This window comes from Apium graveolens, chromosome 7, assembly GCF_009905375.1.
Source record: "Apium graveolens cultivar Ventura chromosome 7, ASM990537v1, whole genome shotgun sequence".
Classification (NCBI taxonomy): domain Eukaryota; kingdom Viridiplantae; phylum Streptophyta; class Magnoliopsida; order Apiales; family Apiaceae; genus Apium; species Apium graveolens.
In genome coordinates this window covers 26,197,560-26,269,648 of record NC_133653.1, presented here as the reverse complement: position 1 = coordinate 26,269,648, position 72,089 = coordinate 26,197,560, and the positions used below count along the sequence as shown (strand labels likewise).

At 35.8% G+C, this 72,089-nt stretch overlaps 5 protein-coding genes and 2 non-coding genes across 7 annotated transcripts; 6 read left to right on the top strand and 1 right to left on the bottom strand.

The window, feature by feature from the left end:
• Positions 1 to 7,558: 7,558 nt before the first annotated feature.
• Positions 7,559 to 7,665, top strand: LOC141676054 (small nucleolar RNA R71). Its single transcript, XR_012556665.1, has one exon. It is a non-coding gene; the product is annotated as a small nucleolar RNA R71 (small nucleolar RNA).
• Positions 7,666 to 9,527: 1,862 nt separating this feature from the next.
• Positions 9,528 to 9,634, top strand: LOC141676366 (small nucleolar RNA R71). The gene has a single exon (XR_012556960.1). It is a non-coding gene; the product is annotated as a small nucleolar RNA R71 (small nucleolar RNA).
• A 27,072-nt stretch (positions 9,635 to 36,706) lies between these two features.
• LOC141675223 (F-box protein CPR1-like) lies at positions 36,707 to 39,819 on the top strand. Its single transcript, XM_074481932.1, has 4 exons — positions 36,707 to 36,812; positions 36,950 to 38,126; positions 39,154 to 39,234; positions 39,581 to 39,819. The coding sequence occupies exons 2-3, from the start codon at positions 36,967 to 36,969 to the stop codon at positions 39,191 to 39,193; spliced, it is 1,200 nt and encodes a 399-aa protein (XP_074338033.1). The 5' UTR covers positions 36,707 to 36,812; positions 36,950 to 36,966; the 3' UTR covers positions 39,194 to 39,234; positions 39,581 to 39,819.
• A 20,194-nt stretch (positions 39,820 to 60,013) lies between these two features.
• On the top strand, positions 60,014 to 62,519 carry LOC141673427 (uncharacterized). Its single transcript, XM_074480172.1, has 7 exons — positions 60,014 to 60,455; positions 60,559 to 60,622; positions 60,737 to 60,839; positions 60,901 to 61,033; positions 61,128 to 61,168; positions 61,219 to 61,382; positions 61,472 to 62,519. Exons 1-7 carry the CDS (start codon positions 60,014 to 60,016, stop codon positions 62,517 to 62,519), a joined length of 1,995 nt encoding a protein of 664 aa, XP_074336273.1.
• Positions 62,520 to 62,622: 103 nt separating this feature from the next.
• Positions 62,623 to 63,450, top strand: LOC141673426 (uncharacterized). The gene is made up of 2 exons (XM_074480171.1): positions 62,623 to 62,923; positions 62,972 to 63,450. The coding sequence occupies exons 1-2, from the start codon at positions 62,623 to 62,625 to the stop codon at positions 63,448 to 63,450; spliced, it is 780 nt and encodes a 259-aa protein (XP_074336272.1).
• Positions 63,451 to 63,549: 99 nt separating this feature from the next.
• Positions 63,550 to 64,217, top strand: LOC141673425 (uncharacterized). The gene is made up of 2 exons (XM_074480170.1): positions 63,550 to 63,868; positions 63,961 to 64,217. The coding sequence occupies exons 1-2, from the start codon at positions 63,550 to 63,552 to the stop codon at positions 64,215 to 64,217; spliced, it is 576 nt and encodes a 191-aa protein (XP_074336271.1).
• A 1,500-nt stretch (positions 64,218 to 65,717) lies between these two features.
• LOC141673424 (uncharacterized) lies at positions 65,718 to 70,181 on the bottom strand. The gene is made up of 6 exons (XM_074480168.1): positions 70,093 to 70,181; positions 66,999 to 67,077; positions 66,457 to 66,879; positions 66,116 to 66,377; positions 65,957 to 66,030; positions 65,718 to 65,864 (listed from the first exon to the last, which is right to left on the bottom strand). Exons 1-6 carry the CDS (start codon positions 70,179 to 70,181, stop codon positions 65,718 to 65,720), a joined length of 1,074 nt encoding a protein of 357 aa, XP_074336269.1.
• Positions 70,182 to 72,089: the final 1,908 nt, after the last annotated feature.

Below are 72,089 nucleotides of genomic sequence, written 5' to 3'. Positions count from 1 at the left end.
TACTATCACAACTAGATCGACAGTCATGACTCACTACTCACCAAGACAATCGCAAGTTTATAACAGAATAAAAGCTAGACTCAAAATAACTTATAACACTTCAATTCTTATATCAGAGTTTTATCTGAAATCATGTTTTTATTCAAAATAACACAAACATGCTTATTTGATCGTGCAATGGGTGAGATCCACAAAAGACTTATACAATAGTACTCATATAGCGAGCGTTAGGTTAGTGGATTTCAGACTATACAAGCCTTAGGTCATTAGGCACAAAGCCCCCCAAGAACTTAATAACTCAATACTAAAGAGCCCACTCATGATCAATTTTACATGACACTTATTCTTTTTTTTCTTTCTTTTATTCTTTTTCTTCTCTTTTTTTAACAAATTTCTGAATGAGTGTGTTTCGCTCCATCTCATTCAACACTAGACTACTCATATAAATATGAGCCGACTACTAGCCATTTGACACCTAGCCATACAAGTAGCATTGAAATCCAAATTTTCTCCAATTTGTAAATATCCATGTCTTTTATTATTAAGAGAATATCCTAAATTCTAGATATAAACAAGCGATTAAACCTCGACAAACCATGACTATGATCTAGCACTCTAGTAACCTATAAGACTTAGTGAAATACAAGTGTCTCTAGCATGCAAATCAATCCAATAAGACTCACATCACTAAATACGACATGTTATCACCAATTAATCGGAAAAATTATCTCAGTGATCATGTTATAATGCAAATGCATGAAAACTATATGAACAAAATAACATAAACTACCAAAAATAAAATAAAAAAAACTACATAGCACAATAAATAAAAAAATTACATGGAACAATATGCAAACTAAATAACTAACTATCAATAACATGAAACTAAATGAGACTCACACAAAAACATATTCCTTCAACTACTACCCCCAAACTTAAAATATTCACTGTCATCAGTGAAGGTAATAGCAAGGAATCAGGCATACCTACTGTGAATCAGAATCCTCACCCTCAACGAGTGGAGTGTCAGGTGTGTCTGGAGGTGGATACACCGAATCCTCATCAAAAACTGGCCACTGAATGTCAACACCGGTGGCTCTAAAAGCTGTCCCAAGTGCCTGGGTGAGATCACGTGTAAACCGACTATGGATATCGTGCATCGCATCCATCCTGCTCTTTATGAGGGTGTATGCAGATGCCTGTACTGCGTCAAACTTAAACCAGCTCCCACATCAGCTCCTTCCTGCTCTTCATGCGCCTTCTGCTGCTGCGATGGACCAGCCTCCTCTCCATATTAAGCTCTCCAAGCTGCTTGACGGGCATGCTGAGAACCTCCTGATGTAGCTGCCTCCATAGGCACACCACATGGCAGATGAGCATAAGAGTACCCAAGCCCCTTAGGATCGGGCTTGCCGCCATACCACTCAACCATGCTGTGCAGCGTAGAACTATCAATAGGAGCACTGGAAAGCTGCAGCTGCTCATATGCTGGCCAATGAACACCAACTGCCACGCACAACTTCGTCACTACGGATGCATACGAAATAGCACATGTAGTCCCTCCTCTCAAAAATCTCAAAATCCCCTTGTAAATCACCATCCCCAAATCACTGTAATCACCCTGTAGAATCCCCCACAGCAGACGAGCACGCTCCACAGTAATCTCATGCACATGCAAAGAAGGCATGATGTTAGCACAAATAAATGAGTTTTAAGCACGTGCAAACCTGCTCATGCACGAAGCAGGGAATGTGGAGTAATCAGTAGTGCCTCTCTTGAACTTCCAATGAGTCTTAGGCACACACAGAATTGCAACGATCAGATCCAAATCGAAGTCCTCCGGAGTCTTATCGTTCCATGTGTCCTGACCCACCTTCCTCGCAGGCTGCTCAATCACCCTCCTATTAGCATCGACACTGTACTCGACAGTCATCCCCCTAACCACCGTAAAACCATTCTTCTCCGCCTTTGCGTTAGCATAAAACTCCCGCACAACACTCATGGGCACAGCAGCGGGAGCCTCACAAAAAGGAACCCAACCCACCTCAAGAATCATCTCCAAAAGCTTACCATCGTTCCCTGATGGCAAAAACCCTCGCTCCTTAGCAATAGGCTTTGAGAGAAGCCTCGGGTACTCCTCTTCAGCCCCAGGAGTAGAAAACCTGGGCCTCACACCACCTGCAGATGAAGAATCGGTGGTGCTGCTGCTTACTTGTGTTCTTTGTCTCTTAGGTGCCATCAGAATTGAATGAAAGAGAGTAAAAGTGTAAGTGTTTAGAGAGAATTTGTGTTTGAGAGTTTGTGATGTGGTAGAGAAGTTGTGAATAAGTGTATTTATTTATAGGTGGAGAGGTGAGAATTTGATAAGGAATAGAAGTGGGAATTAATTATGGGAATTGTGAGAATAATGGAATAGATTAGGAGAGGGAATTATGGGATGTGGAAGAGTATAAATCGGGTTGGAATTGATTTTGGAGTAAAAGTCCCGATTTTACCTTATACAACTGCTGAAATTTATTTATTTTTTCGAACAGGACTCGGCGCGGCCGTACGCTAAGACAGAGCGGGCACGCTTACTCACTGGAGAACCGGCACAGCCGTGCGCTTGATCAGCGCAGGCGCGCTTGGTTGCTGGAAAAACGGCGCGGCCGCGCGCTTGATCAGCGCGAGCGCGCCCAGCTTCTGTAGTTGGCCCTGATTTTTTTCTTTTTCTATTTTTTTTGTGTTTTTCTCCTTTCTTCTTGCTTCCTCTGCCTACTAAAGTACAACATACTTGGGTTGCCTCCCAAGAAGTGCTTGTTTTACGTCGTTAGCTCGATGTAGAATTTCGAGTTCAAATGGATAATAGAACGGCACTAACCACCTCGTGGTTTGCCATGTCACCATAGTAATGCTTCAACCTCTGACCATTAACCTTGAATGCCTGGCCCAGATCATTCTCAAAAATTTTCACCGCTCCATGTGGAAACATAGTTTTGACAATAAACGGCCCTGACCATCTTGACTTCAACTTTCCAGGGAAAAGACGGAGACGAGAGTTAAATAAAAGAACTTGTTACCTCGATACAAATGACTTGAGCACTAAACCCCGATCGTGCCACCTCTTGACTTTCTCCTTATATATTTTGTTATTTTCATAAGCTTGAAGTCGAAACTCGTTGAGTTCAATCAATTGAAGCATCCTCTTCTTTCCAGCTGCATCCAGGTCCATATTCAATTTCTTCAAAGCCCAATATGCTTTATGCTCGAGTTCCACAGGCAAATGACACCCCTTTCCATAAACCAACTGGAACGGCGACATTCCCAAAGGAGTTTTATATGCTGTTCTATAAGCCCAAACAGCTTCATCAAGCTTCAAAGACCAATCTTTCCTCGATGGACACACAACCTCCTCTAACATGCACTTGATCTCTCTGTTAGAAACCTCATCTTGACCATTTGTCCGAGGATGATAAGTTGTGGCAATGCGATGATTCACATTATACCTTTTCATCATAGCAGTGAACTTGCGATTGCAAAAATGTGATCCCTCATCACTGATTATAACTCTTGGAATTCCAAACCTTGTGAATTTGTGCTTGTGAAGAAAATTAAGCACCACTTTCACATCATTTGTTGGCAACGCCTTAACTTCAACCCATTTTGACACGGAATCAACTGCCAACAAGATATATTGATTGTTACAAGATGAGACAAATGGCCCCATGAAGTCAATTCCCCAAACATCAAAGACCTCAACCTCGAGAAGCACATTAAGAGGCATCTCATCCCTCTTAGATATATTACCCACACGTTGACATCGATCACATTTCAAAATGAACTGGTAAGCATCTTTAAACAAGGTCGACCAAAAGAACCCTGCCTGAAGAACACGAGCTGCTGTCTTTTCTCCACCATAATGTCCTCATAAGCCGTTGAGTGGCAATCTCGCAAGATTCCCCCCGTTTCGCTGTAAAGAATACATCTCCCGATGATTTGGTCAGCTCCTTGTCGAAAAAGAAATGGCTCATCCCGCATATACCACTTCACTTCATGTAGAAACTTCTTCTTTTGAGCATGAGATAACTTGGGAGGCATGATATTACTCACTAGGTAGTTCACAATGTCTGCAAACCACAGTTCTTCTTCTTGCACTCCAAACAACTGCTTGTCGGGAAAAGACTCATTTATCAATGTCTTATCCAATGAAGTAGTATTGGGATTCTCTAAACGTGAGAGATGATCAACAACTTGATTTTCAGTCCCTTTTATGTCCTAGATCTCTATCTCAAATTCTCGGAGCAGGAGAACCCATCTAATCAATCTAGGCTTCAAGTCATTCTTTGAGATGAGATATCGAATTGCGGCGTGGTTAGTGAAAACTGTCACCTTAGTCCCAAATAGATAAGATCGAAATTTCTCAAAACCATAAAAAATAGCCAAAAGTTCTTTTTCCGTAGTAGTATAATTCAGTTGAGCACCATTAAGGGTCTTACTAGCATAGTAGACCACATGAAATATGTTGTTCTTTTTCTGCCCAAGAACTGCTCCAACTACATAGTCACTTACATCACACATCATCTCAAAAGATTGGTTCCAATCAGGTGCAGTTATGACATGTGCCGTGATTAAACTCTTTTTCAATGTCTCAAAAGCTGCAAGGCACTCGTCATCAAACTTAAAAGGGACATTTTTTTCTAGCAAACTGCATAACGGCTTCGAAATCTTAGAAAAGTCCTTAATGAAACGCCTGTAGAAACCCGCATGACCAAGAAAACTGTGAATTCCCTTTATAGAAATTGGTGGAGGAAGATTCTCAATGACCCCCACCTTGGCTTTGTCCACCTCAATACCCTTACTAGAGACCTTGTGCCCGAGAATAATGCCCTGTCGCACCATAAAGTGACATTTCTCCCAATTGAGAACCAAATTGGTATCAACACACCTCTTGAGAACGTGTCCAAGATTTTGCAAGCATTCATCAAAAGAATCGCCAAATACAGAGAAGTCGTCCATGAACACCTCCACATTCTGGCATATCATATCAGAAAAGATGGCCATCATGCATCTCTGAAATGCGGCTGACGTACCACACAGACCAAAAGAAACTCGTTTGAAGGCGAACGTACCAAATGGACAAGTGAAGGTAGTTTTCTCCTGATCTTCTGGAATGATACAAATCTGATTGTAACCCTAATAGCCATCCAAAAGACAGTAGTACTCATGACCAGCCAACATGTCTAGCATCTGATCAATGAAGGGCAAAGGGAAGTGATCCTTCCTAGTGGCTTTGTTCAGCTTCCTATAATCCATACAAACTCTCCACCCGGTGATTATTCTAGTAGGAATAAGCTCATTCTTCTCATTTGCTACCACAGTAATACCACCTTTCTTTGGCACACATTATACCGGGCTTACCCATGAACTGTCAGAAATAGGATAGATGATCCCTGCATCTAGCCACTTAAGAATTTCCTTCTTTACTACTTCCTTCATGATTGGATTGAGGCGTCTTTGCTGCTCAACCGTAGGCTTGCTACCTTCCTCTAGCAGAATTTTATGCATGCAATAAGAAGGGTTAATTCCCTTGATATATGTTATAGTCCATCCAATTGCCGATTTGAATTCTCTTAGAATTCTCAAAAACTTTTCCTCGTCACTACCGCAAAGGTCAGATGCAATAATAATCGGCAAAGTATGTGTATAACCTAAAAATGCATACCTCAAATGCTCAGGTAAAGGCTTAAGCTCAAGAGTAAGAGCTTCCTCAATAGATGGCTTGAGGCGTTTAGGAGCTTTGCTCAATTCCTCCATTCCATGAGATTCAAAAGGCATATCAATCTTCCTTTTCCAGGGAGAATCATTCAAATATTGAAATTGTTCTTCACCTTCGTCATCTTCACTGTCCAAATTTCCCACTAAGGTTTTCTCTAAGGCATCAGACCTTAGCAATTGATCAAGTTCTAAAGTAACCACATAATTGACCAACTCCACTTTTAAGCACTCCTCATTATCAGTAGGAAATTTCATAGCATTGAACATATTAAAAGTTACATCCTGATCCAGCACTCGCATCGTGAGCTCGCCTTTCTGTACATCAATCAATATTCGTCCAGTTGCCAAGAAAGGTCTTCCCAAGATTATGAGAATCTTCTTATATTCCTCGAAATCCAGAATGACAAAATCAGCAGGGAAAATAAGTTTATCAACCTTGACCAAGACATCCTCCATAATACCTCGTGGATATATAATAGAACGGTCGGCCAACTGCAAGGTCATATAAGTCGGTTTTGGATCAGGAAAGTCCAACTGCTTGAAGATTGACAAGGGCATCAGATTGATGCTAGCTCCCAAGTCATATAAGCATCTATCAAAAGACACTTTTCCAATAGTACACGGAATAGTGAAGCTTCCAGGATCTTTAAGCTTCAGAGACATCTTTTGTTGCAACACAGCACTGCATTCCTCCGTGAGAGCAACTGCCTCTAAACCATCTAGCTTCACTTTCTGAGAGAGAATACCTTTCATAAACCTTGCATAACTAGGCATCTGATCAAGAGCCTCTACGAAAGGTATATTGATATGAAGTTTCTTGAACACCTCCATAAACTTCTCAAATTGCTTGTCCAGCTTTTTCTTCTGCAGCCGCTTAGGAAAAGGTGATGGAGGATAGATTTGTTTCTCCCCTATATTACCCTCAGGAGGAGTGTGCTCGACAGTAGTCTTCCTTGGTTCCAGTTCTACTTCCTGCTGCTTTACTTCTTTCTCAGCCTTAGCTTCTTCAGTCAACACTTTAGTTTGTTCAGGATTCGCAACCTTTCCAGACCTTAACGTGATTGCCTTTACCTGCTCTTTAGCTTCTTTCCTTCCTGGCACTTCAAAGTCATTAGACAATGTACCAGGTTGACGATTAAGCAAGGCGTTGGCAATTTGTCCGATTGGATTTTCCAAGGTCTTGACAGAAATAACCTGGCTCTTGCACATAAGCTTCAACTCCTCTAATTTAGATTTCTCATTAGCTTGTTGCAGCTGTAGTTGTTGTCTTGGTACATATTGCGGTTGCTGAAAACCTGAGGGGTTGTACTGCTTAGCTGGATACTGCTGATAAGGCTGTTGAACCGCATTCTGAGCGTTGCTCCAGCTGAAATTCAGATGATTGCGGTTGTTAGGATGATAGGTGGTTGGCACGGGTTGCTGTGATCGCTGAAAATTGCTCATAAACTGAGTTAATTCACTAAAAATAGCACACTGATCAGTCTTATGGGCACTAGCACAAAGTTCACAGACACTGGTGATTTGATTAACTCCATAATTAGCGAACGAGTCCACCTTCATTGTCAAAGCCTTAAGTTGGGCAGCTATAGCAGTTTACGCATCCAACTCCAGAATTCCTGCTACTTTTCCCTGAGTCAGTCTCTGGGAAGGATTCTTGTACTCATTCGCATCCATCAGTTCGATCAATTCATAAGCTTTATCGTAGCTTTTAGCCCACAGGGCTCCTCCTAATGCTGCATCAAGCATGGGTCTAGAAGTAGCACCCAATCCATTGTAGAAACAGTTGATAATCATCCAATCAGGCATGCCATGGTGTGGGCACTTCCTTAGCATCTCTTTATATCGATCCCAAGCCTCACACAGAGATTCTCCAGTTTGCTGAGCAAACTGAGTAAGAGCATTCCTGATTGCTGTAGTCTTCTCCATAGGGAAGAATTTAGTGATAAATTTTTTAGCAAGATCTTCTCATTTAGTGATAGACCCTGGTGGTAAAGAATGTAACCATCACTTAGCTTTGTCCCTGAGAGAGAATGGGAAGAGTCGCAACTTGATAGCATCCTCAGTCACACCATTGAACTTGAAAGTATCGCAGATCTCGATGAAATCCCTGATGTGCATGTTGGGGTCTTCAGTAGGAGAACCCCCAAACTGAACTGAGTTATGTATCATCTATATCGTGCCTTCTTTGATCTCAAAATTGTTAGCCGAGATGGCTGGTCTGATGATGCTTGACTGAATTTCATTGATCTTAGGCTAAGAATAGTCCATCAAAGCCTTAGGATTTTCTGCTTGATCTCCCATTACTACTACCACTGGTTCTTTAACTTTTTCTTTATCTTCTACCTTCTCTTCTTCTTCAAAGACTTCTCTTCGAACCACTATCGCTTCTTCCTCGGCTTGATCTAGATTTCTCTTACGAGTCCGAGAACGCGTATACATACATGCTCGCTAGATCACCTGCAATAAGACAAGGAAACATATAAGTAAAAAAAATGTCCGAGTCAGTGAATTTTAACGACCAGTGATGACAAACACATAAACTAAAAATTAACACTGCAGTCCCCGGCAGCGGCGCCAAAAACTTGTTAGTCGCTAAACACGCGCTAATTATACACACAAGTATACGAGTTCGCAAGTAGTATAGAATCTTTTCTAGTTCCTTCCCACAGAGACTGCTTGGGTTGATTAATTAATTTATGCACTTATACAACGATGATATGGTTATTATTCAATGCTAAGACGATAACAAAGTGAGATTGTTTATAACTAAGAATTACGCTAACTATTTTAACTACGAAAATAAGATTAACTGAATTAATATATATGACAGACATGGGATTCTAACTTCATTAATTACTTCATTCAATAGTCTTATTATTCTCAACCTTAACATGCAATGGTGATGACACTAATCAGATAACACGAAACTGATAAACGCCAAATTTCGTTGCACGAGTACCATACTACCAGACATCCACAAAAGAGATAGAAGCTGTATAGACACCAATTATATTGAGACCCTATATGTCTATAGAATTTGACAACATAACGGTTTAAGCATAAGTTATATATCTTGATTACATAGGGCAAGTAAGATGGTTAAAATTACCTACGAATCATGCATCACAAATACATGAACCTATACTAGCATGGCAAGTTCTAAATCCTTAAATTCACTTTCGCTTCATTAAGAATTAACACACTATCTTATAAGTTCGTGACGCTCATAAGACGAATACGCACAACCAGTACTAGGTTATCATACAATCACCACATGCTAAGGCATTGAAACAATTTAACAAAAGAAATCCATAAATAAATCCGCTAGAACCCCACGATAATGATTAGCCCATGATCGGACTCATCATCAACGTGGGTTCCGATGAAAGCATGGTAAAACAAATGTAGTATTTATTCCAACAACTTCGAGCCGGCTTCAATGAGCTTTTATTCCAACACCACCTTGACACCAAATTAGCACCAAAACAATGCTAATTCACCTGATTACCTAGATAATGTCTGAAATGTAAAAACACTTGAAAACACGTTAAAACACTTAACAACTTGAGTACAAATGCATCAATTCAAAGCTTATTAAAGCCTTATAGAGTGTCATAAATGCCACTCAATAATTAGCAGCCATCATTTCAATTAGATCATAAGCTTCATCGTAGTACTTAGCCCATAAGGCTCCACCTGATGCTGCATCGAGCATGGGTCCGGACTGTGCTCCCAAACCATTATAAAAACAATTGATGATCATCCAATCAGGCATTCCATGATAAGGACACTTCCTAAGCATCTCCTTGTAGTGCTCCCAAGCTTCATATAAAGATTCTTCTGATTGCTGCGCAAATTGAGTAAGAGCATTCCTAATTGTAGTTGTCTTTGCCATAGGGAAGAATTTAGTGAGAAACTTTTGAGCAAGATCTTCCCAAGTAGTAATCGAACCAGCTGGTAGAGAGTGTAACCAGCTCTTAGCCTTGTCCCTCAGAGAGAATGGGAATAGTCTCAGCTTCACAACATCTTCAGAAATACCGTTGAACTTGAAAATGTCGCAGATGTCAATGAAATCCCTAATGTGCATATTGGGATCTTCCGTTGGAGAACCCCCAAACTGGATTGAATTCTGCACCCAATGAATCGTGCTAGACTTAATTTCAAAAGTATTAGCCGAGATGGCTGGTCTGACAATGCTAGATTGAATGTCATTGATCTTCGGTTGAGAATAATCCATTAAAGCCTTCGGATTTGCTGCTGGGGACTTGATGTTGTTAATTGTTTAGTTTATGTACTTGTCATCTGTGATCATTAAAGTTCAGTGACTCGGATATTTTACTTACACGGGTACTTGTTTTGTTTCAGGTACTCTAGAGAGCGTGTATGCGAACGCGTTCTCAATCTCGTGTCTTTGTTGAGGAAAAAGTTGTAGAAGAAGTTTTTGTTGCAATGGGACCAAAAACTTGTTAGGACGTTAACACGCGCTAATAATACACGCAAGTATATGTGTTCGCAAGTTGTATAAGATTTAGATCAAATTCGTTCCCACAGAGACTCTTTGGTTAATTTAAGAATATGCACCTATGCAACAATGATATGGTTATTATCCAATGCTAAGACAAATAACAAGTTGAGATTGTTTATAACTAAGAATTAAACTAACAATTATAACTAAGAGAAGAAGAATGGTTGAATTAATATATATGATAAACATGGGATCCTAACTTCATTAAATACTTCATTCAATAGCCTTTTTGTTCTTAACCTTAGCATGTAATGGTGATGACACTAATCAGATAACACGAAACTAGTAAATGCCAACTTTCATTGTACAAATATCCTACTACCAAGCATCCACAAAAGAGATAAAAGTTGAATAGACACCAATTATGCTTAGTCCTTATATGTCTATAAGAATTGAAAACATCATGATTTAATGCACAAGTTATCTATCGTGATTACATAGGGCAAGTAAGATGGTTAAAATTACCTATGAATCATGCATAACAATAACACATGAACTTATGCTAGCATGGCAAGTTCTAAACCTTTATATTCACAATCGCTTCAATAGAGATTAACACGCTATCTTATATGTTAGCTATGCACATAAGATGAATAAGCACAACCAATACTAGGATATCAATCAATCACCACACCCCAAGATATTGAACAAATTAACTATAGAAATCCATAAGTAAATTCGTTAGAAACCCATGACAACGATTAGTTCATAACCGAACTCATCGTCACCATGGATTCCAATGAAAGCATGATAATAAACAGTATAAGAGTACTAAGGTTCAAGAACAAATCGAAAACAAGCATCCAAGTATCAACTATTAAAAAAAACAAAAGTTGTAACACCCCCAAATCCAAGGTCGTGAATTCGGGTTGTTACGATCACTTATTAATTAAATAATTCTCTTTTCACAATATTACTCGACCTTTTATTCAGACTCACACACACACACAGGTTATATGCTTGGAAACATTATTAAATAAATCATTTCCACTTATCTACCTGACGGGGCTGGCGCACAAAAAGCCTACGGAACTCACGAGCGTTCCTTACCCGCCTAAGGACAACAGTCCTGGTCTGATCCATGCTGGTAGTCTGTTGTGATATGATATATAAAAGCAAGGGTGAGCATTAAAGCTCAGCAAGGTATATATCCCCATAATTAAGTATGTAAGGATAAATAAAACCAATAATTATACTTTGTATCTCCAAAGCGTTCTGAAAGTTTATATGCTTATCAAATTTATAAAATTCTCAAAATCAACTACAATAGTATATCCACTGAATACTTGTATTCATCTCCTTCTCAAAATCATTTTATACTCGTACTCATTTTATTTCAAAATCTCAAGATGTTACTCGAACCAAGATTCTCATATGGGTGTGATATATATTCGTCAACATCCCAATTTAAAACTCAGCCTTATCGGCAGATTTCTCAAATGGATTTGATATATAATCATCAACATCCTTATTTAAACTCAGTCTTATCGGCAGATTTCTCAAATGGATTTGATATATATTCATCAATATCCTTATTTAAAACTCAGCCTTATCGGCTCTCTGTTGTATATTTCACAACAGTTTTTCCAAAATGGAAGAAAGGGACTATACTGGAATAAACCACGTATCGGTGATCAGCCGAATACGAAATTTTCTCTACTAGTAGAAGGAATACAAACCTAGCCGCCTTTGGGCTCATCAAGACACTACACGGTGGTTGCCCATTGCCGTGCAAGTCCGAAAGTCAATGGTCACATAGACCATATAACCGTACAATGCGCCACTCCGCGCTTGCATAATGCGCCACTCCGCGCCTGGTCACTGCCCGATACCACTCCGTGCCGGGCAGGCCACATTCCAGTCCCAAAACATTTATATCTTTTGCTCAAAATCCTTTTTCGAAGGAATAGGTCGTTAAAAGTTGACCTGTAAATAAGATGTTTTATTCATTACTTTTAACTCAATTGATCTTTGGGAGTTGTCGGAGTTTTGAATTTAAAATCATTTTCAAATCCCTATCTGTAGTAGGGTGACACATATATTACTCACTTGTTCTTTATTGAACGAGGAAGCAAAACTCTTATGCTTCTAGACTAAGTTCCCTAAGGTTTTGATACGTTTCAAATGATTAATCTCTTTCAAGAGTTTTGAATAATTTAGAAAGTACCTTTGGGAAATATGTCTATTTTTAAATAAGTTTTTAGAAGTCCGAAGACATTAAATATCTAAGGTCTCATAATAATCTAAGAGGGATTTAATGAATTGATAAAATCTTATAAATAAAACATCTCTGTATAAGGTTCAATGAATTGATAAAATCTTAAGTACAAAGTATTTCTAATTAAGGTTCAATGAATTAATAAAAAAACCTTAAATACAAAATATTTCTGAATAAGGTCCAACGAATGGAGACACCTTAATCAAATAATCAAAACAGGATTTGGTATCCTATAATTGCTCTTTGAATAGTTAAATCTTTATTAAATAACGTGAAATGATTTATAAACTATTCAGTATATTTTTAAATACTTTCTTTATATTTAATAATCCCTTAAGTATCGCTTTATAAAATAATCAATCAAGTAAGGGTGTCCCTTAAATGAATAAACCAATATTTCTCGAAGTTTAAGTCAAAATCTCAATCGTTCGCTTGATATATATATTACGCGAACGTACTTTGTTTATCGAAATAGAAATCTTTCGCGTTCGGCTCTCTCCGGAATTAAATCGTTATTAAAATATTTCCGACTCCCATTATCCTATATTATATTTGAAATACGTTTCAATTTCTCATACTCGTGTAAAACGAAATTTGTTTTCGTAAACAATCGCATAATTCGTATGCATTGATATCATAGACAAGCATATATATTTGAACTGTAAATCATGCCATCAATATCACAACAGTATATAAATATATAGCATGGATAGTATGAGATAGGGTTTCGAAAACTTGCCTCGAGTAATCGAAGTGGTATGGTATCTAGTGTTTGGTTGGCGATCTATAAACAAGAACCAACAGTCTAAGTTAGTACGCGATTAACGTCTCGCTTTTATTAAGCAACTTTCGCAACTACTCAAGTATAACGAATCTCCGATCGTCACATTCTCAACACTTATATTCTCACTTTATAACATGGTCGAGTTTTGAAATCGATCGTTCGCTTTAGAAAATTCATTTCGAGTTTTAAGCTCGAACGTGAGAAAACGCGCGTCAAAACTTGGTTTTTATGCGTTTCTCGCTTGCGCTCGCTTTACCAAAATATTTTTATAAAATCGAAAAATTAATATTTTCTCAAAATTCTTTTTGGAAAGTCTTCTCTACTGTCATATCCATTTTTTATAATTTTTCCAGAATCTCGAAATTATTTTAAGTCCTTCAAAATCACCATGCAAGTGGACTTAAGTGCAGTTGGCTAATCGCAGAAATGTTTTACACTAAAACGACCATAACTCCTAAACCGTAAATCTCCTCATGATGATCTACACATGTATAGAAACTACAAAACAAGATCTATCTGGTTATGGCCAGTGGTGTTCAAATTTTAACCATTTTCATGGCCGAATGTCCTGCAGAAAACAGATAAAGTGCAAGAATGCCCAAACTCAATTTCTACTACTTGATCTTAACACAATCACTACCTATAACCATCATAAACACAAGTACTTCTCAAGATCCACCCACATACACCTTATATGCTCTATATAGTACCACATACATGGATTACAACTCAACATCTCAAGCCTTTAGCAAGAACATAATCAATACAAACTCAAACAAACACAATCCTTTGGATCTTAACACTACAACAAACATAACTCTTAAATCCAACCATAAAACCTTAAAGGGTTGAAACTTATACCTTCTTGGACACTAGAAAAGGTAGTGCTAGGATTATTGAGGCTTGGTTTGCTTAGAAAACACTTAGAAGGGCTAGCTCCTTAAGAAACAAAACCAAGAAACAAGTTAGAATTTCGGAGTTACATTTCAGCACCTCATTCAAACATTTTTATAAAATTGAAAAAAAATAATTTGAGGCTGAAATTTGGTACGAAGCTTACCCATGATATAGAGAAGATATGGTAAAAATTTCATGATATTTGAATGAGTATATTTTGAGTTATGAATTTTTCTTTCTCCCTTGCTCAGAAAATCCGAACTGCTGGAATGAAAAATGGGAGAGCTTTAAGTGAGGGAAAAGGGGTTGTTTTCTTTTGTGGCTAAAGTGTGGGAGTGTATAATGAATATATGGGATGTATGCAGCAGATTTGACAATAATTTGGCAAAGGTATGGGTTGGTTTGATTGTGTGGTGAAGTGAGAAAAGGGAGAAGTATGGCTTGTGTACTTGTTTGTCTCCCATCACTATTCAACACTATTCTACTAACTATTCTAGTTAGCTTCTAATCATCTAGTTACACTCCTAACTACTAGTTAGGACTTGGTTATGCATGGCCAACTTGCATGGGATTTAATTTCTCATTCGTTTATTTATCGTAAACGCAATCGTCGTTCCATTCCGATAGTTTCCACGTATAACGACTTGTTTCGTAGCGATTTCTTTTATCGCTTATAATCCTATAACCAATTCCATTCCTTCTCTTGATCATAGAAACACCTTGATATATTATTTATTTCACGTAGTATTCCCGGTTCTACGCCATTCTTTATGGATACGAAAACACGTAGTATAATTGTGAATCTTCGAATTCCGTCGGCTTTTACATTCACTTATTTTCCTCGATAAACAAGAATATGATCTCGGATTCTCAAAATTCCACTATTCATTTTATGATGATCCCCATACGTATTACTTAATTAGCTCAAGTTACTATTCACAGAAGTTTTAAAATATTACAAAAATCAGGGTTCTTACAGTCTCCCCCCCTTAAAAGGATTCCGTCCCGGAATCAACTCACAAATAGATGGGGGTACCTTTCTCGCAGGTGGCTCTCTAATTCCCAAGTCGACTCCTCGACCTTGGGATGTCTCAATAAGAATCTGAATAGCTTGACACTCTTGTCCCTGAGTACTTTCTCTTTTCAACCAATGATTTTAACTGGTTGCTCAATGTAGAATAGATCTAGTACTTACTCATGTTTCACTATATTCTTGGTATCCGCATTATACTTTCTCAACATTGGCACATGAAAAATACTATGAACCTGTTGAAGGTTTGGAGGTAAAGCCAATTCGTATGCCACGGTTCTATTTGTCACAAAATCTCAAAGGACCCATATATCGGGAACTCAACTTCCCTTTCTTTCCAAATCTCATCAGTCCTTCCCATGGTGACACTTTCAAAAATACCTGGTCACCCACTTCATACTCTCTGTCTTTTCGTGCTAAGTCGGCATATTTACGCTGTCGGTCATCCTCTGATCAACTCAACTATGTCCCTCGTTCTTTACACCAAGTCGGGACCTAGTAACTTTCTTTCACCAACTTCATCCCAGTACAAGGGTGAATGGAACCTCCGACCATACAGCGCCTCATGTGGGGGAATTTCTATACTCGCATGATAACTATGATTATAGGCAAACTCTATCAAAGATAGGTGTTCATCTCAATAACCTTAAAAATCAATTACAAAATTTCTCAACATGTACTCCAATGTCTGAATGATTCACTCACTTTGTCCATCGGTTTGGGGATGGTATGCAGTACTCACATTCAGTTTGGTTCATAAGCATTCCTGAAAGCTCCTCAAAAAAATCTGGAGTTGAATCGGGGATCTCTGTCAGATACGATAGCTACAGAGACTCCATGTCTTATCACAATTTCCTTGATGTATAGCTCTGCTAATCTATCCACCATGTAGGTTTTCTTGATTGGAAGAAAGTATGCTGACTTGGTCAGTCGATATATAATTACTCATATTGCATCACGGTTAGCCTTAGCTCGGGGAAATCCTACCACAGAATCCATGGCTATTTGTTCCCACTTTCACATCGGAATTCCTAAGGGTTGTAGGAGTCCCCTCGGTCGCTGATGTTCCACCTTCACTCTTTAACAGGTCAAACACTTACTGACCCAATTGGCCACGTCTCTTTTCATGTTGGGTCATCAATAATATTCCTTTGGATCTCGGTACATCTTGGTACCTCCAGGATGAATTGAATATCTAGAATTATGTCCTTCGCGTAAAATTTCATCTTTTAATTCTCGAACATTCGGAATCCAAATCCGGTTCGCATACCTCATAATTCCCTTCTCATCTTTCTCATATTTGACTTCTTCTCAGTCAAAGATTCTCGCTCTTCATTCGTCTTCTCTTCCTGATAATGTCCCATCTTTTCTAACAATTCCAGTTCTAATTTGATCTCAATTAGTCCATCAGTCCCTTTACCAGTGACTTCACCTCTATCTCCATCTCCTCGAGTTCTCTCACTAGTTCCTCCGGCGTTGTCAACATCTTGAGTCTCTCTTTACTACTAAGGGCATCGGCCACCACATTGGCCTTCCCTGGGTGATATAAAATCTCACCGACATAGTCTTTCATTAACTCTAACCATCTCCTCTGTCTCCTGTTGAGTTCTTTCTGAGTAAATATATACTTAAGGCTCTTATGGTCAGTGTAGATCTCACAATTTTCTCTGTATGGATATTGTCTCCAATTTTTCAAAGCAAAACTATTACTGCTAATTCTAATTCATGAGTAGGGTATCTTACTTCATATTCCTTCAGCTGCCGTGAGGCATAAGCAACCATTTTCCCATGCCACATGAGCATGCATCATAATCCTTTATGTGATGCATCACTATAGATCACAAAATCACCCTTTCCATCGGGCAATGCCAGCACGAGGGCTGATACCAAACTTCTTTTCAATTCCTGAAAACTTTCCTCACATTTTTCATTCCACACAACCTTTTCCGTTTTGCAAGTAGGCCTAATCAAAGGTCCTGATATCTTAGCAAAATCTCGTACGAACCTCTCATAAAACTGGTTAATTCCCAAAAAGTTCCTACTTCCGTAGGTGTGGTTATTCTTTCTCATTGGAATACTGCCTCAACATTGGTAGGGTCAACTAACACTCCTTCACTGCTCATCAATTGTCCTAAGATCTGAACTTCATTTTTCCAGAATTTGTACCTTGAGAATTTGGCAAACAACTTTTCTCTTCTCAATGCTTCTACCACTATCCTCAGATATTCCGCATGTTCTTCTTCCATTTTAGAATAGACTAAAATATTATCAATAAAAAAATAATGACGCACACGTCCAAATACTTTTTAAACACTCGATTCACAAAGTCCATGAAAGCTACTGGGGCATTCTTTAGCCCGAACGACGTCACCAAGAACTCATAATGTCCATACCTCGTGCGAAATACGGTATTTGTCCCCTGTTTTAATCTTCAGTTGGTGATATCCCATTCATAGATCGATTTTCAAAAAGTGTACCACTCCTTCAAGTTGGTCAAACGAATCGTCAATTCTAGAGAGAGGGTATCTGTTCTTAATAGTCAGCTTATTCAGTTCCCTATACTATGTGCACAATCGCATACTACCGTCCTTCTTTTTGACAAACAACATTGGTGTGCCTCATGGTGACACATTAGGTCTCATCATTCCTTTATTCAACAGTTCTTGCAACTGTGAAGTCAATTCTTTCATTTCAACCGGGGCTAGCCTATATGGGGCTTTTTGAAACTGATGTCGTTCCTGATGCTAATTCGATAGCGAACTCTATCTCTCGGTCAGGTGATAATCCTGAAAGGTCTTTAGAAAACACATCCTCAAACTCGTGAACAACTGGTATGTCACATACATCGGGGCTTCTCTCTTGGTACCCGCCACGTATGCTAAATACGCTTTGCTATCTTTCCTTAATAATTTCTTTGCTTGAGCAATATTAAAAAATTTCTGGGTCTGACGCTGACCCTTAATCATAATTTTCTTGCCGTTAGGCATTCAGATTTTAACTTTCTTTCCTTTATAATCAATCTGAGCACCATTGCTCGACAACCAATCCATTTTTAAGACCACACCAAATTCTCTCAGCCTGAAAGGAATTAAGTCCAACTTAAAGTCCTTCCCTCCTAGTTCCCACTTGCAGATTAGATGAATCTCATTAATTGGAACAACCTCTCGATTCACTATTTCTATTCGCAATAATTCTCGCGTTGGAATCACATTAAGTTTTAACTTGGCCAAAAATCTCGCAATATAAAATACTTAGTTGCTTCAGAATTAAACAGAATATTTGCAGTAACCAAATTGAGTAAAAGGTTACCTGCTATCACGCCCTAGCTGGGTTGGGGCAGTTGCTAGAATAATGTCCTAGTTGGTTGCAATTAAAGCACCTTAGTAGCTATTTTCCCAATTACATACCCCGGGATGTTTCTCCCCACATGACTTATGATCCGGTAGGGGTGACCGAAACTGGTTATGAAACGTAGTCTTATATTGACCACCTCCCTGGGCGATACTCTTGCTTACCGGTTCGCTAAAGCTATTTCCGCCAGCTACGGTAGTGGCGAACCTGGTACCCACTGCGGGTTGGGACACCACTCCCCTCTCAGTCCTAATCGGAAACTTCTGTTTATCACTCTGCCGCATTGGCTTCCGAACTCCTCTTCTTGCTCTCTTCCTCTTTTTGACTTTGCTCACTCTCTGCCTCTACAATCGAGGCCTTTTTGCACATAGTCTGTTATCTCAAGTAATGACACTCGATCCTGAATCCATTGTTTCAGCCCTTGCTGAAATCTCCTCGCCTTTTTCTCTTTCGTGTTCACAAACTCCGGCACGAATCTCGACAGTTCAATAAATTTGGCTTTGTACACAGCCACTGACATCTTATCTTACTTAATCTCTAGAAACTTCAACTCCATCTGAGCCTCCATAAACCTGGGAAATACTTTTCCCCATGTGATAATCACATCAGTCTCCAGGGTTCCTTTAGGTTCCCACTAATAATTTGCTTCTCCTTTTAACACATAACTGGTGAACACAGTCTTTTGCGTCCCTTCTATGGGCACTATCTCAAAGCTCTTTTCCATTTCTTTCAGCCAAGCTCTGGACTTAATAGGTTAGCAGTCCCTTGAAATTTCTGGGGGTTTTAACCACTTAAAGGCCTTAAAGACATTAGTAACTGGAACATGATCCACCTGGGTTGAGGGTGACAATTTAAATTCTCTCGAAGAAGATTCATAATTTGGTCCATGGGGTTTCCTCTCTGGCCTTCCCCCTCGTTAGTATCCATAGTTTTTTCTTCATTGTAATCCTCTAAGCCGAATTCATTATATTCGACTTCCTCGTGTTCTTGGTTATTTTGGTTTACCAATTCAGCAGGGTTTGCTCTAGTTTCCCAATATGTCGGGGTGGCATCGTTATGCTATTATAAAAGATCACCAATATAACATTATTCGCGTCTCTACTCATTATGTTAAAGTCGCTTAATAACTCACTTTGTCACAAATACATTCTTCATTCCTCTTTAGTTACTCGCAACATTGTGCCCACGCACCTGATTTGATGCGTTAACAAAAGACGACATCCTGCCGAGAATATACACGTAGCTCCTAGTGACATCCCACTCTTGGAATTCTGCGTCAGACTTATTGGTCTTCTCCTCCAGTAGTTCGGAGCTTGCTGCGTTGATTGCAGGAGCATGAAACTTTTCAGAAATTATTCTGTCGATTCTCGCTTTCCGTGTCGAACCATAATGGCTTAACGGACGAAATGATTTCGTATTATCGCATAGCATTCTCATCTTGGGACACGCTAAAATCTTCCTTATAGGACATAGATTCCTCAATGATATAGCGAATACCCTTCTTGGTAGAATCGCTGTTCATCATGTATTGAACCCTTATTATCGGAACAATACTTTCAACCAATTCAGGTAACGTAATAACCTTAATAGTAAAAGAATTAAGCATCTTGATTCTTGCCTAATATGTCTCCTCAAGGACACTCTATAAAGAGCTATGAGTGGCAAGACTCGGGTTTTCCAATCAACCTATGGTATTGGGGTATCGTCTTCATCCCGCTTTCTCCGGAGACTTACCTCCACTTCTATATCAACATTATAAAAAAAATCATGTACAATTTTCTCCTTTCCTCATTATGTCGATCTTAAACGATTCCATCAATTTCCGTATAACACTTCACATAAACACTTCAACATAACTCCTGGTAGTCCATCAACAAACTCTATTGGCTCAACCAATGGACTCTCTTTCGCATATAACTCTTAGCAATCTTTTCTCTGAGTGCTACAACTCATTCTCTTCCCTTAATGTTGGCTTTTCAATCGACTGTTAATAACTCAACCAATGCCTCAACTCTTAAGGCTAAGGTCCCCTTGGGTACTACCGTCGTGACTACTCCATAGTAATCCGACTACGAACTCGATGAGAGTTCTTGTTAACTTTTAGATCCCCAGTCTACCCATTTTACTCTTACTGCTTCCAAAACTTATAACCTTTGGCTCTGATACCATTTCTGTAACACCCCCAAATCCAAGGTCGTGAATTCGGGTTGTTACGATCACTTATTAATTAAATAATTCTCTTTTCACAATATTACTCGACCTTTTATTCAGACTCACACACACACAGGTTATATGCTTGGAAACATTATTAAATAAATCATTTCCACTTATCTACCTGACGGGGCTGGCGCACAAAAAGCCTACGGAACTCACGAGCGTTCCTTACCCGCCTAAGGACAACAGTCCTGGTCTGATCCATGCTGGTAGTCTGTTGTGATATGATATATAAAAGCAAGGGTGAGCATTAAAGCTCAGCAAGGTATATATCCCCATAATTAAGTATGTAAGGATAAATAAAACCAATAATTATACTTTGTATCTCCAAAGCGTTCTGAAAGTTTATATGCTTATCAAATTTATAAAATTCTCAAAATCAACTACAATAGTATATCCACTGAATACTTGTATTCATCTCCTTCTCAAAATCATTTTATACTCGTACTCATTTTATTTCAAAATCTCAAGATGTTACTCGAACCAAGATTCTCATATGGGTGTGATATATATTCGTCAACATCCCAATTTAAAACTCAGCCTTATCGGCAGATTTCTCAAATGGATTTGATATATAATCATCAACATCCTTATTTAAACTCAGTCTTATCGGCAGATTTCTCAAATGGATTTGATATATATTCATCAATATCCTTATTTAAAACTCAGCCTTATCGGCTCTCTGTTGTATATTTCACAACAGTTTTTCCAAAATGGAAGAAAGGGACTATACTGGAATAAACCACGTATCGGTGATCAGCCGAATACGAAATTTTCTCTACTAGTAGAAGGAATACAAACCTAGCCGCCTTTGGGCTCATCAAGACACTACACGGTGGTTGCCCATTGCCGTGCAAGTCCGAAAGTCAATGGTCACATAGACCATATAACCGTACAATGCGCCACTCCGCGCTTGCATAATGCGCCACTCCGCGCCTGGTCACTGCCCGATACCACTCCGTGCCGGGCAGGCCACATTCCAGTCCCAAAACATTTATATCTTTTGCTCAAAATCCTTTTTCGAAGGAATAGGTCGTTAAAAGTTGACCTGTAAATAAGATGTTTTATTCATTACTTTTAACTCAATTGATCTTTGGGAGTTGTCGGAGTTTTGAATTTAAAATCATTTTCAAATCCCTATCTGTAGTAGGGTGACACATATATTACTCACTTGTTCTTTATTGAACGAGGAAGCAAAACTCTTATGCTTCTAGACTAAGTTCCCTAAGGTTTTGATACGTTTCAAATGATTAATCTCTTTCAAGAGTTTTGAATAATTTAGAAAGTACCTTTGGGAAATATGTCTATTTTTAAATAAGTTTTTAGAAGTCCGAAGACATTAAATATCTAAGGTCTCATAATAATCTAAGAGGGATTTAATGAATTGATAAAATCTTATAAATAAAACATCTCTGTATAAGGTTCAATGAATTGATAAAATCTTAAGTACAAAGTATTTCTAATTAAGGTTCAATGAATTAATAAAAAAACCTTAAATACAAAATATTTCTGAATAAGGTCCAACGAATGGAGACACCTTAATCAAATAATCAAAACAGGATTTGGTATCCTATAATTGCTCTTTGAATAGTTAAATCTTTATTAAATAACGTGAAATGATTTATAAACTATTCAGTATATTTTTAAATACTTTCTTTATATTTAATAATCCCTTAAGTATCGCTTTATAAAATAATCAATCAAGTAAGGGTGTCCCTTAAATGAATAAACCAATATTTCTCGAAGTTTAAGTCAAAATCTCAATCGTTCGCTTGATATATATATTACGCGAACGTACTTTGTTTATCGAAATAGAAATCTTTCGCGTTCGGCTCTCTCCGGAATTAAATCGTTATTAAAATATTTCCGACTCCCATTATCCTATATTATATTTGAAATACGTTTCAATTTCTCATACTCGTGTAAAACGAAATTTGTTTTCGTAAACAATCGCATAATTCGTATGCATTGATATCATAGACAAGCATATATATTTGAACTGTAAATCATGCCATCAATATCACAACAGTATATAAATATATAGCATGGATAGTATGAGATAGGGTTTCGAAAACTTGCCTCGAGTAATCGAAGTGGTATGGTATCTAGTGTTTGGTTGGCGATCTATAAACAAGAACCAACAGTCTAAGTTAGTACGCGATTAACGTCTCGCTTTTATTAAGCAACTTTCGCAACTACTCAAGTATAACGAATCTCCGATCGTCACATTCTCAACACTTATATTCTCACTTTATAACATGGTCGAGTTTTGAAATCGATCGTTCGCTTTAGAAAATTCATTTCGAGTTTTAAGCTCGAACGTGAGAAAACGCGCGTCAAAACTTGGTTTTTATGCGTTTCTCGCTTGCGCTCGCTTTACCAAAATATTTTTATAAAATCGAAAAATTAATATTTTCTCAAAATTCTTTTTGGAAAGTCTTCTCTACTGTCATATCCATTTTTTATAATTTTTCCAGAATCTCGAAATTATTTTAAGTCCTTCAAAATCACCATGCAAGTGGACTTAAGTGCAGTTGGCTAATCGCAGAAATGTTTTACACTAAAACGACCATAACTCCTAAACCGTAAATCTCCTCATGATGATCTACACATGTATAGAAACTACAAAACAAGATCTATCTGGTTATGGCCAGTGGTGTTCAAATTTTAACCATTTTCATGGCCGAATGTCCTGCAGAAAACAGATAAAGTGCAAGAATGCCCAAACTCAATTTCTACTACTTGATCTTAACACAATCACTACCTATAACCATCATAAACACAAGTACTTCTCAAGATCCACCCACATACACCTTATATGCTCTATATAGTACCACATACATGGATTACAACTCAACATCTCAAGCCTTTAGCAAGAACATAATCAATACAAACTCAAACAAACACAATCCTTTGGATCTTAACACTACAACAAACATAACTCTTAAATCCAACCATAAAACCTTAAAGGGTTGAAACTTATACCTTCTTGGACACTAGAAAAGGTAGTGCTAGGATTATTGAGGCTTGGTTTGCTTAGAAAACACTTAGAAGGGCTAGCTCCTTAAGAAACAAAACCAAGAAACAAGTTAGAATTTCGGAGTTACATTTCAGCACCTCATTCAAACATTTTTATAAAATTGAAAAAAAATAATTTGAGGCTGAAATTTGGTACGAAGCTTACCCATGATATAGAGAAGATATGGTAAAAATTTCATGATATTTGAATGAGTATATTTTGAGTTATGAATTTTTCTTTCTCCCTTGCTCAGAAAATCCGAACTGCTGGAATGAAAAATGGGAGAGCTTTAAGTGAGGGAAAAGGGGTTGTTTTCTTTTGTGGCTAAAGTGTGGGAGTGTATAATGAATATATGGGATGTATGCAGCAGATTTGACAATAATTTGGCAAAGGTATGGGTTGGTTTGATTGTGTGGTGAAGTGAGAAAAGGGAGAAGTATGGCTTGTGTACTTGTTTGTCTCCCATCACTATTCAACACTATTCTACTAACTATTCTAGTTAGCTTCTAATCATCTAGTTACACTCCTAACTACTAGTTAGGACTTGGTTATGCATGGCCAACTTGCATGGGATTTAATTTCTCATTCGTTTATTTATCGTAAACGCAATCGTCGTTCCATTCCGATAGTTTCCACGTATAACGACTTGTTTCGTAGCGATTTCTTTTATCGCTTATAATCCTATAACCAATTCCATTCCTTCTCTTGATCATAGAAACACCTTGATATATTATTTATTTCACGTAGTATTCCCGGTTCTACGCCATTCTTTATGGATACGAAAACACGTAGTATAATTGTGAATCTTCGAATTCCGTCGGCTTTTACATTCACTTATTTTCCTCGATAAACAAGAATATGATCTCGGATTCTCAAAATTCCACTATTCATTTTATGATGATCCCCATACGTATTACTTAATTAGCTCAAGTTACTATTCACAGAAGTTTTAAAATATTACAAAAATCAGGGTTCTTACAAAAGTCTTCTTCTCCGTAGCCTTCTCGTGTTCTCTAGGTCTTCTTATTGCTCTCCCAGGTCTCCTTGCCGTTAAAAATGTCTTTTATTGGTATATATAGGCTCCAGAATGACCAGGACTCTCAAAATCTTCAATGCTCAAGGGCGTGGGTGCGCTGTTTTCGGGAGCGGACGCGCTGGAATAGTGTTTTCAGTGGCGCGGGCACGCTGGTTCTAGCTCGGCCGCGCCGACCTTCTGGAAAAATTCTAACATTTCTTCTTTTGGCCGTATCTTGAGTTTTGCTCGTCAGAATTAGGCGATTCAACTGCCCACGCGAAGCTAACGAGATTCTCTACTACTTAAGAATAACCTAGGCTACAATTCTGATCTCTTTTCAATATATTTCTTTAAAAAGCTTCTTTCTTCATTTAACTGATGCCTGAAATGCACAAACACAAAAACACATCAAAAATACCAACAACTTGAGTCCAAAATACCAACTTAAGCCTGAAATGAAGCATTCCAAGTAGATATAAAATCCACTTATTAGTTTTTTGAGTTGAATCACTTGCAGTAGCTTCTGGATTTGAGTCATGTTGCTCCTCCCAACATATGCTTCAGTGTTAGAAGAATTTCCACTGTTCTGTGGAACTTCAGAGCTTTGAGTGATATCAGGATTTACTGAATCAGAGTCAGGACTTAAAAGTTCATCATAAAGTACATTTCAAATCTCAACTTGTCATGGTCATCTGCATCTTCTAGACCTGTTTTCTTCTTGTCATCAAAAGATACATGTATAGATTCCATGATTGTTCTTATTCTTAGATTGTAAACTCTGAAGGCTTTTGTAGACAATGGATATCCCACAAAAATTCCTTCATCAACTTTCAAATCAAATTTTGGTAAGCTGCTCCGGATGAGTTTTGAGAACAAAACACTTACAACCAAATGTATGAAAGTATTTCAAATTTGGCTTCTTTCCTTTTACCATCTCAAATAGTTTTTTTCCATGCTTGTTGATCAATGTTGTATTTTGTGTAAAGCAAGTAGTTTGCACAGCCTCAGCCCAGAAGTAGGTAGGCAATTTTGCTTCCTCTAGCATGGTTCTTGCAGCTTCTATCAGAGTTCAATTCTTTCTTTCAACAACTCCATTTTGTTATGAAGTTCCAAGAGAAAAAAACTCTAGTTTTATCCCCTTAAGTTTGCAGAACTCTTCCATAGAGCTATTCTTGAATTCAGTTCCATTATCACTTCTGATGATCTTCACTTTGTATGTTGATCCTTTTTCCAGCTCTCTCACATGATCAAGAAGAATGGATGGTGATTCATCCTTGGTGTGCAGAAAATACACCCATGTGTATCTTGTATATTCATCAACAATTACAAGTGCATACCTCTTCTTGGCAATTGACATTACATTCACTGGACCAAAGAGATCGACAGATGATATGGTTCAAGAATGGAGGATTCATTTTTACTCTTGAAAGATGTCTTCCTTTGTTTGGCTTTCTGGCATAAATCACATAAGCCATCAGGAGTGAACACTGCATTGGGAAATCATATTACAAGATCTTTCCTCACAAGTTCATTGATATTGTTGAAGTTGAGGTGAGAAAGTCTTTTATGCCAGTCCCAGATGTCTTCCACAGATGCTCTACTCAGTAGACAAACTTCTGAATGATCAATTCTTGTGGAGACCCTGGCTTCATATAAACTACCATGTCTTACATCAGTCAATGTGATCTTTCCATCAGACTTACTGACAATTTCACAATGCTCCTCATATAAAATTGACATGGTAACCTCTGTCACAGATTTGACTCACATTGATCAGATTATGCTTGAGTCCTGCAAGTAGAGTTACATTTTCAATTATGACATTTCCAATTTTGATTTTGCCATATCCCAAGATTTTTCCTAAGTTGCCATCTCCATAAGAAACACTTGGGCCAGCCTTCTCCTCAAATTTTAATAGCAGGGATTTATAAGCAGTCATATGTCCTAAGCATCCACTGTCCAAGACTAGAGCATTCCTCCTGTCACCCTGCAATCAGTAATTTGAATCAGTTAGTATTTTTAAGGACCCAAACTTGCTTGGATCCTTTGGCTTTTTTAAGTTTGTTAACATATGCAGCAGAAGACTTCATATCAGAATTTATATTAACATTCTTACTATCACTATTTATACATGCAGAAACATATTTTGCTTTAACTAAAGAGGGTTTTAGTTTATAAAAATCATAATATAAACTGTGATACTCATTACATGTATAAATAGAGTGCCAAACACTGGCACAATGAAAACAAGGATTCTGTGGTTTATATCTAACTGTTCTATTCCTAAACTCTGATTTGGAAGGAACAACTTTTATCTCTTTATTCTTTCTACAAGAATTAGCAAGATGATTAGTGATATCACAGTTTAAACAGGTCTTTCTAGGTGCATTAGGAGGAGTCACATAATTTCCATTCTTATTAACACCTACCTTGCCATTCCTATTTTTCCTAGACCTTTTCCTCTTGTCTTTCATGTGTAAGTCCTTCAGCCTTTGCTTAAGCTGTTCCTGAGTCATCGAACCAATATTTACTGAATTTGTGTGTACTTGTTCACTCTTTTCAGTAATTAAGTTTGATCTAGGTGCTAAGGTAGTACCATCCTCATGGATTGATTTAACATTATTAGCACTTGGATTAAACTTAATGGTCTTTATTTGAACCTTGTTCAATTTGACCTGACTATCACTTTTTATTGGTTCTGTTTTCTCAGTTTCTTCTCCACTTTTCTTATCAGAATTAGATCTAGATGAATATCCTAATCCTGATCCCCAACAACCATTCTCTAAGATTTCCTGAGTTGACTTTCCTGAGTTAGTCCAAAGTTTAATGACTTCTCTTTCTTTAGATAGCTCCTTTTCTAGATAAGCATGTTTTTTTAACAATTTTTCTTTAACATAAACAACATTATCTCTTTCTTTTTGAATTTCTAGCATGGAAAACAACTCAATTTCTAGGTGATCATTCCCTTTCTGTAACACAGAGTTTTCACTCTTGATTCTATTATTCTCTAAGGTTTGATCCCTTAAACTAACATGCAGAGACTTAAGAAACAATCTTAATTCATAGATATCATCAGTATCAAACGCAAGAGTAGTCTGAGGTACCTTTTATTCAGCATTGTCAGTCTCAACATTAGCATTTACCATGAAAACATAATTGATCCCATCATCTGAGTCTGATGAATCATCCCAGTTTCTCTTCTTTGAGATCAAAGCTTATTTCTTCTCAGCTCTGGGTTTTCTGCAGTCAGCTGCAAAGTGTCCAAGTCCATCACAGTTGTAGCATCTCTCTTTTGACTTGTCAAGTTTTCCGGATCTTGATTCCTTCCAATCAGTATTACTTCTGTCGATCCTCTTATCAGAGTTTGAGGAACTGGAACCTTTTCTGGAAAATCTTCTCCCTTTTTTGAAGTTTCTGTAGACCATCTTCTTGAAACTTTTAACCAGCTGGGCAGCCATTTGATCCATATCTTTATTATTGTTATGATCACTATCAGTATCTGATTCAGTATCAGTATTTGAGTCATCATCAGAATTTGATGATTAGATATTTGACTTTGCAATTATGGCTCTCCCTTTGGAGTAGCTTTTCCTCCTAGCTTTCTCATTTGGCTTCTCTTCAACCTTAAGTGCAATTGGTCTAGCTTTTGATCCTTTCCTATTGCTTCTTTGATCCATCTCTAGTTCATGAGTTTTCAAAACTCCATAGATCTCATCTAGAGGTGTGATATCAAGTTTATAGTTATCCCTATTGATGTGACTTTAAAGTCCCACTTTTCAAGGAGAGCAAGTAAGAACTTCAAGTTTGAGTCCTCCAAATCATATTTTTTGTTGACAAGGGATAAGTCATTCAGCAACTTTTGAAATCTGTCATAGATCTCAGTTAAGGACTCATTGTCCCTTGAGTCAAAGTGCTCATATTCTTGAGTAAGTATTGTCCTCATATTCTTCTTGATAGCAGTTTTACCTTGACAGTTTACTTCTAAAGCATCTCATATCTCTTTTGTTGTCTTACATCCAATGACTCTATTACACATAACACTATCAAGACTGCTGTGCAGGATATGTCTTACCTTGGAATCCTTCATGATAGACGAGATATCTTTGAGAGAGTAGTCTTTCCTATCTTTGTCTATCATATTCTCTGGTTCTCCTATAAGTGAAATAACTACCTTCATTGGTCTATGAGGACCATCATAGATCCTGCTTAGGTATTCAGGATCCGTGGCTTCCAAGCATATGGCCATCCTGACTTTCCAGATTGGATATTCATGTATCTTCAGGATAGGCACCTTGATTGCTTTATACCTACTCATGTTGCTGCTTATCTGTGATGTGGATGGGGTTATGGTTTCGAATTCTGTGTCTTTTCTTCTTTGTCTGACATTGTAGATTAATTTTCAGATCTTAAACTGTTTTTATGTTAACAGCAAGCTCCGATACCAATTGTTAGGCCCTTAATCAACTTTAGAGGGGGGTGAATACAGTTAATACAATTGATTCGACAAAGCTTCAACAGAATCAATAGTTTTTATATTAACTGATAAAAAATTATTATAAACATACTCTCTCAAAAGGATGAACAATTATCCTTGAGGCTGCTAGGTAATGCGAAAGATATAACAATGTCGCAATGCATATAGCATGAACCTAATATGTGCTTTATATAGAGCACATCTACCAATGTATAAGGTAGCCCATTATATTAACAGCAAGGAAACCTATACAATTGCTTTTGAGATAAAGTCCTTCACCGCCTTGAGTTCCTGTTTTATTTTCCTCATCGAAGATCAATTGATGTGACAAATACTGATTTCGTTATCCGTTGACATCATCATCCGTCGAAATCATTATCCGTTGATATCCTATCATCCGTTGATGTCATCAGCATCCGTTGATATATAAGTTCTGAAGTGAACTTCTGATAGTTTCTATTTGATATCATCAATTGCTCCTTATAACACCTTAAAAGCTTGAACAGGAACAGTCAAGCCCCCAGTCCAACGCTCATTCAGTTGAATCTCAACATGAACAACCTCTCGGGACATGTGCAGATCAGAGGAAGGATTTATAAAAGCTCTCCCCCCAATTATCGTCAAAGTCTTGTTCATAATAGGACGACCCACATCTCCTATGAAACCATCTATATCACCTCGGGGCCACTTACGGGTCACCATCTCAAAGACCTCACCAATAACTTCCTCCCGACCCTCGATTACCCGATCTCTATTGTCATCAATCAGCTCCAACGAAAGAGATTTTCCGACCTTCGAGGGGCCGACTTTGGAACAACCAGCCTTCAACGTATCCACAGCCCCACTTGCAGCCTTCTGAACCAAAAACATCATCGCCGTATCGATCTTTTCACCCTGAACCCCGCTTTCAAGAACCTTCTTTAAAGTACTACCTGCAATTGTATGAAAGAAGGACAAAACTTAGTCTATACCCAACAAAACCAAAAGAAATGCAAAAAAAGAAATAATACATAAAATACAACAACAACAACAACAACAATTACGCAGTAAGATATGCCACATAACCTTAAAACAATGCTCTTCTAGGAATTATCATCTTTTAGCTGCAAATGAGAGTAAAATGACATCGACCCGTGAAACTCATCCAGGTAATCTGCATCATACTTATCTAACTTTATCAACGAGTCGAGGATATTATGACCAACCTTGCGATATTGTCGAATAAATTACAAATATTGACCCCCAAAGTATAACCACTTAGGATGATACCCCGTATTCGATGAACGCATGCTAACAATCTTCATCCTCTTATAACTGGTGTCAAAATAAACCTGTTCCTCATGATAGCGTATCCCATAAATAAAGAAAAATAATTAATTCTTCGGCAACCGACCTCTCTCATAGCATAGCGCGATGAATCCACTCACCTGGGTAACGGAGTTTGGAGTCAATTGGCCAATACCACACCCAATTGCTTCATAAAGCGCCAATTGGAAAGGGTGCATGGGGAGTCAAATCCTAAAACTCAAACAAAATTAATGAGATCATGTGCATCCCATACTCAGACATTATCCAAACCCGATCATCGGGACCCGGTACCGATACATATACCCGTTATCAAAATCTACCCACTTCTTCAACTTCCCAAAAGGTACTGCCTTATTTACGTAATGACTAATTTAATTCAAACTCGAATTATCGGCAAACTTGGCCATCCTTGTTGCCAAACTATTTTCCAACACTCGATCCCTAAAAGTTGCGGTCCTAGGACTCAATGGAACAGGGACTTGAGGCTCGACGGGAACTTCATAAAATTGAAAGAGGTACAGTAGGCCAAACTAGGAATCTCTAAGTCGTTTAAGTTAAAAGATAACTACCGATCACCCTCTTTGAGAGGCTTTTTCTCAGGATTTTGATCAGAAATGGTCTTCATGGAAGAAGAAGAACTGACCATTTCATAGTTGATAGCAAAGATGAAAGCTTTATGCAAGATATTACTAGATAGATAATGACAATGCAACAGTGATGTGAAAGTCACAACTTTGCAAAGAAAAGAAGAGGATGAAGGAGAAGAACTTACATGTAGAGATGGAGTGGCTGTAGTCAGGCAAGAAGCGGCAATCTTATTCAAAAAAATAGGGAAGCCGAGCAATTTTCTTGATCTCCCAATAAGAAAAAGTCTTGTTTTAAGAAAAAAAGAAGTACAGAATATATATATAGGTTTCCTCTAAAAATAACAAACAACAAAACACAGTAAGGCATACCCTACTTTTGTTTTTATTTGTTATTCTACCTCCTATTTTATTTCATTTCTTCACTAACTTTGATTATATTTACATTTCATCTTTCCTTTCCAATTTTTAGAGCCAAAATTCCTAAAGCAAATCTAAAGATGTTGCTCCAACTAAGGAGGGGGGCAAATATTGGACCAAGGACTCAAAGAAAAGGCCCAAGATAATTTAATTATAATAAATAGGTAGTATATAGTTAAAGGCCCATCAGGTCCAATTGTACTAAAAAGAGCCTCTTAATCTCTTCTATAAAAAGGAAGCTGAGGCTCATATCATTTATAAGGCTTGGACAATTGAATAAAAAAAAGACTTACTTAAATATTATTCTCCTATATTCCGTAAATATTCGGGTACATCTTGTGTCTCCAGAATATCAAACCGATGACATGTCTCTATTCAACCGAGGGATAAACTGTGATAGTCAATCCGCTATTGGTAGAGCATAGAGCACGATATATAATGGAGTCTCGTCACATACGACGATGACATAGTTCCATTAGACAATTGATCTCAACCGTATCACTATTGACTATATACCGTCAAAGGATAATATCGCGGATCCGCTAACCAGAGGGTTATCAAGAGAAGTAGTTGAGAAATCATCGAGATGGATGGGCCTTAAGCCTGTTGCTTAACCGCGTCATGGTGGACACCCAACCAATGCTGACTGGAGATCCCAAAAACATGGTTCAATGGGCCAACTAAATCATGATAACCAAATCACTGTGGGGGGAAACCACTAGCATGTTCCCATGATGAGGAAACAGTGAGACCCGTATGGTATGAGGTTAAGCTATTTAGCTTTTAATGATCTTTTGGGGAATACATGGAGTTCAGGAGTGAACGCATGGAATTCAGTTGAGTAAACGCGGGTTACTCTATAAGATAAAGATCACGTATATGGGAGAGAAGTGGGGTCGCTTCGAAGGAGAATTGCGAGGCACAATTCTTTAGAAACTCTTGGAGAACCAGGACGATGTTCCATGGCCAAAATGGACATACTCATGAGAACTGAATGATTCATAAAAGATATAGTGATAAGTATATCATTGTTTAAACAAACGGTCGAACAGTTCAAGGATAAGCACGTCTACTGTCTACCAGTAAAGTCGGAATGCTTACTCGAATCACTCAAAATGACTAAGAGATGCATGAGATATGATCATCCAAAATTAGTCTCTTAGTAGTGAAAATTTGTGTAAAATCATGCAAGTCCCACATTGAATTTGTAAAGGAGAATGCATAACTTTATATATTAAAATACTTATGTAGTGTTCAAATGTGTTACTTATGTATTACTCTAACACCTACGTGCGCGCGCAGGGGGTGCAAATCTTGGGCGTTCGAGGGGAAATCTGAGGCTTACGAAGCCTTCGAGCTTGCCCACGTGTGCGATGTGCGGACACAAATGTAGCATAAAATTGACCCGATAATTACGGACTAGTTTTGCTAAATTTAATTTCCACTAGGCTTAGGCTCTTAAATTCTTAATTCATTTTTAACCATGAATTATTATAATTATTTGGCGTATTAATAATTTGATTCATTACGGATTTGATTATTAATTTACGCGTGAAATAGCGCACACGTTTCCGTTGAGTCTATATATTACCGTGTCAGGTTTAGGGTTTATGATATTATTCATTCAAGATACACAGTTGCCTCCTACAAATTCCAAACCCTACCCTCTCTCTAATCTGGTGATAGTTTCTTGCTCCGTTCAAGTTCGCCGGAGATGTTGTTCGTATAAATTCTCCACTTTTCATTTTATCCTGGGAGGTTAACGACTCGCACAGACGGTGAGGGCCGTAATGGCTTTAAGTAGACAGTTATCCGACTGAACTCGAGAACTTCTCTGTTATATCCTTTTGTTGTTATTTCTGTTATTCCCATATTTTGTATGTATTAATCACAGATTGTGTTCACAATTACTGAGGTTCTTAAGATGGCAGAGTCAGACGTTGAGTTTGGTAACATAATTGCAATACTCTACAACATCAATACTAATAAATGGACATGGATTTAGAATATTCCTAGTTATAACATTTCTTATTCATCAGATAGTGGCATATGTTGCAAATGATATCTCTAATTTTTGGTGCTTAACACTTCTGGCTCTGAGATAATTATTGGATTTGATTATGTGCTTCAGCGGTCTAAGGCATTTCAGTAAATTTATGTGGAGAATTCTTTTTCAGGCCTGTTGTTTTTTCAAGGAAAGGCAAGCAGGTTCTCTTAGAGATGCAGTGAAAAAAACTTGACACTAAAAGGAAGACGTTACAGAATGTTAAGATTTATGGGTTTCCGACTATGAGTGACTCACTTTTATACACCGAGAGTTTCCTAAAGGCACTGAGGATATGTTGCTGCAGAAGCCTAGACAAGATAAACAGATGAATGTTGCGGGTACTTGAAAAAGCTCCAATTTTAGTTAAAATATTCCCACTATCTGTTTGGGTTCTATGATGGCTTACTCATGCAAAACCTCAAGCCTGAAGAGTAGTTAACATTTCTTTTTTCATGGAATTATTGTTTTTTTTTGATATCATGATGTGTCGACCATTAGCAAAGTATAAATCAGGAGCATAATAGAGGATCAATTTTGTGTCATTGCTAAATTAGTACTATCATTTACTATTTACTATTGGTGTCAGTGTCTAGATCCTTACTAACAACATGGCATGCCCTATCTTTCTGTTGCTGTTTTGATATCGAAGTTCAAATGCGTTTTGCCTGAATCCTGATTGTAGATAATGGATAATTCATTCTGGAGCTGATATTCCTAACTTTTGCCGAGTGTTAACCTTATCATCTATAGGGTTGAATTTTTTATCCCCGAAGGATTCAAGCTGAGGCTGTAAGATTTTTTGACATTAGATATGGAAGTGTATGATAAGAAGGTACAACTTTTTTATAAATCTAAATCTGTTGACATGAGGTTCTATAACAGTCTGTGTTTTTCTTTACTGTTGTAAGTTTGAGTCTTTGATTCCTCTAGGGCATCCTTTTGAAGTGTTTATCTCTGCAGGTTAAATTGAAGTGTTCAATTCGTATTGGAACAATATGAACTTATTCAATTTATGATATTTTCATCAGTTAAAGAGCACTTGTTCCATATCTTTAAACTTGTCGGCTGACAAGATGATTTAATTTGCATATAACATTGTGTTGAAGGAACGCGAGTCCCAGATTGTGTTTAGACATAACGGAATTGACATGAGGTGATGGATACTGTCATACTGATCTTATAATTGTGTATTGCCCCTTCCCATCTGCCAGTTTTAGTTGTTGCTAGTTACTCAGTGAAACAAATACTTTGGTAGCTTTAGAACTGGGATGTAACTAATGCTCTGATTCATATGGTACTGTATTTTAATTTCACTGGCTTGTTTATTGAAAATGATTTCTTATTTTACTCTATATGTTGAGAGCTGATTTGTGGTTTGCTCTAATTTCATTTGACAAAGTTGTGCGGCATGGTAAGGTAATACTACATATTCCATTGCACTTGCTACTTTCAAGCTATTGAAAGACTTCTCAGTACACAAACATATTACTTAAATATTTTGTAATTGATAAGTCAGTTTCTTCCCCGACCTTCTTCTCTCTCACTCGAACTCAAGCCCTATCCACGTGGCCAATGATGCGTAAATAAGCTGTTATGTAGGGGTTTCTGCAAAACAAAACCGGAGGGGGGCTGTGTTCCCACGACAACTCCGGTGTGAGAAAAAGAATGGGGTTCCTTGAAGAAGAAAAGGGAAGAAGGAGGTATTCAAAATATATGTATAGTGGTGTGTGTGTGTACGCGTATAAAGCAGATGAGTTTTTCCAACCCCTAAAACCCTTTTCTTGGGGCCTTTTATAGGCTCCCAAATTTAGGGTTTTAGGAATTTGTACCTCTTCATCCTAATCCTTGATGATTCTTGGTTGGTGAGTGATTGGATGGTTCAGATGGCCTGCTGGGCCCGGCTCCTGGGATTTATAAACATGGACGACTCGAATGTAGTTGTTCTATTTCTGGTAATATGAGATAATTGACATTTCTGTCACTTACCACGTATTTCGTGGACCACCCCAGTTTGAGCCTGAAGTGTCCTTTACTTGGTTTTTGTAACATTTCCTTTGGAACTAATGACTTATTGCCTATTAGTATGCATAGGAAGAAATTGAATGCATTTTTAAGTTTCCAATCATCAACATTTAGTATTAAAATGTTTGATCTCTTTTCAGAGTGGTTCTTTGTTTGGTCAATTCATAATATTATGAAGGTAAAAAACAGATAATGAGAAGCCCCTAGAAGTACCAATAGGAGAGCAGGCTCAACCTTTCTTGCTCAAGTGCAAACCCAGAATTTTGTTGGAGCAAAAATTATGAATTTACGAAAAAATAATTAATAAATTATAACTATATATTAAAAAATAGGTTAAATATATATACATTTATATTATAGATACGTTTATGCAACTAAAAATTATAAAAAAACAATCGCAAAAACAATGATATAACAGGGAATCACAAAAACAATTATATAACATATATGCAACTAAAATTTATAAACAGACCTGGCATATTCACTTTCATTAAATAGAACCATTTTATTTATAATTTTATTACTATAAATACTCAAATTTATATTCAGTCTTATTTAATAGTATATCATTATTAAAAAATAAAACGTAGTAAATGAAGTATAAAATACACTAATTTCTAATTTTTGGATGACGCGCGGAGGATGAGGTTATTGTTGTCATTTCTGCTTATTACATGTAGTAAAATTTTACTGTATTTAGTTGATTATTAGATATACTAATTTATTTAAAGAGCATACATTACATGAAAAATGTTATAATCGGCCGATTTTTCAAAAATTGTTGATAAATCGCTCAAAAATCGGTCAAAAATATTTGTACGGTTTGACCGATTTCCGATAAATCACCGATAAATTATCTGATTTTTTGAAAAATCGTCCGATAAATCACAAATCGGTATCTTAACCGAATAAGTCCGATTTCCGAAATTTGTAACGCCGGGAAAATGGAGTAAACGAAGGTTTAAATATACTAATTTTTAGGTGACGCCGAGGTTATTGTTATAATTTCTGCTTATCGCACTAACAATATTTTAATATTGAAGTGAACACTAGTACATCTTTTTGTCCCTCATATCCTGACAGCAGCTCAAGATTAGGGCAACAACACAATAAGGGCGAGATTCAGCAGCACACAGCAGCTCGAAGACAGGTAAATTCAACAACATCATTTCTCTGTTCTATTACAATGTCAATGTGTATGTATATCTCTTTTTTAAGTCTTTGCATTAGCTATACAATACTCTACTTGTTTTAATAGATACTTGTACTTGTCCCCTAAAACCCTAGATAAATATTTCAAGAAAATGGCCCTTCCTTGTGAAATGTTGGATGAGATACTCTACCGCCTTCCTGTCAAGTATATTCTTCGATGTCGATGCGTGTCTAAGGGATGGTGTTCTCTTATCGATAGCGACCTGTTTGTTAAAAAGCATCTTAGAAAAGCCCTTGAGTGTAATGCTGGTGGTCTTATTATCAATGAAGGTGGAAAGTTTTATCTGGCTGAGGATTTTAAGTCTAATTTCGATGGTGGTCATGAATACGATGAGGCTGTTGCTGTAGAAATAGTTGATCCGCTCAAGACTCTTATCTCGGGTGCTGATTTTGTGGGTGCTGCTAATGGTTTAGTTTGTGTTTCTAAGAATAAGATGAATGAGCTTTTGGTGTTTAATCCGTCGACTAGGAAGTCGAGAAAGATACCGAGTCCCCCTGCTGAGTTTCCTCGTTTCTTTCATTTTACAGAGATTTCCCTCTGTGGCTTTGGATATGATCATGTACATGATGATTACAAGATTGTCAAGATTGCTGAGTGTTATGTTCAGTTTCGTGGCATAATGGTCATTGTATACAGCCTTAAAACCAATTCATGGAAACAGATTCAGAATGTTCCAGTTCATAACAAAATTCGTTTCACTGGTGCTTGGGGAATGTTTGGAAGTGGAGCTTTGCATTGGTTGGCAATCAAGAATCCAATGAATTGCTCCAAAATCATTGTAGGTTTTGATCTCAGCCTTGAACAATTCAAAGAGGTTCATTTTCCTGTTATTGAGGAGCCTTTTGTCAATTTTAACACCAAGAGTGTAGTTTCTGATGGAGGATCCCTTTGTGTTCTTGATATGTACCCTAATTCTCGTATTGATGTGTGGGTGATGATGACAAATTCTGGGTCCGACAATTCTTGGTCCAAAGCACTCTCTGTGGAGAATAAAGGAACACTTGTATATTCGAGTTTTGTTAGACCTGTTTCTTTTTGCAGGAGTGGCCAGAGTGTACTTTTAGAGGTGGATGGCTCAAAACTTGTGTGGTATGACCTTCAAATGAAAATAGTCAAGAATGTTAGGATTCGTGGGATGCCGAATAAGTTTGATTCACATGTGTACACTCAGAGTCTCGTACAGCTCAACGAGGACAATCCTTCGCAGAAGCCATCACGAGGCATGCCACAGAAGGAACATCAAAAGAGAAGGTATAAAATGTTCTGTTGCTTGTAGTTGTATTTTTCTGGCATTTATTGGTTTCATAGCTTTTGGTTTTAGTTATTTAAATGATATAGGCTAGGACATCGGTTTTGTGTGGTGTATATTGTATATGAATTGGGCAACCTATACTTGATATCACTTATAAGTTATAACAAACAGACACAATCATGTATAAATAGGAATTGTAGTACACTTTTGAGTTTTGCATAGATTTGGTGCTTCACTATTATGGTTAAGTATGGTTAAGTATGAGATTTTTACTCTCATATCTAGTTTGTCATCTTTTCTAGGCTAATTTTACATGTGTCCTGTCACAGAGAATGAAACCACTTTTTTAGTTATCCTGATCATTCATCGCTCATAAGTCTTAAGCTGTACATTTGAAACTGGGATAACATGGTATAGTGACCTATTAAAAATACATTGACTGTTTTTACTTTTTCGATTAAGGTGTCTAAGGAGTAATGGAACTGATTAATATCTTTTGTGTTGCCTACCTTTATTGCTCTATTTGAATTACGTTTTCTTTAATGTCGTTTTTTTACTGTTCTTTAGTTTCCTTCTTATCTAGGCAGTTAGTGCTATCTCTGCTCTATCTCACAAGTCAGATAATCAGATAATAATGTTTGGGTACATTGAATGATCCAACCTTTGTTGAACTCTCTTCTGACTTCCAAAATTTTTAGAAGAGAAGTCGACATTTTCTTTTAGTGGATCGTCTAATTTGCTGTTTTGGCAATGTCATGGATTGAATATGGCACATTAAAAATTGGGTAATGCTATAAATTATTGGCACAATTGAGTATCATTATTGTCTCTTCTTGAATGTGTATCATTTATTATTGGTGCATATCAGTGTCGCGAAATGCTAACTACACTGGGATGTTGTTTTCTTTATGTCGTTTTTACTTATTGACCTGAGAATATTTTGCTTGACTGGTTGATGGAAGATTCATTCTGGAGCTAATGTTCGTTACTAATATTTTTTCTGAGTGTTGATTTTATATCTTGCAGGGATGATTTCCTTTCTAGGGTATTCAACCTGAGGCTGTAAGATACATGAAGGATTATGATATGGATGTGTAGGACAACAAGGTAGAACCTTTTTCAATTCTAACTTTGCTGCCTGCACGTCTTATTATAGAAACCATGTTTTTTACTGTTGTAAGTTCGAGTCTTCTGTTTCTTCGAGGCAACCTGTTTTTGTTGGAGTGGTCACTTCATTTTCTGTAAGCTGTGAATCAGTAAAAGTTTATCCTAGTTACAAGTTCATTTAGTAATCACCCACACACAGCACACGTATAAGCTATCGAACTTAATTATTTTGTATTGGAACAGTATGAACTAGTTTGAGTTCAAAATATTGTAATTAGAAATAACTTGCATCATAACTTTAAATTTATTTCTGACAAGATGGTTTGTGTTTAACTTTGTGTTGCAGGAATGTACTAGATGGGATAGAATTAGAGTTCTAGAGCGTGTTTGGAACAGAAGGGAGTTCACCTGAGTGATTGACATTTTCATGTTTTTCTCCTTGTTTGTTTCCCCTCCCTTTTGTTTGTTAACTCTAGTTGCTGGCAAGTGTTTAAGTGAAACAAGTACACTTTAGTTCGAGAATTTGGATGTTCCTGTTACTTCTATTGGCTTGTTTTAATTAAAATGACTGACTTCGTTATTATATATGTTGAATTTATGTTAAATATATAGCTAAAAATGACAAAACAGGAAAAAGGAGGTGGACAGCTTTACAAGTTAAAGAGATGAATTAGGCGGGGAAGTTAGTTAGGAGTGGGAGGATAGATCTGAAATGTATAAAAACCAAGAACTCTACTTCTGTAAACAGTGAACACAATCCAGAACTTATTATATTGTATCTTCGTCTTCTTCAATGATAATCATCTAGTTTTCTTTGATAATTACTGTAAATATATGCTTCTAACATGGTATCAGAGCCTGCAAAAACTTGATCCATCATCTCAAGCATACAAAAAGCTGTTGATTTTCATTGTGATTCATGGATTAGTGTTTGTTATCATCATAGTTACGCTCGAGCATCGTAGATCTCCATTACTGTTCGACATCATCATCTGGTGATGTTCTTATTCTAAAACTTCTATCAGATACGTATATTTCTTCCATTACAATTGATGCCTTCAATTCAGTTGAGTTAAATCCCTATGATGTTGCTATCTTGATTGATTTGAATTTCTATCTGCAAGTCAATTCGGATTGTTTGCAGTTTTTTTTCATCAATTAAACAAGCAAATCTCTGTATCTACTATCATTGTGCACACTAAGTGTTTGTAAAAATGACTACTGCGTCATATTCTACTGCTGCAATGGGATCGACATCTACAACAACTCTGTTAGATGTTAATCATCCATATTTTCTGCATCCTTCGGATAATCCAGGGATGATACTTACAACTGTGATTTTAGACGAAAGCAACTATAGTCAGTGGAAAGGTCAATGGAAATTGCATTGTCTTCTAAACTTAAACTTGGATTTGTTGATGGGACATATGCACAACCTGCTGCTAATACTCCTCTCTTTGCCCATTGGATACGCTGTAACAATATGGTTACATCCTGGTTGCTAAATTCTGTTGTTGTAAACATTCACAATAGTATTGTGTATGTGAGATCTGCAAAGTTAATTTGGGATGATTTACGGACTCGATATGATCAAACAAATGTCCCTAAATTGTTTAGTCTTAGAAAAGAAATCTCACATTTGTCTCAAGGTACTCTGTCCATAGCTGGTTATTTCACCAAGTTTAAGACCATAAATGATGAACTGGAGTGTCTTGCTGCTACTCCAAGGTGCACATGTGCTCACTGTACCTGTGCAGTGAACTCTAAATTGGATACTCATGAGAGAACGATTCAGATCACACAGTTTTTGATGGGCTTGAGTGAACAGTTTACAAATATGAGAGGTCAGATCTTACTTATGAATCCTCTACCTTCTTTGAGTCAATGCTATGCAATGCTGCTTCAGGATGAAAATCAGAGAGAAGTGAGCAGTCGGTCTCATCTCAGTTCTGAAAATATTGCTATGTCAGTTAGGACAAAGTCTCAGTTTCAAAATTTTTTTAAAAAGAATATCTCAGATGCTCCTGTCTATTGTGAATACTGTCATATGACTGGTCATACTAAAGGCAAATGCTTCTGTCTTCATGGATATCCTCTTTGGCACAAATTTCATGGAAAGCCAAAGCTCAACCAAAGAATTTATCAGCTCGTAATGTTCTTTCTGCTCAAGTTCAGGGAGAAAGCTCAAATAACACAGATGCATATAAGAATGTCAGTATTGAAGGGTCTTCTGTTGGTCTTAATAATGACAAGTTCACTGAAGGTCAGTGTTAGCAGATTATGCAGATGTTGCAACAAACTCTAAGGAACACAAATGCAAATGGCTCAGGATCTGCACCTGCTTATTCTGCTGTTAACAATACTCAGTTTGCAGGTACTTCATTTCACTTTTCTAGTCCTGTCAATATTGTTTCACAAAATACTAGTGATTGGATAATTGATACTGGAGCCACAGATCATGTGACTCCTTACAAACATCTTCTTCATGATTTAAGGCCTTGCAGTTCTAAACTGTATTTACCTAATGGAGATTGTGCTGAGGTTACTCATTTAGGATCTATATTTCTACATGATCAGATCCATTTACAGAATGTACTATGTGTTCCTAAGTTTCAATACAACTTATTATCCATAACAAAGCTTCTCACTAACAGTACTGCTTCTGTGATGTTTCATCTTGACAAATGTTATCTTCAGGCCCCTATCTTGATGAGGGACCTCGAGATTGGTAAGGCTGTCAATGGACTTTACATTCTTAATGCTTCTGCTCTCAATTCTGCAACTCTCTCTTACGCCTCTACTTGTGCTGCTATTTCAGTCAACTCTTCTACTACAGATCTCTGGCATGCTAGAACTGGTCATGTACCAAACTCTGTACTTACTTTATTTCCTTTTGATTGTAAATCCACTCTATCTCATGAATGTGATAGCTGCCATTTGTCAAAGCAAGTGAGAAAACCTTTTCCTTCAAGTGATTCTGTTAGTAGTGATATTTTTGAACTTGTTCATATGGATTTATGGGGTCCATATAGAATTAAAACTAATGGCAACTGCTCCTATTTTCTCACCTTAGTTGATGATAAGTCCAGAGCTTCCTGGTTATTCTTGTTGGTAGGTAAAACTATTGTTGCTTCAGTCTTATCTGACTTTGTCCAGCATGTTCAAACCCAATTCAATACTCATATTAAAAATCTTGAGATCTGATAATGGAACTGAGTTCCTTAATCATCAGGTTCACACTCTTTGTGATCAAAATGGTATAATTCACCAAACAACATGTGCTTATTCACCTCAACAGAATGGTAAAGTAGAAAGAAAACATAGGCATCTTCTGAATGTGGCAAGAGCCATCAGATTTCATGCTCATATCCCTCTATCCTTATGGGGTGATTGTGTTCTTACAGCTTGTTATCTTATTAATAGAACACCATCTCCCCTTCTTCAAGGTCAATCACCTTATGAAGTTCTATTTCATAAAAAGCCAGACTACAATCGTCTAAAAGTCTTTGGTTATCTCTGCTTTGCTACTAATGTTCCAAAGCCGGCAGATAAATTTGCACCTCGAAGTGTTAAAGGTGTCTTTTTAGGTTACCCTTATGCCAAAAAGGGTTATAAAGTGTTAGATTTAAAAACTAAACAAGTTTTCATTTCTAGGGATGTTCATTTTGTTGAACATCGATTTCCTTTTCAACAGATTATGAGTACTCCTATTGTTCCTCATTTGTTTCCAGACACAACATCTTTGATCTCTCTTACTGATCCTATAACATCTTCTTCTGATTCATCCACTACTTCTAGTCCTGAGATTTCTAATATAGATTCCACTCCTCACTCTTCTGATTCTAGTGACTTCATTCAATCTCATGCTCCTGCCAGACCTCAGAGACAAAAACAAGTACCTCTTAAATATCAAGATTACACTGGTCTCCCCACTAGTTTTGCTCATAATGTTAATTCACATTCGACTTCTAACTCTAGTGTAGCACCCCCAAATCCGGGGTCGGGGATCCGGGTTGTCACGAGTTCCATTTCCCTTAATAACACCCAATCTTAATAAATAATCAACTACTCTGTACTGTGACCCCACAATAAACACACACACCACAAGTTATAGTCTCAGAGATGAATATCCAAAAATAATCACAAGTCGTTTTATTCCACAATTATATGCCAATACACCTTAAAAGGATTTCTGAATAAATTTACATTTCTTTGCCATTATTACAATTGATAAAGATACATAAGTCTGGTACATCAAAAGTTGAAAGCCTAGCCTATTGGTAGTTCCTACCTCAGCTACAGCGATATCCACGCCTATAGGAAACTGCGAAACGTTTCCTAATCGCTTGCGAATCGGGAGCTTGGTCCTGTTCATCTTTTTTATCTGTTGTTATGTGATGAAAGAAGAAAGCAAGGGTGAGCAGCAAACCCACCAAAATAATATGTATAATGATTAACAATATATGAGCCTTCTCATAGTACTCATGAAAGTCTTGGTCAAAAGAAATGAACCAAGTTTGATATCTTAATGCGATGAAGTCGCAATATATTCAGTATATGTACATATATACTTTTCACAATCTTTGAAATCCTCTGACGTGTATAATATACACAGAGTTCCAGTTTATAACTGTATAAAAATATCGTTGCAAGGTGATCTCATATATCTAACCTTGTCTCAACGTTTTTCCGAAAATCTTTGATATGCACAAGATAATCATTTACTAGATATAAGTTTAAAAGATGAAGTTACAAGATACTTCAATATACTTATATCTGAATACTACTTGAACTACCACCATTCAAGTTATAATCAGTTTCAAAAGTTCATCACCCAGATGAGACTACAAGATAAGACTTGAATAGATTCAATCCTTGAAATATCATTATAAATAATGAAGTTACGAGATGATTCATTAAGTCCCGATATATAAATATATTCATATATATCTCCCATACATTTCCTGAAAACCTCTGTCATGTAAAGTATGAACAGAGTTGCAATATTCCATAAATTTGGAAAGGAAAAGAATTTTGGCATAAACCCGATATCTTGCTGATCAGGCAAAGATACCAATAAGTAACCTTTTCTACTAGTAGATGGATGAATCCCCCACCGGTCATCACCCTGGCCACATAAGGACCTTGTGCTGGACCGCCACCCGGCCTCTTACGCGTTGATGGACTGCCACCCAGCCACTTACACTTTGATAGACCGTACCCCGGCTTGTCGCTTATGCCGACTCAATTAGATGGGCTTACTTCCCGAACGTTGGGTAAGTAATCAATTCATTTGTTTTCTCAAAACAGCAACCACGTTGCGAATGTAAAATACACCACAGAGCTGGATCCCCCAGGTTTTGAGCGAGTATTTAAATCCCTTTTGAAAGGAAGATCTTAAATATAAAAATGAATTTTGGGGTCCACTCTAACTTTAAGAATCATTCTGAAGACTCAAAATATTTTTAAGAATGTTTGGAGTACTGTTGATTTATTAAAATAAATCAGTCCCGATATATTCGAAATATCTGAATATTATTATTTAAATAATATTCTCATAAAGATAATTCTTATTAAAAATATTCGAAGTAGAAGTTTTAAAACTCATACTTGAAATGAATATTAAATAACAAAAGATATACTTATACGAAAGTACTATCTTTATTTGAATAATCGAAAATAAGTTTGATTATCGAAACGTTATTCTTTGATAAAATAAAGAATATTATTAAATAATAAGCGGAGTCGTGATACCTCGAATGAATATTATAAATAATATTCATTAAATAAAATAAACGGAGTCATACATCCTCAAATGAATATTCAAATAATATTCATTAAATAAAATAAATTGAGTCATAAGCCCTCGAATGAATATTCAAAATAATATTCATTTAATAAAATAAAAGTAGTCATAAGTCCTCGAATGAATATTCGTAATAATATTCACTTAATAAAATAAAAGTTATCGAATAAACCTTATTCGATTAGTAGTTTTGAAAACTATATCAACATATATATATATATATATATATATTTAATATATATATAATATACTCGGGAACATCGACTCCCGGTTTAGAAATATGTTCACCTTTTGAACCCCCATACTAAGGGTAAACTCAAGTACTGCTTATCTCTAGCATAGGTATTATTCAACTAATAAGCATTTGAACCAACAGATATATAAATTAAGAATACGAAACAGGCATGCATATATACCATATCACATGCTCCAATATATCGCAAGAATTTGCTAATAACAAATATGCATTTATCACAAGATCATGCATATACACATATACATCACAACAACAGTTTATACGGGTAGAAAACTTGCCTGAGTGACTGGGGGTAATAAAAGGCCTGGGACGAGTCTGGAAACCTATAAACAACATATAAGTCACAATTAAACCAAAGTCGCTTATGAATCTATACTGTAACCACTCTAGACTCTAATGCTCGCTTTGCGCTTAACGCTTCACTTAAGTCGCTCGAGTACCCTCGGCTCCACCATTTTTAATAAATTAACCATTAACAGTTTTAAGGCGATTCTTTCGCGAGTGCCTTACCAACTGCCTATTACACTTTACATAAATGTTTCATACTCCAATTAGTCATTTAGGGTCTTTAACCAATGTTTCAAAGTAAGGCGAGGGGTAATGGTTCGTTCGCGAAACGCCGTTACTTAAAACGGTCGTTTCTCCTAAACCGTACATCGGAATCAAACGAACCACATATCAAAACGAAGCTCATAATATGAAATATCTAAACATGGCAATGGTCAATACCTAGAAGGGAGTTCTCGGGTCCTAATGTTATGAACAAAAGCAGTCTAAAGTAAATCGGACATTACGACGGCTATGTTTACGCGATTTCCCAATTTTATACCCTCTCAAATCGACCACCAATCAATCCCAATTCATTCATACAACCAACATCCCTCCAAAACACACTACAACAGTCCCAACACCTCAAGTTCTTCTAATTTATGTTATTCTCATCATGAATTTAAACTATACTTAATTCCTTTAACAAATCAACAAGATTCAACATTCATTTCACTACCACTCCAACCCAAACTCTAAACAAACAAGCTTCATGCTTCACATATACTATATAAATCATAACCATTCCTAAATACTCAAAACTAAAGCTAGGGTTTGGAGTTTATACCTTCTTGAAGCTTCTTAACACAACACAAGAGCTTTGAATGCCTAAAGAACCTTGATCCTTGCTTGTTTAACCTTAAACTTTCATAAAATTCAAGAAAACTAAAGTTATTTTTTTGAAAGTTACTATTCACCATCTTCTTCCTTGAATTATTGGAAGAGATTGTGAAGGAACTTGAAGCTTAAACTCATGGGATAGCTATATCTATGCATAAGGAGTATTAGATAATTAACTTACCAATTAAGGAAGCTTGGAACTTGAATTTTGAAATTCTTCTTCTTGAAAATGGTGAAAATCCGAGAGCAAGCTTGGAAGAAAGAGAGATTTTTTTGTGTTTGTGATTTGTTTAGCTTAGCTTGGTTGGTTTTGTTTTGATTTTTGGTTAATTACCTTATTAACCTTATATTTGTGTGGTTATAAACCAACCACACCTCCTCCTTCCCTATGTCATGCTTGCATCACCTTATTGTGTCATCATCTCTTACTTGCCCTCTCCTTATTGGTTGGATGACCTCATCATCCCTAACCTCCTTGATTAACTTCCTAATTGTTTGCCTAATGACCGCTGATCTGTTATACGGTTCGCTTAACTTTCGTTTTCGTTTATCGTTTGAGGGATCATACCCGGGATCTTATTACTGGGGTTTCATTAACCTTTCTCAATACATTATAATCCTTTTATGATCCTCTCTTAAAATCCTTTAATTTAAATCCTTTTTATCCTGTTACCTTATACACAATTCTTTCCGTATCTAGTGGATTTGCGGGAAAAATCAAAGTGTTCGGAATTGGATTCTGACGATCTTTACATACACTTATATACCATATAGAGTACTAATAAAATCTCAGAATATCAATCAAAGAACCCCTACATAGTGTGGCAAGAAAAGTTTCTTTATTCAGCATAATCAGCAAAACACTATTCATAAGGGTTACAAGAAAGTTCAAAATGTTGGGGTTATTACATCTAGTTCATCAGACAACAAAATCTCTGAACCTACTACTTATAATCAAGCAGTTCAGTCCACTGAGTGGTGCCAGGCTATGGCAACAGAATTGTTAGCTTTGGAAGCCAATCAAACATGGCAAGTTGTATCTCTTCCACCTCATAAGAAGGTAGTAGGGTGTAAGTGGTTGTACAAGGTTAAGTACCTTCCTAATGGTCAGGTTGATAAATACAAAGCTAGGTTAGTAGCCAAAGGCTTTACACAAACTGAAGGCCTGGATTTTTTTGATACTTTTGCACCAGTTGCTAAATGACTACTTTCAGAGTCATTGTGGCTCTGGCATCTATGCAGAACTGGTCACTAACACAGGTGGATGTGATAAATGCTTTTCTGCATGGTTCCTTACTTGAAGAGGTTTTTATGGAGATTCCTCCTGGCTATCATATTCCCTCTGAGATTTCAACTCAGTTTCCTGATGCTTATCTGGTATGTAAACTCATCAAGTCTCTGTATGGTCTGAGACAAGCTCCAAGAGAGTGGTTTGATACTTTGTCTACTGCTCTCCTAGAATTTGGCTTTACACAAACCTGGAGTGATTCTAGTCTGTTTGTTCTTAAACATGGTTCTCAGATTGTTATTCTTTTGGTATATGTGGATGATATAGTGTTAACTGGTAATGACACAACTCTTATGTCTCAAGTTACAACCTTCTTAGCTAGTAAGTTCAAGATTAAGGAATTAGGTCCTTTGAAATATTTTCTTGGAATTGAAATTCTCAGGTCCAGTTCTGGTATCTATCTGCATCAAACTAAGTACTCCACTGATATTATTCGAGATGTAGGATATTTCGATGCTAAGCCTGCCTTGGTTCCCCTTGATCAACATCACACTCTTACAGCTGACTCTGAATCTCCTTATCTTACTGATATCTCTGCCTACCCAAGGTTAATTGGTCGGTTAATCTATCTCACCATCACTAGACCTGACTTGTCTTACTCTGTTCATATTCTGGCTCAGCATATGCATAAACCTCAAGAGATTTATTGGTTGACAGCCCTTAAATTGGTTAGATATCTGAAACATACTGCTGGTCAAGGCATTTTAATGTCTAGTGCTTTTGGTTTTACTCTTAAAGTTTTTACAGATGCAGACTAGGGTAGTTGTAAAAACTCAAGGCAATCTCTTACTGTATTTTGTGTCCTACTGGGAAATTCTCTCATTTCTTGGAAATGTAAACGTCAACATACTATGTCTCGGTCCTCCGCTGAAGCCGAGTACAGGGCTATGGCTGACTCTTATTGCGAGATTACATGGCTCATCTCATTATGCAAGGAGTTACACACTCCTCCTGTCACTCCTGTCTCTTTGTACCGTGATAACAATTCTGCTATTCATATTGCTTCAAATTCTGTCTTTCACGAGAGGACTAAACATATTGAAATTGATTGTCATCTAGTCCGACAACAGATCAAGCAAGGTGTTATTGTTACTCATCATCTTCCAACCTCTGAACAACCTGCTGACTTATTTACTAAGTCCTTGCCTTTTTATCAGCTTCGGTTTCTACTCTCCAAGTTAGGAGTCTGCAACTTGTTCCAGTCTCCTCACTTGAGGGGGGATGTTAAATATATAGCTAAAAATGGCAAAACAGGAAAAAGGAGGTGGACAGCTTTACAAGTTAAAGAGATGAATTAGGCGGGAAAGTTAGTTAGGAGTGGGAGGATAGATCTGAAATGTATAAAAACCAAGAACTCTACTTCTGTAAACAGTGAACACAATCCAGAACTTATTATATTGTATCTTCATCTTCTTCAATGATAATCATCTAGTTTTCTTTGATAATTACTGTAAATATATGCTTCTAACAATTTAGATAAAGAGGTGTATTCGTTTTTCCAGAAGAGGGCTATATCTATGTTGCATTGAATTCTAATTCCTTGGAAAGGTAATGTAGCATGGTTGTGCTATATGATTCCGTCATGGGCTATTTGTTTGAGTTGACCTCTGTTTTGAGTTTGAGGCTCACCAGAGTTATTTACGCAGAGAGAAAGTTGGATTGTTTGAAATGCCACAACCCCTCTGTTTCATATGATTCAGTATGACTGTAAGCACGGAAAATGATTCTTTGATGCATTCAATAATTGAGGAATGACAATTAATTTAAAAATAAAATAAATAATTAAATAAAGGTAATTAAGAAATTTCAGCCACTGACTTTTAATGTTAAATAAAAAAATGAAAAAGATAATTATATAACATGTACGCAACTCAAATTAATAAAAAAAACATGTCACTTTCATTAAAATAGAGTCATTCCATTTATAATTTTATTAATAAATACTCAAATTTGTATTCAATCTTATTGATTTTACCATTCAGCAAGATTAGACCCGGCAACGTTCCGTGTCGTGTACAAACGATCTGTGTATTTTCGTGTTTTCGTATACCAAACCTTAAACCTGAACCCGACCTGGATTTGCATTCATGTATCAATTTGGTGACACTAACCCGAAACTAATATATTTGTGTTTACCCGTTTTAGTACACTAAAGTACACGGATTATATACGAAAAATATTAATTGTTAAAAAAATGCAATTGATAATAAAATGGTGAAACGCTCACTCACGTAATCAAGGAATATTAAAATATATATATTAATATTTACAATTATATATTTGTTATTTAGAATAGGTAAAATTAACATTTGATATTTAGTATATATATGTATATTATATATTTTTAAAAATTAAATTATTTATTAATTTCGTATACTTTTGTTCCGTGTCATGTAGCTATATTGGAAATCCAAACCCGACACTAATTATATTCATTTTTTTTCGTGTTCGTGTACTTTCATGTTCGTGTACCAAATTGTCAAACTCAAAAACTAATTATTCGTGTCGTTTCATGCCGTGTTCACGTGTCGTATACTAGTATTGCCGTGTCTAAACAAGATAGCTCCTACACTCGTGCTCCTTACTCCTTTCCACTCATTTCTTAATTGTCATTCCATTCATTTGTTTAAAGTTGTTTTCTTATATTTGACACACATTTTGAAACTATTATAAAGTATGGTTTCATAATTTATATTTTAAATTTTTATTTTTATAAAAATTTGAATATTTTATTTTTATTTAAAAATAAATAAATAAATATTAAGGCAACTATCATTTATATCTTTTCCGATCCCGTTCCTAATAAAAAAAATAGGTGGGATGGAGAGAATATAAATTAATAAATGAAAAAAGAGAGGATATCTATGTATATAATAGTTCTTACTGTCCCTTTTGAATAGTAATTTCAACCCCTTTTAGCATTGTACCCACCAAATTGTAAAAAATTACTGAAGTTGCCACTGATTAGTTTTTTAAAATTGATAATTACATATATATTTGATGAGAATAAATATTATATTGGATGAGAAAAAAGCTTATTTTGAAACTTTCTTAAGCTTCTCTGGGAAGGTAAGAATGTGTCCTATACACTTTTGAATTTGAAATTCAAATTCTAATTAGTTTCTTTAGGTTAATTAGTGACTTCTCCCCCTCTTTTGAATAGTGTCTTCACCCACTTGAAGATTATGTATACAAATTCCTGTTGTTAATTTGTCTACAGGTTGATTCATTGTGCAAGGTATGGGTGGTGAAGAAGGTGACAAGTTCTTTAACCTGGAAGATTTGAATGCAGATTATGGTCGGAAGTACAGAAGAACGAAACAATTGAATCGTAACAAAGAGAATGTGGTTGTTGACTCTGTTGTTGCTGATCGTTGTGCTTTATCTTCTTCCATAGGTAAGGAGCACGACCACAGGTAAGTTAGTTGTTATTGAATACCTTCTCTTCGTATGTGTGAATATAAGTAAGACTTCTGTTTGTGTTTGTTCAGCACCCGTGTTAACAGGATCAATGGACAACGTTCATACTCCGTCCCCCAAGACGAACCGATCACCTCTGTTCACCCCAGCAATAGTTAGTAGTGGGAGCCAAAACAAAACACCTACAAGTACAGATTCTAATTCTTACAAAATTTAAACCGCAAACATAATTAGGCTTATATTCTGACTACCCATTGTTTTGTCTGTAATGCAGGTATGTTGACGGAATCCACACCAAATATTGTTAGGTTGGTGGGAAAGAGGAGGAAACTTGGTGACTTGCCTAGGTCAGGCCACTTGAATGAAACAGCTGCAAGTACTGTTTATTTTCTTAATTTACTATGTGTTTTTCTTGCAAAGCAACTGCTATTTTATGTTTATGAAGCAATAATGCGTTTAATATTTGGTTGGTAGAATGTAGTGGTCCTATTGTTACTCCCCGATCAAATAGCAGAGTAAACTACATGAATCCTCTTGAAGATAGTCAGGACATAACTCCTTTATTAGATGTAACAAATTCAGGTAGCGCCTCATTTTCTAGAAATATGTTGAGAGGTAAATATTAGATTCTAGCATTGTTAAGCTTTTGTCTGTCTATCCTTATGGTAACAGGAATAACTAAATAATAGTTGTTTTAATTATGAAACAGAGGAAACGCGATCAAACATTAATGATGTTTCCTTAAATGGACGTGAACCTTTGAACCGGAAAGGGAAGGAAAATTATTTTGGATTTGGTAGAGAATTATTCGCAGATGAGATTGTTAGTGATGATGAGGAAGAAACTAATTACTTTAATGAAGGTGAAATGTATGTGATATTTCGTCTTTGTTATGTCTTACGTAATTATTATTTACCATTTAAGGAAATCTTGCAGGTCCGAATGTAGTTGCTCCTTCACTTTTATCTGATGATTCTGAAGGATCAGATTATGAAGCCAGTGATTGTGAATCAAGTGGTAAGAAAAACAAAGATGTACTCCTAAAAAATTATCCACATTTAATTTTGTCAAACTAAAATAAAAAAATACTGATGATTCAGATTGTCTTAATTGGTCGCTTGATGGTGATGATGAAGACATTGTTGATGGGATGAATTCGGATTGTAATTTGATGCAGAGCAGACGTGCACCGCGACGTGTCGTTCCTGAGGAGTATGCTTCTTTGGGTGGTCCTACTGTGGCGCCCTCCAAACTCGGGTCAGAAGTTTGGGGTCCACAACACATACACAATATATAACTCTGTAAAAGAGATATTATTTATAATGACCCTGCTTCACAAAACCACGGATCGCAACAGGTTAAAGTATGAAAACAAGCCACAACCTTAACTTTTATTACAACGTACCAAATTTCCCTTTAATTTAACTTACAACTGATAATAAAAGTATTCTTACAATTTGACTATCTTTCTACCCCATGAAGCTTCTGCTAGCTCGATCCAACTCAACTGGAACCTTAGCCCGCACTATCATACATATCTTTTTCAACTGTAACATATATAAAAAGATTCGCAAGAGTGAGCTAACTAGCTCAGCAAGTCATGATAATGATAACTGAGGTTAAACAATGATCAAATGAGATGATTCAAGGGAATCAAGTTTCTTTTTAACTAATCATTAGAATTGGATATTCATTTTAAGTTTTAAAAACCAAGGTTAGGCTGCTGATCAGTCACGCACTAACCCCGAGCAAGCACACAGCACTGCTCTAATTACTGGATCCAAGGCACACATTGGCCTAACTTGACCATTGGTATGGTCTGACCACGAATCTGGTCCACATATATAAAAACTATCCAATCCTAAAGCAATTCAATATGATAAACAATATAATTCGATAACACAAGATCATAATCAATGATGATTAAACATTTGAATAAAACGTAAGGAAACTCATGGATATCACACGGGTATATCAAGGTAATTATATGGATTATTATAATATAACACACCCAACAGTCAGGGTTTACATTCTCGAGAAATCGGTTTGGTATTCGTTTTCCGAAAATACGTATATTTGTAATTTTACAAAATCAGGGTTATGGATTTTAGAAAATTATTTCATCACATCGTGCAATCAAGTTTCATATAAAACACATATATATCTATATAACCATTCGACGTCCTGATAATCGTTGGATACGCTTCCGTATTTTGTAGGTAAATTTCCAGGAAATCGGGCAGCGTCTCCTCTGTTTATCGGACTACCCGTCGATACATCAATCGACGTCAAACCAACAACAATCAAATTCAAATCAACCACAATTCCAGCCCAACCATTAATTCAATCACAATTCGTCAACTAAATTACGTACTCGACTTTAATGTAAAAATCAAATTCTCGTTTCAAAGATAATTTCATGAACTAATTTATTTATTTTAAAATATTAGGACTCAGAATAAACATCACAGTCCACCGTTGACTCGCCGAAATTCATCGTCGACGGCGGCAAAATCTACGGGTACCCGATTAATTTAGGATTTCCAACATAAATTTCACCGATAATAAATTATTGCACGAACATATTTTTATTTCACAAACTTAATCAAATATATGTTTTCCTGCAAAATAATGATTCGGTTAGTAAATCAAAGTAAACATCAGTAATTTAAAACACTCGAACCACACAACATACAACACGCGCATCACGCGCCCACTACCACAAACAATTGCACAGCAGGGGATAAACAGAGAGCAAACAAAACGATGCAGAGGTAATCACCGGAACAAAAGAACAGAGACGATAATACCAACACGACACACAAACAACAAGACACACAAGCTACAGGCTGAATCAAAGAAGCAAGGCGGCGACAATCGCCGGAAAAACGGAAGTACAGGGCGTCTGCTCACCAGAATTCGATACAACGGCGAAGCACCACCAGAAACCAGGAATACACTTAAGGGGAAGGAGAAAGAGGGGACAGATAAAAACGAGAAGAAAGACAGAGGAAGAGATGAGAGAAGTGAGGTGAGAGAAGAGTGATAGATTAGGGATTGATGTAACAATTAGAGTAAAAATTGCCTTGATAATGTTTTAGAAATTAACATTTATCTGCAAACTTAACACCTGGCAGTTCATTTGATCAGCACTTGCCACGTTTCTATGAGGTTTCTATAATGATAACATGTGTCCAAATTTGACTGTAAGGCCCAGATTTTTATCCGCAATCGCGAAATAACGAACAAATCTACTGGTAAAAATTAACCCTAAAATTACCAAAACAGTTTTAAAATATCACAATTAATTTAAAGTTATTAAAATAAATTTTTCATGATTTTCAAAGTATTTTTGAAACGTAATTCATATCTGTATTTAACAATTAATGATCCGAGCTGCACTTAAAATAAATTCAGAAAATTACAGAAATAGTCTTAAAATGTTAGAAATATCCTAAAATTTATAAAAACATAATTTTCAAAATTTTAGATCAATTTTCGAAGTGCCCTTTATACCCGCTTTTTAACAATTAAACGAAACAACGCGCGGGTGAAATTAATCCCGAAAATTTTCAAAATAATTTTAAAATCCTCAGAATATTCCAAACTTAAATAAATATGAGTTTCATAATTTTTGAAGAATTTTAGAATTAAATATGGATTTTACCATTAAATATACTCATTTAAAGATAAATAATTAATGAAATATTGATTTCTCAATTTTATAAAATCCTAAAAATAATTATTGTAATTATAAAATCATAAAAACAATTTTAGAAACATTCCCAATATTTATGCAAATAAATTTGCACTAAATCCACTTTTGAAAGTGAAAACAATTCAATACGATCCCATAATTAATCGCGCGGACAACCCGATACACTATAAATCACATATGGATAATAATTAAATAACACATAGCGGTCAAAACCAACACACATATTTTATTTATTTAATAATTTCCATAATTGCACAATTAAATAATTCAAAAAGAATACACGAGTCGTTATACCCTTCCCCTCTTAAAAAAATTTTGTCCTCAGAATCTGGTCTAGTTACACAAGTGAGGATATTTGTCAAGCATATCTGACTCTAATTTCTAAGTAGACCCTTCTAGTTATACCCTGAGTATTTGCTGGATTTATACAACGACAAGAAAAGAGGTCCTGCTTTTTATAGATTGATACGGCTCTACAATGCAATTTTTGCCTTTACTTCTACCGGTGGTAACATAGATTATTCAATTAACAATGGAAGGGCGCCTTATGTATACAGATTAAATGGTCAGAACCACCATGTTTTTGGATCTTTAATACCGAATGACAATGAAACCCCCAAATATTGTCAACTTTACATTTATGACACCATTAACGGAGTTGATAATCGTTGTAACGCCCCCAAATCCGGGGTCAGAGGATTTGGTCGTCACTATAAAACTTCAATCCAAATTAACCTGTTAAATCAATAAATAAATGTCAGCGGAAGATAATTATCATAAATGACCCCAAACTACTCCAAGATCTTTTAAGGTTACAGTTCTAGAAACAAGGTATCCAAATTCCACCAATAAATTTTCACTTTCTTTTAAAACTCTTTTTAATAAATTCCAATTCAAAACTAAACCCACTAGTATAACTTCGAAATGAAGTATACTAGGCCCAAATAAAATATACAACTATAATATAATATAGTATAAACAACTTTATACAATAAAACTTACACTAGTCCGCAAACCCTGGACCATCCACCTTCCAAAAGCTTCTTCCTTGCTTCCTCGAATTACGCAGCTAAACAGCGCAAGCTAATCCTCACTGGAGGTTAGATTTAAAAACAGGCAAGTATGAGCGAAAGAAATGCTCAGCAAGTTCATTATAATATATATATGGTTGTTTTGACATAAAACCGACATCTGCATTAGAGCAGAACATTTAAAATCATAATTGCTGAATTATAAAATTTTAGTTGAGGAATCCCAGAATTGATTCCTTAATTGTATTCAAAACCATTTTCATATTTTTGAGCGAAATGCTTCAGCAATACTTTGAATCTTGACGAGGATCAAACTCGTAAAACAGTGTTTACGGAAATATCGTAAACCACAATAACATGAAACAATGATTATGGATTGAATCATAAACTTTATTCAAAACCGAACTCTTCAAATTAATACTTATTTTGCTGTCATATCAAATTAGATATCAATATGAACTTTGATGCTCACAACATTCCATACTGAAGTCAACATCATTCATCTATACTAATACCACCTTTGATATTTAACAACAACGTGAGTATCTGTATAAATTAGAATCTAAATTAAAACTGCATTTTACCATTATTCCAAAACAGAAATAGTTGATAAATCCTTCCTTATAAGATTATCAAAAGTAATATAATAATATCTATTGGAACCAAATTATGCACTATGCTGTTCCTGATGATCAGTCATGAAACAACACCGGTATCCCGCAGCCATACCGTTAATATAGGTACTACCCGTATCCCGAAGACATACGGTACCTATAGGGCGCCAGAAAAGGCATAACAAGCCTTTTAAGATATTACACTTTCGTATTACACTTCTGTATAATAGCTCACGATGGACCGGTGCTTCGGCCTCTTACGCAATCAGTAACCATTCAATCTCAAAACCTTTTATTGAAAAGGGGTCATAATACTCGACACCCGAAATAATTCTATTCCCCCATTCACTTGGGCAGGAATACTTGCAACAAAATCATTTTTCTCAAAACCCAAAATATTTGTAAATATATTCTGAACATAGAATAGCAGAGGGTACTTGCATAAACAGAATTATTTAATTCAGCGATATATAAAACATTTATCTATCTTGAACTGAGAATAGGAAAAGCAATACTTGCATGATAAGATTTTAAATAAATATCACTTGAACAATAAGTGATGATAGGGATACTTGCATAATATGATTCGAAATAAACGTCACTTGAACGATAAGTGAAGTCAGGGGTACTTGCCTTTGGGTTTTGGTAGTTAGTCACACTCGCAAAGACGCATCTATTCTGACATTCTGTCTCAAAACGTCATCGTCTTTCTTTTCAACACTTCACCGATATGCTGCTCCTGCGATTGCTAGAAGCCAAATATCCAATACCATTCCATTTCATTCTTTATCCAACACCTTGTCTTGATCAACTCGACAGATCCGCATCTATAAATAAAATATAGAACTTTAATCGCCTAATCGATACTCACTCGACGAACTACGCGTCAAAAGCCTATCGTTTACCCATACGATAGCCCGCACAATAATTAAAACAGTCAAATACAGGACTCTTGATCCACATAGGCACATAATTCACATAGCACATAAGCACATAACTCATATATCACATAATTCATATCACATAAGACTCAGTTCATCAGAAGGTTCGACTTGGTATGTTTACAACTGAAATTGGGTCAAAAATATGATTTATCGATCAAAAATCGACTCAAAATGATTCGTAAAATAAGCGACCTTTCGAAACAAAAGAATTCGGGTCTCGAAAGTATTTTTATTGAAAGCGGAATATTTTTCTGAGTCTGTACGCGTTCGTTTCGTATTAAACGGACGAACGGTTGATTTTCTACGAATAAAATATGAATAATTCAATTAATAATAGTATTAATTGAATATTTAATACTCTATAGATATTTTTAAAAGCCCAAAATAATTTTTAGGAATTATTTGGCTTAATTATAAATAATTATATTTTATTTAACCATTTATAAATAAAATTAATTGATTAAATGAATTAATCAATCAATCAAATCCATAAATAATTAACTAAAATAAATTATAAATAATTAAATCAAATTTGAATTTTTTTGAAAATAATAAAAGAAAATAATTTTTGGAATTAAAATAATTCAGTTAACTATTTAAAATAATTAACTAAATTAATTTTTGAATTTAAAAACAATTTTTGGAATTTCAAATGAATTTTGAATTATTTTCTGAAAATAATTCCCAGAAACATGTTTTGGAAAGGGGGTCATCTTCTTTGATGGATCAAACAGGATATTGAAGGAGGAAAATGACCGGAAAACTTTGAAGAACTTGCCGGAATCCGGCAACCTTCAACCAAATCCGGCGAGCCTCGTTTTGGTCAAAAACGAGTGCTGACACCACGGTTTTTAATCGTCTTCGATCTACAATTCAACCAGCAGCAACAATAACACAAAAATCATCTCATATCATCCCTGTAGCTCCGAATCAGGCCACCATCACCATTAAAACCGACATGGAGCTCAAGAACTCCGGCGAAATCGCGAAACAAGTCAAAACTCCACCAAATCTTGCAATTTATATATCAAAACGAAGCTAAAATCATGTATAATCTATTCCTATCAACATAATCATCCAACAATTATCATAAAAACTAGAAAATCGAAAAATAAAAACTAACAAAACCAAAAACTCGACTATAGCCCTCCGGCAATAGAACGAACACAAAAATGGTATGAATCGACTCTAAATAACATGTTAAAGTTTAATCCTAACATCAAAAACAACCAAAAACTCCTGAAAATCAAGAACCCAATTCGTACTAAAATGATGAACTACGTTTTTTGAGCATTACTCCACCTGAGTTGATGATTCTGGTATCAAAATAACGGGCTCGAAGAGAGCTTCGATTCGACTACTAGATCGTCAAAAACGGAGCAACGGATCTCCAGATATCGCAAGATTAAGATCAAGAATGGATTGAAACCTCCAAGAACAAGTTCTTGATTTTTGTTTTTAATAAAAATAAAAATGAAATAAAAGAATAAATGGGCTATTTATATTTTCTGAAAAATAAATACCCCAAAATCAATTTAGGGTGTTTTTATTCCCTAATTAAAATAATTAAGTCCCAAATTTATAATTACGGGGGAATAATTTTAAAAACAGTAAAATGTAAAATTCGTATCAAAATTCCCCAAAAATTGGGAATATTTCAAAATTGTAGAAATACTGGGTATTTGAAATACGATTGATTTTATAAAAATAAGAACACGAATTTTGTAGGGTTTGACGTCCCGGTGGGGTCCTGGTTCATTAATTTTCGAAAAATAAAAACGATACTTAATTTAACCGAAAAATTCGAACACGTATAAAATACATTCACACACATAAAATGAGATAAAACGAGTAACGCAAATAAACACGTATCCAAATTACGGATTGATTCATATAAATGCATCTTAACCACGTAACGAGTATCCTATTGGATCATATCGGATCCAAAAATAGGTTACTTAGATGCTAAGTAAATGTAAAACGATACAATTTAATACCAGAATTGAATAATTATCAACACCGAGCTTTTTATAAAACACCATATACGAAAATAATGTAAAAATATCTCTTCTCTCGAGAATACGGGTTTTATTGATTACCGAAATAACTATCGTATCGAAAATCTTGCGCCGGGCCGCGCACGGGTCAAACCGTAATCCGGATTGAAAAAGTCAAAACACGGAAAATGTCTGGAATTACCAGATTAGGTTGGGAAGGAGTTTTCGGAAGAGTTTCGGGTTGTAAAAACGCAAAAACGGTTGAAGTCGGATGATTCCCAGCTTTATAAAATAATTTTGGTAATTATTCAGAAAATAATTAATAATACATAAATCATTATAAAATCATATAACACTCCAAAATTACCAGAAAAATATCACAATTATCTATATTTTATTCTAGACATATAAAAATTCAAATATTCAAATAATGTCGCATCTAAACACCCATACATCAATTTCACTTATCAGATAATTCACTAAAATTCACATAAAATCACATAAATAATTCCAAATAATAATAATAATATTTGAAAATATGGGATATTACAATCGTCTTCGGTGGGTTAGTGTTCATGACCGAGAAAGTGTTGATAAAGAGGTTGTACGAGGTCTTATAACAATGTTAGATGAAACAAATCAATTATTTGGTGAGTTGAGGCAGCAGCGTGATTTGTATGAAAGCGATGAAATTGTTGAGCTGCAGATTACACTGAAAGTTATCAGATTTGAGAGTGGAAGAGAATGTCATATTTCTAGCACTGATGAAGTTGCTGGCATTATGGTTGGTGACACTGAAGAAACATGTGACGACCGTGATATAGTTGTTAATGAAAAAGGTAAAGGTTTAGTCCGTGTTTCTTATGTTCATCCGAAGTTGATGGCTTTACAGTACCTTTTACTCTTTCCATGTGGAGAAGATGGATTTCACCCAAAGATAAAATTTCAAAAGACTGCTGATAGTTCTTGCAAACCACGTGGTTTTTTGTCTTTGAAGAATTACTACTGATATACTTTCCTAATTAGAGAGTCTGATGGTAAGGTATATTTATAAATTAATATATGTTTGTTTATGTTCCCCAGAAATAAATAATGAAAGTTGTATTGTAGGTTTGACACCTCGGCTATGTGGAAGACTATTTCAACAGTATATGGTAGATGCTTTTTTTACCATTGAACAGACACGACTATGGTGGTTCCGTACTCACCAAACTACTTTAAGGAATGAATTATACAGCAATATTTGTTGATCTGTTAGCAGAGGTGATGTGGACAGTTCAAATACCGGTAAAGGTATAGTTCTTCCAGCTGGCTACGTTGGTTCGAAGCGATACATGCAACAAAATTTCCAAGATGTGCTGGCCGTATGTCGTTACATCGGACATCCTGACTATGACCTGTAATTCTCTTTGGGATGAAATTCAGAAGATGATGGAGTATGTGCCTGTTTGCATTGCTCCAAACTGTCCCGACATCATATCAAGGGTGTTTAGGCTAAAACTTGATCAGTTAATGGTAGATATTAAGGACAAAAAACACTTTGGTGTTTGTATTGGAGGTAAGATTGTTTACCAGGACTTTCTTAGTTTAATTTCTAATTAGATTTTTGTTTTTCAAATTGCCAATATAATCTATATTTTCCCGTTTTGCAGTTATGTATGTCGTCGAGTTTCAGAAAAGAGGCCTTCCACATGTACATATGTTAATATGGCTTGATGCTGATTCAAAAAAAACCACAAGCAGAATGTGGATAATTTTATATCCGCAGAAATCCCAGATCCTTTATTAGATCTGGTTGGTTATGCAGCAGCCGTGAAGGAATTTATGATCCACGGTCCATGTGGTTTGCAAAATGTAAAGTCTCCATGCATGAAAGATTTACGTTGCATACGTCATTTTCCGAAAAAGTAAGATATAGGCATACCCTTTTTGTGTCATTTCAGAATCCAGTATGTTACCCTAATACCTAAACTTTGTGATAATTGAATGGTTTCAGGTACTGTGCTCGAACTACTTTTGATGATAGTGGCTTCCCGATGTATATGCGACGCAGGACAAACATTACTGTTGAAATAAGGAAGGCTGAGTTGGACAACCAGTGGGTAGTACCATACAACCGGGATCTTTTAGTCAAGTATCAATGCCATATGAATGTGGAAATATATTGTCACGCACGCAGTCTTAAGTATTTATTTAAATACTGTTTGAAAGGCCATGATCGTGCTACGGTTCATGTCCAGAGAAAGAGAAAAAGGCAAGCGAATGACACTGATGAGGGGGGAATAGATGAGATAAATGCATATTTTGATGGCAGATATTTATGTGGTGTTGAATCAACCTATAGGATTTTTGGCTTCCCTATCCATCATAGAAGTATATCTGTTGAGAGACTTCAATTTCACTTACCAGGTGACAAAAACTGCACCTTCCGTGCCAATGAAGCGCTAGGGAAAGTTGCTGCCAGGGAAAAAAACAAGTTCAGTAAACTGGAAGCCTTTTTTTATTTAAACTCTGTTAATGTTAATGCACGGAAGTACACGTATGATGAAATTCCACGGTTTTATGTGTGGAATGATGGTGAGAGGAAATGGACCATGAGAAAGCGTGGGTTTCAAATAGGTAGATTGTGTTATGCGCATCACAGTACGGGTGAGCCTTGGTTTCTTCGTTTATTGCTTACGAAGGTACGTGGTGCCACCTACTTTGAGTCTTTACGTACCGTTAATGGAGTATGTTACAGTACATTTCGCGATGCCTGTAAAGAGTATGGTTTACTTGACGATGATAAAGAATGGCATGAAGTGTTGACTCAAGCTTCTGCATGTGGATTACCTCCCCAGGTTCGACAGCTTTTTATCCATATTATTGTCAATTGTAAAGTCACTGATTTGAAGACTTTATGGAGTACACATTGGAAGAGCATGGTTGATGACATTTTACTTAGACGACGTCAAAGTTGTCCAAATACCTTATTCACTCTTAACGACACGCAACTGCAGTTCTATGCTTTAGGAGGTATGACACCTTTTTACATTACAGTGTAGGACAAATTTTAAAATTTTTGTGGGCTGGAAATGCAATCTATTAATTGTTCGTCACTTTTTCTATAATTGGGTGAATGCTGTTAAATAGTTTTAGATATCAAATATGGAAGAAATAGATGAGTTGCTCCGGTCAGTTGGTAAATCCTTGAAGAAATTTGATCAGTTGCCTCAACCTCCTCGCAGCTATTTGAATAATGGAACAAACAATTTGATAATTGAAGAGACAATCTATGACACCAGGAAGATGGAGTATGAAACTACCAAGCTACTACAGGACTGTACAGAGGAGCAGAGGAAAATATATGATGCAGTAATACAATCTATTGACAGTAATGTTGGAGGGATTTTCTTCGTTTATGGTAGTGGTGGTTGTGGAAAGACATTCATATGGAGAACTCTTATATGTAAGTTATGATCACAAGGTAAAATTGTGCTTCCAGTTACTTCTTCAGGGATTGCTGCCACATTAATGCCTGGTGGTCGGACTGCGCACTCCAGATTTAAAATTCCAATAGTTCTTGATGAATGTTCAACATGTAATATTGCCCATGATTCAGATATTGCGCAACTCATAAAGCAGACACAACTAATAATATGGGACGAGGTGCCTATGCAGCACAGGTATGCATTTGAATGCCTAGACCGATCGTTGAAGGATATCATGAAAGTTGTTGATCCAGAACGTTACGCCATGCCGTTTGGTGGTATTACCGTAGTTCTGGGTGGTGATTTCCGTCAAATCCTCCTAGTAATTACGTACGGAGATCGTGCTGATATTGTAGCTGCCTGTATCACTAGGTCACGGCTGTGGTCCATTTGCCAAGTATTCTTGCTGACAGAAAACATGCGCTTGAAACAAGGTGAGAGTGATAGTGAAAGTGAAGAGCTTAAAAAGTTTGCAAAATGGGTACTTGACATTGGTAATGGCTAGGTCAGTCCGCCTCGAGTTTGCAATTTGCCAGTCACTGAAAATCAAATTTTGATTATGTCTCAGTTCTAAGACGTACAAACTGAAAACATAGTTGATAACATGATTTGTAACACGTATCCTAATTTTGCTCACGAAGGGCACAGTACACAGTACTTGAGCGAGAGAGCTATTTTGACCCCTACCAACCAGACTGTGGGCCACCTTAATTCGCTTATTGTAGACAAGCTCCCCGGAGAATCTATGTTCTATTTTAGTGTTGATGCTGCAGAGGAATTTGGTGGGACAGATGAGGATCTGAATGAAGCCTTCCCAATAGAGTATTTGAACTCCTTAAATGTTGCTGGGATGCCACCTCATGATCTGAAACTGAAAGTTGGGGTTGTTGTTATGCTAATGCGTAACTTGAACCAAACCCTAGGTTTGTGTAATGGTACAAGGATGATTGTGACCAAATGCCTGAGATTATGTGTGGAGTGTGAAGTAATATGTGGTACATTTGTTGGTTCGAAGCATTTCATTCCATGTATGGAGCTTTCTCCCTCAGATTCAAAGATGCCATTCAAATTGGTACGGAAACAAATACCTTTACAGATATGCTATGCCATGACAATCAACAAATCTCAAGGTCAATCCCTGAAGACAGTTGGGATATACTTACCTCACCCAATGGCCTCACTATATTTGTTGATGATGAGTCTGGTGCAGCTACAAATATCACCCAGAATGTTGTGTACAAAGAAGTTTTTTACGGCCTTCCAGAAGCTTAGTTTGTTTGAATTTATAAATGTGTAGGAATACATTATTGTGATTAAGTAATTATGTAAATCTGATTGTGGGAAAATGTTTTACTGTGTTAAATACTTTGCTCTTAACCATTATATATTGTAAATTATGTTACGGATTGGTTGTAGTTTATTCTTCTACAAATGTATTCTGAATTGTTTCATCTTACATGTAACATAATAAAGAAGAATTACGCCTATGACCGTAGAAATAGGTGAAGAAAGGGTATAATTAAAATGTGAATAGTTGATCAAACGTAACAAACTTCAGATGTACAAATAAGTACCAAATTAAAGTACAAATAACCTTCATGCCAGATTGGAAGTGCAATTAAGTAAGGAGAACAACTCTGAATGTGTAGTTATTTTGGTACATGAATCGTAGTCGGTTGCCTGCAACAAAGTTATTGTCGTAGGTGAAATTGTTCCAGCACAATCCAAATCGACACATTTTCCTCTTTCGCTGAACAGCGACATACCAAGTACCATCTCCAAATAGAAGTCTGATGAGAGTAGATTTGGTCCATGGTCGAAATACTTGAAGCATGTGTCTTGGGAAATACTATATGGAAGATAAAAAAATAAGTTAAGAGGACAAGTACGGATTAAGCATAATCAAATTTTTACAAGGACTGGGTACAGGTAATCTTACCACTCCGTGTCCTCTTTGATCAACATGTGACGGCAACAGAGTTACCATGAAGGAAAGGGTATTTTCTTCTTCACCAAAATATACTTCTGGATTTGCTTGGGTGGCTCCTGAAGCGGCATGAAATTTTACAGTTACTTATGAAACTATAACAAGTCATTAACCCATCAATTGAAATGTACCTTCGTCCACATTTGCCTGAGCCGCATCATGCAAAATCCCAGGTATTTGACTTCCTCCCGATGACATCTCAATAAACCAATCCTGGAATACAAATAATTAGTTATAATATTGCATACAGCCCAACGATCACCCCACAAAATATACACATACGTATGAAACTATAACAAGTCATTAAGGCATCAATTCAAAGGTACCTTCCTCGACATTTGCCTTAGCCGTATCATGCAAAATCACAGGTAATTGGCTTCCTCCTGATGAAATGTGATTAACCAATCCTGGAATAAAAATAATTAGTATTAATTATGCATACAGGCCAATAAACATCCCTACTTAAATGGATAGAGTACTGTTGTACCTGTTGTTTGGCCTGACGATCTCTCCAAATGAGCATCTATTATAAAGCAAACACAATTGGTTATTTTGTATGGTTCTTTGCTAATATACTACATACTAAAATGAAAAGTACCTGAAGAATCTGAATCTGACGTAGACATATCAGTAACCTCAAAAAACAGTCTTTTCCCCAGCTCTTTCAAAGACACTTTAGCGGGTGCAGAATTAAAAATATCCATACAATTTGTGCTAAATATTGTTAAGTATAGACTTGATGGACCAACACAATCGAAGAAAATCCAAAAACTCTCCCTCATAGATTAATTGTTGAAAACTTCATCCAAATCGAACAAACTTTTATTGAGCTCAGAGAACTTAGCAATGTACTGCCACCCGTCACCAAACGACAACCTAACTTTCTTACCCAGCATTGAACCATAAGTGTCTATAAACTTTGATGGTAATTCCTATATAGTACAAATATAGATGTGAAGAACATAAATGTATTAGCCATACCCTAAAATTGTTACAACAAATGTAAGTTATGCAACTACGTTACCAAATTCCCGTCATGCAGCATGTCATGACTAACCATTTTAAAACATTTTTTGGCTGAAATTTCACTTCCATGAACTGCCCAGGAAGAATACAACATGGTTAATAATTTTGTCATATTCAGTTAATGTTTGTCATGTCTGATAAAGATCTGCAAATATACCTTCAGTTTTTGATTCACTATCATTATCATTGTCAGTGATACTTATATTCAACCTCTGCGAATGCTCTGTACGCGAAAACACACAAACATCCCCTTCTTTCAAGTTCATATATTCACAGAATTTTGTCCACTCTTTGTTAAAGAGTAAATTCCCATTCTCCCATTTCAAGTTTATAATCCAAGTACTTTTGTTCAGGCATAACTGAACCCAGGTCATTTGTTCATGTACATTTAATCGGGCGATGACATCATTGGGCAACACCTAACTAATATAGAATTACAATTGAACTTAATAGTAAAAGTAGCAAAGGAAAATGACATTCGATTGAGAAAAATGTAACCTGAGTGTAAGCATTTTGTTGAAGGTGTTCTCCCTCAATGTAAACTCTGTCACTTAAGCGGCTGTCACCCATTGCATTGTAGAAGAACCTTGCTCCCAGTTTCTCAATTTCGGCCGGACTAAAAATTTTCCGATCACGTCCTGTACCGCACACTTTATGATACTGAATAGGCCTTAGTGAGTAATCAAACTCCACCGTATTACCATCAAATATTTGAACATGAAAATGTCCATGGTCTTTGTAATCAAGAAGGAAGACACTATATGGTTTGATTGCATAGAAATCCATAATTTTTCCAACATTTCCTATGCATGCATTGGCACTATCCAACGAATATTTCCATGCATCACCATTTCTAACCCGGAGATACACTGTTCCGGTCAATTCATTTCCCACAATTTTTATAAACTCCTCACGCAAAGGCTGAATCGGGAAAATATAAATAAATTAATTGTACTGATTAAGCAAATTCAAATAGAACTGAAGTACAAGTACAAGCCTTAATATAAGGATTTATGATCACAAAGTAGGAAACAACATACCAGCTCTCCTTTGTTATATGCTTCTACAAAAACAGTACGTAGCAATTGCATTCCTTTCATTCTGAATAACACACTCCTCCTGCGTCAGTACATATATGTCTAATAGTTTAATTGATCATATATATTGCACACATGAACAAATAGTGAAGATTGAAGAAAAGAACTTCTTACCTTTAACAATGCGCAATGAGCTGCTCAAGACCTAAGAAACCCCTTTCTCAGTTTGTGGAAGTTACTGGACAACCCCTTTCCTCGGCTCTCCCCCTACCTGTTCAATAACTGCAACTTGCAACTGCAATTGGGTTGTATGTGGTTCAGTTTAACTTTTTTTAATTAAAATGTAGAGGTCTTTTATAACTATAAATTATGTTATGCATTTATTGAATTTAACTAACCCATATATTCGGTCAAACATTATTTCAGTTCTTTATCATATCGATTTGAAGGAGTATACAATTTTTTAACCAAAACACTAGATTCAAAAATTCTATTATTATAATATTGCACACCATTATAAGGAAAAAAGGAAAAAACAATTTTTATTAATATAATATATATGAATTTTCATAGTCTCTTGAATTTTAGCATTTAAATCAAATATATCTTCAACCAACCATATTATTAATTATAATTAAAACAAATCACGGTTTGTAATAGATTTTTCTCTTAAACGTTAAATATTAATTTTCGAAAGTAATTTATATATATATATATATATATATATTAAAAAATTATATATATATATATTAAAAAATTATATATATATATATAAATATGAAGTTTGTTTATAAACAAGATTTAGGTCGGTGAAAACTGACGACCATAATTAAGGGAGGCACTATACATTGTCTAAGATTACCTATTACAACCATTTGGTCTAAATCTACTTCCCAAATCATATATCAATATTTTATTCTTTCGATAATTAATAAAAAGTTATTTTAATTCGTTGATACTAATTCACTTACCTATTCATATTAAATTAAAACCTGACAATATATAATATTATAAAAATCTGGAACTGTAAGCCGATAAAAAAATTTCAGTTATTTAAATTTTTCTATTAACTTATCAAATTTGGATTTTGGGCAATTGGGCATACAACTTACTTCAGTAACCCACTCTTTTATTTTAAATACATCAAGATCATAAATAAAAGGAAATGTAACCATAGAAATTGTTATGCGTGTAATTTCAGGTGTCTCAACTGTTGCCTTCCGTTTTTTACTAGCTTTTCCACTTGAGCACTCAGATCATATGTTAACCTTTAGGCATACATATTATTTAGCAAATAATTTTCTTAAAGAACTGTTTCATATTTAGGTGAAAATTAAATTTCATTTCTTACAAAATATGTCATATATATAATAACATTCAGCAAAAAATATAAAGAATATTTATTAAAGGAGAAGATATTATTTGATGATGATTACAAATATTTAATAAGTTATCAAATTTGATTTTGGTCAATTGGTCATACAACTTACTTCAGTTCCCCACCCCTTTTATTTTAAATACATTAAGAAATAAAAGTTAAGTTTTTTTAAAAAAAATTGCATTTCAAATTTTGACCAGCTCTTCAATTTAAGCACTCACATATGTTAAAAAAGAACCGAACATGTTATTCATTTGAACTCGGAAAATAGTTGTTTTCAAAAACTGTTTAATATTGAGGTGAAAACTAAATTTGATTGACTACAGAATATTTAAAGAATATAAATGTACTGAGAAGTTAATTTTTTATTATGATTAAATATATCTATTAATTTATCAAATTTGGAATTTGAGCAATTGACCAGCTCTTCAACTTGAGCAGTCAGATCATATGTTAATCTTTAGCCAAACATATTATTCATTTCAATTTATAAAATAATTTTCTTAAAGAACTGTTTCATATATAGGTGAAAACTAAATTTGAATTTTTACAAAAAATATCATATACATAATAACATTTAGCCAAGAAAGTAAAGAATATATATTTACTGAGAAGTTATTATTTTATGATGATGACATATATGTAATAAGTTATCGAATTAGGATATTATGCATTTGGTCCTACAATTTAGTTCGGTAACCCACCCCTTTCATTTTAAATACATTAAGATATAAAATTTAAAAAAATTGAACCATATAAATTGTTGTGGGTGTAATATATTGGCATCTAAAGTGACAGAACCGCTAATTTGTTCATGTAATATTCATCATGGATAAATTAAAATGTCTATTTTTTAATAACGATGTCAAAAGTAGGTCACTTTTTAAATATAGTGCATTATAAAATACATGTTCCTTCCTAAAATTTTTAAATTTTTATTTACTAAATAAATTGTGTAAGTTTGCTAAATATTAAAAGTTCAACCAAAAAAGAAAATCAAATACAATTTAGAATGAAATTTAAAAGGAAAAGAAAATTTTAGCCCAATTATGCCACAACTTTCAATTTTATTTTAAAAAGTTACAATTTAATGTTACAATTGTACTTGATAAACAATATTTCAAGTAAACTAAATAGAGAGGAATAAGAGTACTGAAATGTTAGTTGTAATATGACCTTACTATTTCATTTCAAAATAATTTTATTTTTAAACTCCCAAACTAAGTATTTAACAAATATTTGTATACAAGTACATGTATAACACAATAAATATATACATCATATTGAAGGTTATAGTTCGGAGTGGAAGACAACCGCTGTTTCAGATGTAGGAGTTGCAGAAGAGTACTGCAGACTTCAAACACCTTTGGCAGTACATCAGCCATCATTCCTTTGAGTGACTCGATGCTGCAGAATATTAATTGCCTTATGACACATGTATGTTTAGCACAAGTAGTAAGTTTTAATGAATAAATAGATCATGCAGAGAACAGATGCTTGAGTATCTTTACCTTCCAAGTACAATTACTTCTTACGTTAGTCTGTTGGACTTCCCTGTACTGATAGTTACATACACACGGCTGTACAAACTATGTTTCTATTTATAGTTTTTAAAAGTTTCGTTAACTGTAATGAAAGTTAAGTACGCATGACTTTTATGGAGGTAATAGACGATTGAATTACTTAGCAAACAAATTGAAAATAAAAAATAACTTTTACATGCAAAACACAGAAATGTAAGCAGCATAATAACCATGAAACTTCCTTACATTAGGCCAAACATTGTTAACATCCAAAGAAAACCTCATTGTTCATGAATATATTAAAACATAATTAAAACATAATTAAACATAAGCAGACTTTAAATCATCCCAACTGCCAACCATTCAGAACCCCTCATTCATCTTTCTGCGAATTTCACCAAGCTCGATCCTCAGTAGCTTAATCTCCTCAAGCAGAAGCTGTTGTTGCGCCTTGAAGCTTTTGTTGAACTCTTCATGCTGCACTGTCATGTGCCCACTGAACTACATGTGGCTCTCCCCCAGCGCCTTAACCATCCTCGACACAGCAGCCAGGTTGACATTGAAATTGGTCATGCTCTTTTCCATATTCTCCGATCTCAGGAATCTGTGGTTCTCACATCTTGCACTTTCGCACTCATCCGAACTGCTACCACTGGAGGAGAAATTAGGTTAGGCAATATCATAGGAGTAAAAGTAAAAAAAAAAATAAGTGCAGCAATAATGTCACACCGGGAAATGAAACGATTAGAAGGCGAAAAGTCATTTCAAAGAATAGGGCAAGGAAGCATATGACACATGTATTGGAAATGAACCGAACAATGTAAAACTACGGACTTTTACCATTCGATTTAGCACTTACAAGACATGAATCAAAATTGTAATAACAGTGGCAACTTAATCTATCTGTTACACAAACTATGAAACATTAAAGTACAAAAGTGCCTAAAGTTATGACAAGTAATATTGGTGTGGACATGTTAATATACCAAAAGGAAGTGAAATGAGGAGAAACGGTTTAGAAGAGAGGCATGTAAGTAAGAAGAAGACATGGCAACCAAATCATAAAACATGAAGGAGACGCTAAATAACCATACAAATGGACTAAAAGTTCAGAGGAATTGGACAATTTATATATGTATAAACATGCATAAGTGAAGAGGATGGCAAAGGGTGTACAACACAGGCAAAGAAGGTAGAAGAAGACATGGAAACCAAATCATAAAACATGTTGCAAATGCTAAATAATCATAAAAATGGACTAACAGTTCAGAGAAACAGGTTTATTTATATATGTGTATATATGCACAAGTCAAGATATTCACCTGTTGTTGGAAGCGGATGTCATTGCTCTGATTGTTCTGTTGATTGATGTGGCAGAAGAGAAGAAGAAATTTGAGTGAGAGGAGATGATGAATGAACTGTTACGAGTCTGATGCAGTGGGCTTTAATAGAGGTATTGGGGGAGATGAATAGTCCAGTTCTAACACATGCAATGTACCGTCTATTCGTTCACCAATACACCATATGTAACACCTGTGACTATTCAATGAATGGTGAGAGGACACACACATTTTTTTGGTTGGCCAAATTTGACACCCACATTTTTGAAAAATGCAGAAATAAACAAAACTTATAAATTCATATAATAAATAATGAAATACTTAAGAGTAGTTGTTATTTTAATTTGGACATTTTTAATTAAAAATAATAAACTTTATTAAATTATCAATGTATTTGACTAATTACAAATATTACTTAATGATTTTGAAATTTTCTTAAAAATATAAAATACCTTATTTTAAAAGTACAATAAATGCGACATTAATGTCAATAAAATAGTGTTTAAAACAATAGTAATTTTTATTTCACGTAATGTTGTACCCTTATTCAAATACAAATATACAAATATTGAAAACTTTATATGCGAGTACGATAAAAATACGACCTAATATATTATTTTATTAATTTAAGTATGTATATAATTCTAAATGAAAACATATTTATTTAATGTCATAATTTATAAAAAACATAATTTATTTACAGAATAAATATTATTAACTCACCGTAATCATATAGTTTGGTTAATGTAACGTATGTACATTGGGTTTTTTAGTTTTTTTTCGTAGTTAATCCAAAGCCGCAATACTTTGGCTACGCACTTCGTGGTAAATCATTGTGTACATGTCGAAGATG

Coding starts and splice junctions, on each gene's coding strand:
- LOC141675223 (XM_074481932.1), top strand. CDS start 36,967: ATGGCCCTTCCTTGTGAAATGTTGGATGAGATACTCTACCGCCTTCCT. Junction 38,127..39,153: donor AAGGAACATCAAAAGAGAAG/GTATAAAATGTT, acceptor TATATCTTGCAG/GGATGATTTCCTTTCTAGGG.
- LOC141673427 (XM_074480172.1), top strand. CDS start 60,014: ATGGGATATTACAATCGTCTTCGGTGGGTTAGTGTTCATGACCGAGAA. Junction 60,623..60,736: donor TGTGGAAGACTATTTCAACA/GTATATGGTAGA, acceptor ATCTGTTAGCAG/AGGTGATGTGGACAGTTCAA. Junction 61,034..61,127: donor CTTTGGTGTTTGTATTGGAG/GTAAGATTGTTT, acceptor CCCGTTTTGCAG/TTATGTATGTCGTCGAGTTT.
- LOC141673426 (XM_074480171.1), top strand. CDS start 62,623: ATGGAAGAAATAGATGAGTTGCTCCGGTCAGTTGGTAAATCCTTGAAG. Junction 62,924..62,971: donor CATATGGAGAACTCTTATAT/GTAAGTTATGAT, acceptor TTACTTCTTCAG/GGATTGCTGCCACATTAATG.
- LOC141673425 (XM_074480170.1), top strand. CDS start 63,550: ATGATTTGTAACACGTATCCTAATTTTGCTCACGAAGGGCACAGTACA. Junction 63,869..63,960: donor TAACTTGAACCAAACCCTAG/GTTTGTGTAATG, acceptor GTTGGTTCGAAG/CATTTCATTCCATGTATGGA.
- LOC141673424 (XM_074480168.1), bottom strand. CDS start 70,181: ATGAGGTTTTCTTTGGATGTTAACAATGTTTGGCCTAATGTAAGGAAG. Junction 67,078..70,092: donor TACATTTCTGTGTTTTGCAT/GTAAAAGTTATT, acceptor GTACTGACGCAG/GAGGAGTGTGTTATTCAGAA. Junction 65,865..65,956: donor TGCTGCATGACGGGAATTTG/GTAACGTAGTTG, acceptor TGTACTATATAG/GAATTACCATCAAAGTTTAT.